Source organism: Schistocerca americana, chromosome 11 (assembly GCF_021461395.2).
Source record: "Schistocerca americana isolate TAMUIC-IGC-003095 chromosome 11, iqSchAmer2.1, whole genome shotgun sequence".
Classification (NCBI taxonomy): Eukaryota; Metazoa; Arthropoda; class Insecta; order Orthoptera; family Acrididae; genus Schistocerca; species Schistocerca americana.
In genome coordinates this window covers 138477018-138549106 of record NC_060129.1, presented here as the reverse complement: position 1 = coordinate 138549106, position 72089 = coordinate 138477018, and the positions used below count along the sequence as shown (strand labels likewise).

The 72089-nt window shown below is 43.7% G+C and overlaps 1 protein-coding gene across 1 annotated transcript; it reads left to right on the top strand.

Annotated features, from left to right (window-relative positions):
* Window positions 1-32843: 32843 nt before the first annotated feature.
* On the top strand, window positions 32844-66502 carry LOC124553389. Its single transcript, XM_047127258.1, has 3 exons — window positions 32844-33026; window positions 46544-46702; window positions 66374-66502. The coding sequence occupies exons 1-3, from the start codon at window positions 32844-32846 to the stop codon at window positions 66500-66502; spliced, it is 471 nt and encodes a 156-aa protein (XP_046983214.1).
* Window positions 66503-72089: the final 5587 nt, after the last annotated feature.

Genomic DNA, 72089 nt, shown 5'->3' with positions numbered 1-72089 from the left:
ACAGTGCTTAAATTCGATGATCTGACGGGAACCGGTGTTACCACTGCGGCAATGCGGTTGGCTACAAAATTTCTAGGGCGTAATGAAAAGTATTTCTTCCGAATTTTGTGTTCTGTTCTGAATACCGGTTGTGGTATTACACGTCACGCATTTTACTTGGTCGACTTCGCCTATTCGCTGGCGTAAGTTGCAATCCTCTCTCTGGTGCGAGAGGGCTCCAGACTGCAGCGTACAAGATGGCGGTGCGTAACATAACTATGTCAGTGCGTGAGGAACAGCATTGCCCAGATTGTTCTTCACGTGAATCGCAAATAACTGTTGCCTGGTGACATGGGGTATTGCCATCCATAAAAGTCCCCTTATTGTCAGAGAATAGGAAGTCAAGGAATGCCTGAAAATGGTCTCCAAGTAGCAGAACGCAGCCATTCCCAGTTAATGATCGATTCACTTGGATCATAGGACCAAGTCCATTCCATGTAAAGCCATCCCACACCATTATGGAGCCACTATCAGCCCTGTATGTGTTCCAACAGGTGCAGATCACGCACATTTACTGGCAAAGACGTCAATATGAGTTCACTGTAATGCCCTTCAAACTACTGTACCACAACTCTGACTCTTGAAACACGGACAATTGTCCTGCTGAAAGATGGCATCGCCTTAGGGGGAGACTTCAAGCATGAAGCGATGCAGGTGGTCCGCAACAGTGTTCACGTAGTTGGCTGCCACCATGACGCCTTCGGTTACCACCACGGAGCCGGCCGGAGCGGCCATGCCGTTCTAGGCGCTGCAGTCTGGAACCGAGCGACCGCTACGGTCGCAGGTTCGAATCCTGCCTCGGGCATGGATGTGTGTGATGTCCTTAGGTTAGTTGGGTTTAAGTAGTTCTAAGTTCTAGGCGACTGATGACCACAGATGTTAAGTCCCATAGTGCTCAGAGCCATTTGAACCATTTGACAACTGTTCATCTACCAGGAACTATTGGTATAACAGTTGTAAACAGTAGTGGATGTGTTGAGAAAGTATCAGAGCTCGAGGTGTTAACAGAAAGCACTGATGCTCAAACGGTAATAGGCACTGAAGTCGGAGATAAGTTCAGCCGAAATCATTGAGCAGGACCTAATCCTGTTCCGAAAGGATAAATATATTTGGCGACAGCGTATTTTTTGCTGTTAAGAGAGCACTGAAGAGCCAAATAAATTGGTTTACTTGCCGAATGTCGTGTAGGGCCCCCGCAAGCACGCAGAAGTGCTGCAGCAGCTCGATACAATTTGAAACGAGACTCGTCCAACCAGGCAACACGTTTCCTGTCATCAACAGTGCAAGGTCGGTGTTAATGGGCCGAGGCAAGTCGTAAAGCTTGGTGTTGTGCAGTAATCAAGGGTACACAAGGGGGGACTTCTGCTCCGAAAGCCCATATCGATGATGTTTCGTTGAATGGTTCACACGCAGACACTTTTAGATTGCCCAGCATTGAAATCTGCAGCAATCTGCGAAAGAGCTACACATCTGGCACGTTCAACACCTCTTCAGTAGTGTTCGGTCCCGTTCTTGCAGGATCTTTTTCCGGCCGCATCCATGTCGGAGATTTGATATTGTACCGGATTCCTGATATTCACGGTACACTCGTGAAATGGTCGTACGGGGAAATTCCCACTTCGTCGCTACCTCGAGATGCTGTGTCCCATCGCTCGCGCGACGACTAACACCACGTTCAGACTCACTTAAACCTTGATAACCTACCGCGGAAACCGACCTAACAACTGCGCCAGACACTTGTCCAACATAGGAGTTGCCGACCGCAGTGCATATTCTGCTTGTTTACATATCTCTACATTCGAATACACATATCTATACCAGTTTCTTTGACGCGTAAGTGTAGTATGCGTATCAATAAATGTTTCATGCAGAATAACTGCGTCTTGCTGATACCTGGATATCTACCAGGAACCATCGCTATAACAGTTGTAAATTGACGTGGATGTGTTGGGAAAGTAACGGAGGCGCTAATAGAAAACACTGATGCTCAAATCGTTATAGGCACTGACAGTTGACTAAAGTCGGAGACAAGTTCATCCGAAATTTTTGAGCAGGACCTAACGGTGTTCAGAAACGATGGGATAAATACCTTTGGTGACGGCGTGTTCGTTACTGTTAGAAGTAGTTTATCTTGTGTAGAAACTGAAATAGATACTTCCTGTGAGTTAGTATGGGCAGAGGTCAACCCTGACAAGCGCAATAAAATAACAGTTGGATCCTTTTACCGACCTCCCAATTCAAATGATTCGATTGCTGAAAGGTTCAAAGAAAACTTGAGTTTAATTCCTAACACATATCCGGCTCGTACAATTATAGTTGGTGGTGGCCGCAATTTACCCTCGATATGTCGGCGAAAATACATATTTAAATACGGAGGTGTGCATAAAACATCATCCGAAATTGTGCTAAACGCATTCTCTGAAAATTATTTCGTGTAATTAGTTCACGTGCCCTCTCGAATAGTAAACTATTGTAAAGACGCACTTGACCTCTTGCCAACAAATAATCCTGAGTTAATGACGAGCAGCAGAACGGATACAGGGATCAGCGAACGCAGGGTGGTCGCAGTGAAACTGAATACTGTAACGCTCGAATCCTCCAAAAATAAAGGAAATATATATTTATTCAAAAAAGCAGATAAAAATTCACTTACGCTTTGCTGAGAGACAATCTCCTCTCCTTCCAAATTAACAACGTAAGTGTAGACCAGATGTGGCTTGCACTCAAAGCAATAATATCGAATGCAATTGAGAGATTTATACCAAATTAATTAACAAACGACTTTATACGCAAGACAGTGCACAATATTGTGGCAGAAACAACGAGAAAAGCGTGTCAAATTTAAAAGAAAGCAAAATCCACAAGGTTGACAATCTATTACAGACACTCGAAATTTAGCGCGCACTTCAATGCGAGATGCGTACAGTAGTTTCCACAATAAAACTTTGTCTCGAAACAAGGCAGAAAATCCAAAGAGATTCTGTTAGTACGTAAAGTATGCAAGCGGAAAAACGCAATAAATGCCTTCTCTGCGCGATACCAACAGAAATACTTCCGATGACAGTGCTGCTAAAGTAGAGTTACTACACACAGCGAGGTAAATATGTCATAATTAGAAACAACAACAGCTGCCAACATGAGCAACTTAGAAGTAGATATCCTCGGAGGTAGTGCAGCAACGTAAATTACTTAATGAAAGCAAGTCCCCCGGTCCAGACTCAACACAAACTACATTCGTTTCAGAGTATGCTGATGCAATAGCTCCATACTGTACAGTCATACACAAGCGCTCACTCGACGAAAGATCCCTACTCAAAGACTGGAAAGTTGCACAGATAACACCAACATTCAAGAAAGAAAATAGGAATAATCCATTAAGTTACTGACCCGTATCACTTACATCGATATGCAGTAGGATTTTCGAACATATTTGTATTCGAACATTATGAATTACTTCGCAGAAAACTGTCCATTGACACACAATGAACATGGATTTAGAAAACATCGCTTTTGTGAAACACAACTAGCTGTTTACTCACTTGAAGTGTTGAGTGCTGTTGACAAGGGATTTGGAATTCATTCCGTATTTCTAAGATTTCCATAAGACTTTGACACCGTACCTCACAGGCGGCTTGTAATCATATTGCATGCTTATGGAATACCAGGCTATGTGATTTTTTTTTTTAACTCGACACTTGCAACTTCTCCTTTCCTTTTATTGTCTTTGACGAGTGACTGACTGCAGGCCTGCGACCCATTTGGTGTACATAGGTCGAGAATTTTCTCGAATTCTCGGCAAGATCTTTCGCTAACGTACGACAGCGGAAGAATTTTACGCTTCACGCTTCGATCTTTTTCAAGATCCATAAATTTCTTTCTAACTTTTGCCGGTCGACATTTGCACCTCCTTTTCTGAACCGAGAGTTCAACAATCTCTGCTTCTTCAGTATTTTCCGAATTTTCTCATAAAACCAGGATTGAGCTGTGTTTCCCACCCGTGATACATTTACTAGGCACATAATACTCCAGAGTGTTATCTACAGTGAGTTTAAAACTTGCAATAATTCGTATGCTTCAATAATATTTGAACTAAATTTGTCTATTCACTATTTAAGTATGGAGCTAATAGCCGCTTACCTGCTCTTTCCAGCATAATTTGTACCCCAGTCTTTCTGTTGAGTTTACGAACTTCGATAACAATCAAAGCTATGTTGACATCATTATCACTAATCTCTGTTTCTAAACTTATACTGTCGTTAAGCTCAGGCCTGTCTGTAACGGCAAGGTCTAAAATAATTTCATTGCGTGTGGGTTGTAGATATGTGTGAATTCCTAAGGGACCAAACTGCTGAGGTCATAGGTCCCTAGACTTACACACTACTTAAACTAACTTATTCTACGAACTAAGAACAAGGGAGAGGACTCGAACCTCCGGCAGGAGGGGCTGCGCAATCCGTGACATGGCGCCTCAAACCGCGCGGCCACTCCACGCGGCTGGATTGTAAAACTAGCTGTTGAAGACCGTCTTCACAAAACGTTCGAAATGGTTCAAATGGCTCTGAGCACTATGGGACTTAACATCTGAGGTCATCAGTACCCTAGAACTTAGAACTACTTAAACGTAACTAGCCTAAGGACGACACACACATCCACGCCCGAGGCAGGATTCGAACCTGCGACCGTAGCGGTCGCACTGTTCCGGACTGTAGAGGCTAGAACCGTTCGGCCACTCCAGCCGGCTCACAAAACGTATTCAGTCACTATACTGCGCAACAGAATTAAAGGACCGCTTTTACGGAACCCCGTAACGTCTCCGACTGCAACGCAGAAGTTTCAAATGTGGCCCAGAGGTGCCTACAGCCTTCCTCAGTAATGGTGGAGAAGCGTCGACCCCTGCGATATTGCCCTCGACCTGCACGACGCTTTCAACAGCAGGCTGTCAACACAGGCGAAGAAAAAGACAGACCTCACCTACGTCTACAACTACACGGATACTCTGCAAATAACATTTAAGTGCATGGCAGAGGGTTCATCGAACCACCTTCACAATTCTCTATTTTTCCAATCTCGTATAGCGCGCGGAAACAGTGAACACCTTGTAAGTAGGCTGTTTATGTTTTCTTTATGTAAGTAGGCTGTTTGTGTTTTCTTATTGGCAACGTTACGTAGCGCTCTATATGAAAATCACTGGCTGTGCTGTGTGCAGTCTGTGGCTAGTTTGAATTGTTGTCTGCCATTGTAGTGTTGGGCAGCGGCAGCTGGATGTGAACAGCACGTAGCTTTGCGCAGTTGGAGGTGAGCCGCCAGCAGTGGTGGATGTGAAAAGAGAGATGGCGGAGTTTTGTAATTTGTCATGAACTGCTATATATATATTATGACTATTAAGGTAAATACATTGTTTGTTCTCTATTAATATCTTTCATTTGCTAACTATCCCTATCAGTAGTTAGTGCATTCCGTAGTTTGAATCTTTTATTTAGCTGGCAGTAGTGGCGCTCGCTGTATTGCAGTAGTTTGAGTAATGAAGATTGTTGTGAGGAAAGTGATTTGTGAAAGGTATAGTTAAATGTTTGTGTGGGCCATTCCTTTGTAGGGATTTTTGATAGATTGCGTTGCGCTAAAAATATTGTGTGTCAGTTTAAACACAGTCTTGTACAATTGTTCAAAGGGGACGTTTCATATGTCGACCCTTAGCCAAGGATACCTCACTGGAATCTTATGATTTTTTCTTGTAGTTTGTGTAATTAGTGCAGCCTTTGTTTATTGCTAGCGCTTAATTGTAGAGAGAATTTCCTTTGTAGTTTTTCATTGTTGTACAGTAAAACAGTTGTGGCATGCACGTAGATTTGCACCAAGTATTTCGCAGCTGCGCTTGCAATTAACTAGATATTATTTTCAGTTCTATGTTAATGTGTTCTCTTATTTTTGCTCTTCAAATTGTGCTTTTCTGTGTTATCGTGTGAAATATTGTCACAATAATGGCGTGTGAAAAACGTAACACTAGGCTCCAAAGTTAACTGAGAAATAATAGTGACAACGAGAGTAGCTTATCAGCACCACTGTGTAATGAATTAACAGACATTCCAAGTAGTAATTTGGTAATTGTGCGTAGGGAAATGGAGCGGGCGGCAAATAATGGTGCAGACAGTGAAACAGGTTGTGAACAGGGAAGCATTATCGATCGATCGGTCGGCAACAGCTCGCCTCAGGAATCCGAAATGACAGGACACAATTTTACAAATACTGTAGATTCAGGTTTTGCGTCCTCACCGTTTTCTCAAATAAGTCAAGACACATTTTCAGCTTGTCATAATGTGAATGTTGCCGGTGCAAATGCACTGCCGAAAAGCGCAGAGGAACAGATTCCAGACACTAATGCATTGTTATTACAACTAATGCAACAAATGGAACAAACTCAGAGACAAACACAGCAAAAGCTTCAAAATTTAGACACAATGGAACAAAATCTTCAAAAGTTAGACACAATGGAACAACACCAGAGACAAACACAGCAACAGTTAGACACAGTGGAACAAAATCTTAAAAAGTTAGACACAGTGGGACAAAATCTTAAAAAGTTAGACACAATGGAACAAAATCTTCAAAAGTTAGACACCACACTTGAACAAACACGTGAAAATTTAACTACTGAATTACATAACATTGAATCGAAATGTCAAAAAGTCTGTAATGACGTAAAACACAAATTTGTGAGCATTTCCAACCTATTTTTTCGCGTCATGAAAATGCATTACAGAATCACGAAGCAGCCATAAAAGAACTGCAAACTATTGTTCATGAAAATCATGAGCCCTTGCAAGCTAAAATGGACTCAGTTGCATCTACCGATTCGGTTACGCAACTTCCAAAAACTCAGGAAAACTTAAAGGACACAGTAGATACTCTGAAAATTGGTTCAGAAAGACACATGGAGGAAATTAGTCCATTATCAGAGAAAGTAGTTGAACTTTCGGATCAGCTAAATAATTTATCTGCGAAGGTAGATGATAATCTGAATGACACAAAACCGGTAGTCTTTAATGACACAGAAGAGTATGAACAAATAAGAAAATTCAAACAAAATCAAAATCAAATCAATACACAGTACAAAAGAGAAATCCGGGAAGTACAAGATCAGCTGACACAGGTAATACAAGAATTACGTATTTCAGAGGACACTCGCGCTCCATTACGGGAAGAGGGACATAGAAATACGGAACAGCCACAAAATAATAACACAGGGCATTTCGGAAGTTATGAAAGAAATTGGCAATGTGCACCGAATTTTGAGATCGAACCGCCGACACGACGTAACAGTGACCGACATGCTACTAGCCGACACGATGATTTTGACTATAAGCTGTTCATTACTACACGTAAATTCTAAACATTTAAGAATTCTGGCAACGACATTCATCCACAAGCGTGGCTCCATCAATTCTCTCATTGTTTTCCTCCCAACTGGCCATTGGAGCACTGGTTAGAATTTATGTGTGGCTACTTAGAGAATGAACCAGCTGTAAGAATGTGATCGGTCATTCACGATTGCCACAGTGAAGGAGAATTTTACCATGCGTTCCTCTCAGCATATTGGTCACAAGCTACACAAAACCGAGTAAAACATAGTATCATGATGATGAAACACTTTGAACAATCTGAATTTTCCAGTCTTGTCAAATATTTTGAAGACATGTTGCACAAGAATCAGTACCTGTCAAACCCATACAGCCCCTCAGAACTCATCCGCATTTGCTTAATCAAACTGCCTGAACATTTACGACATATTATTTTGGCAGGACGTTGCAAAGACGACATTGAAGCTTTTCAGGGACTCTTACAAGAATTAGAAATTGACACAGACAGTCGCGGGATGCGAAAACAGGAAAAACAATCACTACAGGTCACATCCGTCACAATTCCGTGACGACAGAAACAATAAATGGCCACGACAAACCTGTTCTTACAACGTAAATCGTGACCAAAACAGACACCACCCATATGACAACCACTGGCAGAGTAATAGTTACAGGGAAAGATCACCTTTCCGCGGTAATGACTATCACAGAGATAATCAGAGAAACAGAGAATATGGGAACCAAAACAATTATTATCAAGGGAGACAGAATAACTTTAGACGCAACGGTCCAGCGCGCAGTTACGGTTCAGGGAGAAATTCTCCACCACGTGACCGACAAGGAAGAAACTATGGAATCTACCGACATGACGACAGACGATATGATCGTAACGACAGACCTGAACTGCATCAGAACTGGCGGGATTCTCGTCACGGTGAATTTGTAGAAGTTAGGTCTCCTAATCCCAATAACGACGCGCGCCAACAAAGAAACAGACAATGACTCGCACCGCAGGCAGCCACTTGCGCCCGCTGGCTCAGGGAAAAATAACATTGACGCTAACCTTGAGCAAAATTCCAGGATTCTAAACGGACGATACCGCATGATAATTTCATTCAAGTTGAAACTCTGTGTACTGAGAAGAGCAAAGGGTTACACCACATCTCACATGTAAAACCATTTATTGACAGATAATCTCTTTTTAACTTTGTCTTTGCCATAAAACGTTTCACCACGTTACTAGTATGCTTAAGAAACTGTTAACATGCAACACTGTTTGAAGTTAAATATCCAGTCAAGAACCAAGAGAACTTATTTAAACAGAAATTACGAATGCATTGTTATTGTGAACAGACGACACAGTGTTATTGTGTGTGTGCATTCTTGCTTGTTAGTTGCACGATTATGTAATGACTATAAGGCTCACATACTTGGAACATATACCGGCACTGCTAATGAAATTTTCATGCAACATTTTGGTTTGCTTGAGAGTGGATTCTGGATTTAAGGTACTTTCAGTGAGATACCAGATGAGACAGTGGTTAGTTTATGTGACAGCTACACGATTTTATCACGACGCTACTAATGAGCGACAATTTACAATGTTGCTTTTGCGGTGTTTCTGTTTTATATTTGCACAGTTTTTCTGTATTATTCTGGAAAGTAAAACATGTTTTAGTAGTAACTTTTGTGGTATAGCTACAAGGAGACAGCCTTTTCTGTAGCACAACAATGCGTTACAGCACAGTACTTTCTTCATCACGGCAATAAGCGTAATAAGTATGATATCTATACGCAAAGCATTTCACTTTTGTTTATCATGAGGTAAGCACATTGACTTCTGCAGAACTTAGCTTTTGGAGGACGATAACTACGACACTTCCACAGAGATTATCTTACAGCAAGACGCACATTTAGCGCTATGGGACATGTACTTGAGTGATTGATTTTGTACTTAAAACATTTATTTTTAAAGATTTTTGAATTACAAAGAAAGTTTTCCGTGATACATTTCATTCCATTCTCGTAATCTGTAACACCTGAGGGTATAATTACATTAATCCTCAGGGGTGGTACACGCTTACTTTGTGTACCATGTGTGTGGCAACCACAAGGAACCCTAGCTAATATGGTATTTGCTTATACAACTTTACACATCGGTACCATATTTCTCTAATACATAAATTACACAGCTATCTGATCATTTAACTGAGAGAGATAAACTTTTTTTTACATCAGTGACACATGTTTACGCAATTACACCGTTGGATAACTTCACACTTAAGAATTTGTATTTTGTCTGTACTTTGTGAACTTTTCATATTTTTTCGGACCCATTGTGATACTATGAGAGCTTTGAATGATGTATTTGGTATGAGATCATGATTTTTAAAGTATGTTTGAGGTAGATGACACTATTTAAATGAGAAGAGAATTCTTTTTAGGTTTTGAAATTATTGGAGGAAGCTACGACGATTTTGAGATTTGACTGAGGTGTTATGATGTTATTATTACGATGACTATATGTATTATGCTGCTGAGGTAAGTTTATGATCCATAAGCTGATGCTATATGAGTAATTTGATTATGCTATGTATCTGTTATGATGAAATATTGAAGAAGTGTCGACGAATAAGGTAAGGAGTAATGAATAGTGGGTAGGGACTCTTGACTTGTGAAAAAGGATGTTGGAAACCAAGAAACATTCTTTAAGAGTTATGAAATGTATGTAAATGCGTGAATGTAGCACAATGCCGACGAAAATTTTTTGGACACTGTTATATCAATAGCATTTGGTTTCTACAGATTTGTAACGCAAATTCTTGACCTGTGAAATATTTTTATATGAGACTGTCACTGTAGCGGAAACTGCTGTCGTAAATATTTCCGTAAGAAAGTTAAGTGACCACCTGCACGTAATGCGTCGTGGGCACGCAGCTGTGTCAGACGCCTGGAGAACAAGCCTTTTCAGATGCTCAGGTAGAAAAGAAAAAAAAAGGGAGGCCATTATCCTCGCCATTGACATTCCTTTAGAGAAAACATTGCAAATTCGACACCCTCATTACTTGGAAGGATACTTACATCTGCCCACCTGATTATGACAAGCGTCTTTCTACGAGAGTTGAGAGAATTTCTACTAACTTATGAAATGTCACATGACTACTGAATGATATTTTTATGCTTTGGTTTGCGTAATTGCTTATTTCATTTGATACCTGTTTTCCAGCTGTGTTGCAGCATTAGTTTTATAAAATAAACTTAGATGCATTTGCTAATGTGAACACTTTCTGTCAACAGATCTATTAAATAATTATTCTATGATCCACATTCTTCGAAAAACGAGCTTTTGGAATGGAAAGAACAATAAGAAGGGACTAATAACAGTAACTGCATCTATAATTTTCTTTTCAAGTACTTGGTAATTATTTGTAGAATAATTTGTGGTGCACCACTTTAATTACATAGACATTAAGATGTGAATATACATTTCCCTTATCTGCATTGTTGTTTTTACTGTAATATTTTTTCTGCTTGAACTATGTCATGTTTAGGTATAAGTTGCTGCTGCTTGCCAGGTATAGTGTTACTGAATTTGAGTTTGTATTATTCTGTTAAGCCAGTTTTACTACTTATTTATTTTTATTGTTTGCTGCACATTGCCTTATATTAGTTGTAATATTACAATTACTTTGCTAATTTCTTAATGCTGCTTGCTTCGCAAATCTGCGTTTTTTTTCATTGCTGTTTATATTAATTGCTTTATGTGATGCTGCATTGCCTCGTCCCTTGGTATATATATCTGAGCTCAGCAGATTTAAGTTAGCTTAAGAGGGGGTAGACTATATAAGAAACTAACTATGATGACTTGGAAGAAATGTATTGAGAAGCTATATGAAAATGGTTTGGGCAAAAAAAAAAAAAGGATACTGTACAGTGGAGAAAAACTATTTTTGACAGAGGATGTGAACAGAATACAGAAAGCAGGCTTACATAGGGCTTTTGGGAATAATGATGAACGAAGGGAGATCTCCATGCAAAATACTGCAGTAAAACAAACCCTGTCCTTTCCTTTTGTGTTATCCCACTATGTTTTTGTGTACACTTGTGTATTTGTTTTCTTCCTGTCTCTGTGTAGTTTCATAGAATTTTTTTCTTTTAATATTAAGCTACATTCACTATGATGAGGAATACTGTTCTCCTCAAATATAATTGACATTAATAATATGTTATTTACCTTGTAAAGATGCTTAGACATTATTTATTCTGTTTTGTTTTAATGCTCATGTGTAAAGTTGATGTTTCAAAAGTTATTCTGATCGTTTATGTATTTACTTATGTCATAATTCCTGTAACACTGATGTATTTGTTTATTTCTATTCTGTTGTAAAGCCTGTACTACAAATGTTATCTGTATTGTTATGTTCTTTAATGATGTATTTAGTACCTTTGTAATTGTATTCTCATGTTATAACATTGTAATTGACACCAGTTCATCAAATTAAGTAACTTGTAAGCATTCATTTCACTGCACACATTTCTGTTGGTCATAGTATATGGACAATATGTGAGAAGTAGGGAGTGATAGTGTTTGCACGTGTGTTAATAATTCATCAAGGGACTGGATAACAGCATTGCTGGTTCTAAGAACAATTCCAAAAACTTTGTGCGTGCACAAGTGGTGGTTTATGGACTATATTCTCCGCAAGACTCTTCGATGGTGATTGTGCACCTGCACAGTCGCAGCAGATGGCTGCTGGCCATCTCTACAAGGACTACAGTGGGTCTGCATCTCTGATGACCCACCAATACCATACTCTCTACCAGGACTACAGTGGGTCTGCTCTGTGATGACCTACCTACCAATCTTCGTCAAAACGTCGAATGACTCTGCTGTGGGTTTGCTCTGTTGTAGCCCGTTACCTGTCAGCATGTCAAGAGTCAGCACTGTCTTTCCGTTGGAAGGACAACACTACTTCTTCAAGACTGCATGAAAATCCACTACTTCCGTGTGCATTGTCTTTTACTGCTCAGACTTTGAGAAAAGAAACGGCAGTTTCACTGTGATGAATGATCAGGACTGTCTTTATGGACTGTGAGAAAATTTTAGCTTTTGACCAACATTGTATCAATAAGTGTGTGCATTTGATTTCTTTGTTATTGTAATTACGATGGTGAAAAATTTTAACAAATATGTATTGGCCACTGCCCAAAAATATTTTGTAAAATTTTTGTGGGGAGCATGGGGCTATGTAAGTAGGCTGTTTATGTTTTCTTTATGTAAGTAGGCTGTTTATGTTTTCTTTATGTAAGTAGGCTGTTTATGTTTTCTTATTGGCAACGTTACATAGCACTCTATATGAAAATCACTGGCTGTGCTGTGTGCAGTCTGTGGCTAGTTTGCATTGTTGCCTGCCATTGTAGTGTTGGGCCGCGGCAGCTGGATGTGAACAGCGCGTAGCGTTGCGCAGTTGGAGGTGAGCCGCCAGCAGTGGTGGATGTGGGGAGAGAGATGGCGGAGTTTTGTAATTTGTCATGAACTGCTATATATATATATTATGACTATTAAGGTAAATACATTGTTTGTTCTCTATTAATATCTTTCATTTGCTAACTATCCCTATCAGTAGTTAGTGCCTTCGATAGTTTGAATCTTTTATTTAGCTGGTATTAGTGGCGCTCGCTGTATTGCAGTAGTTGGAGTAACGAAGATTGTTGTGAGGTAAGTGATTTGTGAAAGGTATAGTTAAATGTTTGTCTGGGCCATTCCTTCGTAGGGATTTTTGATAGTCAGATTGCGTTGCGCTAAAAATATTGTGTGTCAGTTTAAGCACAGTCGTGTACAAATTGCTCAAAGGGGACGTTTCAACCTATATGCTTGCGTACGAGCTCATTTTCCATGGGGATCGTTCCTCTTTATGTAGGTCGGCGTCAACAAAATATTTTCGCATTCGGAGGAGAAAGTTTGTGATTTAAATTTCGTGACAAGATAGCGCCACAACGTAAAACGCCTGTGCTTTAATTATGTCGAGCCTAAATCCAGTATCATTTCAGTGACACTCTCATATTTCGCGGTACTACAGAATTTGCTGCCCTTCTCTGAACTTTTTCAATGTACTCTGTCAAACCTATTTGATAAGGATCCCACACTGCGCAGCAGTATTTTAAAAGAAGACGGACAAGCGTAGTGTAGCCAGTCTCCTTAGTAGATCTGTTACATTTCGTAAGTGTCCTGCCAATAAAACGCAGTCTTTGGTCAGCCTTCCCAACAACATATTCTATGTGTACCTTTCAATTTAAGCTGTACGTAGTTGCAATACCTAGGTATTTACTTGAATTTACGGCCTTTAGATTAGACTGATTTATTGTGTAACCGAAGTTCAAAGGATTTCTTTTAGCTCTCATGTGGATGACCTCACACTTTTCGTCATTTAGGGCAACTGCCAATTCTCGCACCATACATATTTCTTTTCCGAAATGTTTCGCAATTTGTATTGATCTTCTGATGCGTTTACTAGTCGATAAACGACAGCGTCATCTGCAAACAACCTAAGACGGCTGCTGATATTAGCTCCCAAGTGGTTTATATAGATAAGGAACAGCAAATGGCCTGTAACACCACCTTGGGGAACGCAAGAAATCACTTCCGTTTTTCTCGATGACTTTCCGTGAGTCACTACGAATTAGGACATCTCTGACAGGAAATCACGAATCCAGTCACATAACTGAGACAATATTCCATAAGCACGCAATTTCACAACAAACCGCGTGTGTGGTACAGTGTCAAAAGCAGGTTCGAAACCTGCCTCGGGTATGGATGTCTGTGATGTCCTTAGGTTAGTTAGGTTTAAGCAGTTCTAAGTTCTAGGGGACTGATGACCTCAGCAGTTAAGTCCCATAGTGCTCAGAGCCATTTGAACCATTTTTTTTTTAAATCCAGAAGTACGGAATCAGTTTGAAATCCCTTGTCAAAAGCACTCAACACTTCGTGCGACGAAAGAGCTAGTTGTGTTTCAAAAGAACGATGTTTTCTAAATCCGTGTCGATTGTGTGTCAATACACTGTTTACTTCGCGGTAATTCATTGTTCGAACACAATATACATTTCAAAATCCTGCTGCATATCGACGTTAATGATACGGGCCTGTAATTAACTGCATTACTCCTACTACCTTTCTTGAATATTCGTGTGACCTGTGACGCGTAAAGGGGGCTAATGACGACACACTGGGACAAAATTTCGCCACAATTCTGTCCAACGCCACCGCCGAAGCGTCACGCGATAGGAAGGTCGTAACGGCTGGTCTTACCCCGAATTAACCCCTTCTTTTGGTGCGCCTGAGATGGAGGTCAGAGCCGCGGCGTCCAATGTTGAAATCACGCGATTTTCTAAAGAGTGGCCGAGCAAAACGATTCAGACACACCGCCGTTCAGAATCGAAAAGAAAAGACCTCAAGGAGTGGCACAAAGGAGATCAATGAACCCACCCTTTTCCTCGGGACGTTAATTCCCACACATTTTTCGGTCGAAAACTACAGCTAGATATTCTCGACAAACTTCGACGCTACTGACACACTAGGACGTTTCAGTCCTTCTGTATGGACATTGTGGAGCTGCATCCCCTAAGGCGTGATCGCACCCCTTCGGACTGCAGTAGCACCGTCATTTTCGCTCTTGTGTCCAGGATGGAGCCAATAGGGACCGTTGGAAACGATTCAACCAAACTCGAACGTCATACGAAGAAGCAAAGGGTTGTTATACTTTTTCAACTCTACCCTTTTTTCAGTTCACGCCTTCCTGTGGCGTGATGACGAGGGGTATGAAATTGACACATGTGAGAATAAAATGACGGAGGGTCCCTCCAAGAACCACCATTTCGGTAAAACACTCAAAGCTGCCCGCCTACATATATTGAATAATCAGAAATAAGCCTTTGGAGAGAAACTCTGTCCAAACAGACCTTGGAGGGCCCAACGGAACCGACCGGCCGCCGTGTCATTCTCAGCCCACAGGCCTCACTGAATGCAGATGCGGAGGGGCACGTGGTCAGCACACCGCTCTCCCGGCCGCATGTCAGTTTACCAGACCGGAGCCGCTACTTGTCATTCAAACAGCTCCTCAGTTTGCCTCAGAAGGGCTGAGTGCACTCTGCTTGCCAAAAGCGCTCGGCAGACCGGATGGTCACCCATCCAAGTGCTAGCCCAGCCCGACAGCGCTTAACTTCGGGGATCGGTGTTACCGCTGAACTCAGAGATGTGTCAAACGGTTGCCTACCTGTAGGCGCCTCACGCTGCTTCACAAGTTTCCTCGATGAAGATGCATTTTTAAAATTTTCGCTAAATGTGCGCAGGTGCCACAACGGTTTTGGAAAACTGCGGGGTCTTGGAGGGATGCTTTACCGTTTTATCTTCAGCTGTATTAATGTCGCACCTCTGTGTGAGCACACCAGAGGAGCATGTCAAACATTAGCATAAAAAGCCCTTGGCTGCTTCGGATCACGTTCGCATATCGTCGAATGTGGGTCCACCCTGTACACAAGAGAGAAAATAGCGGTAGCACTGCACTAAAAAGGGGATGCGATTGCGTTTAATGGAGCTGCAGCGTTACAGAGTCCATGCAGAAGGCTTGAAACGTCCGAGTGCGTCAGCACTGGTAGTCAAGAATATCTAGCTGTCGTTTTCGACTGCGAAATGTGTAGAAAATAACGGCCCAGGGAAAGAGGTGGATTCATTGACGCCCTTTGTGCTACCCCCTGAGGCTTTCCCCTTTCCACTCTAAGTGGTAGCGTGTCTGAAATGTTTCCCTGGGTCGGTCGTAAGAAAACCGCGTGATTTCAATGCCGGCCATCGCGTTTCTGACCTACATCGCAGGGGCCCAAAAAGAGGGAGCGAAATGTTTTGCTTTGTGGTTTTATTTTGCTTTAGGGAGTAAAAAACAACTGGAGTCATACGCGCTCAGGTCAGAACTTTAGAATACGAAGAGGAGTTAAAAAACGACTATATGTCAGTCACAATTGACATAAGAGAAGACAGCTAGAAACATCGACGTGGAGAAAGGGCTAAAAAAGGCACCATACAGAAACGGACGTCGAAAAACTAAAAATTAAGTGGCCTTCGCCATATTGCTTTGGCAGACAAAAAGTAAAAGGCGGTCGCCAGCCAGCGCGTCATTGGCTAAAACGGCCGATCACTCAGACGGCAAACCCAAGCGGGAACGTAAACGCTTAATAAATGGGGATTCCGTCAGGAAATAGCGTTCAAAACTTGGGCACAATCTGTACAAAGTGGAGGGGTAGCGCCACTTATCAAATGACGATGGCTAAAAAGTCAGTGCTCGATACACAGCCTAGTTAAAATGACCTCCTCCCGGCGGGAGGGTCGAGAGAAGGCCGTCGAAGCTGCTGGGAGTGGCTTAATAAGCCGGAGCTTATTCCCGTGAAGGGAGGACCATTGGAGATGTCAAGGGGACACCACCTGCTGACAGAGGGCAACACAGCCATCATCGGAGGGAATACAGGAGCTAGCTGGCTGAGGTACAGTACGAAGACTGCAGCTTTGGCAGCAGCGTCAGCAGCCTCGTTTGCTGGCAGACCGACGTGACCAGGGACCCACATAGACATCACACTGGTTCCACTAAGAGTGAGCGAGTGACATTATTCCTGGACCTGCTGCGCTAAGGCATGGCCAGTGTACAGTGCACGTAGACTTTGAAGGGCGCTGTAGAGGCTGAGCAGAGGACACAACTGAAAAGTCTGTGTCGCCGGATGTACTCCGTGGCCCGATACAGGCCGAAGAGCTCTGCTGTAAATACCGAGCAGAGTGCCGGAAGCCGATATCGAAAGGCACGCGTGTCGATGACGAAGGTACACCCGACCCCAGCGTCAGTCCGAGAGCCGTAAGTGTTTAAGGGCTGTGACTTCTCATCTTGTGACACGCCCATGGCTGCGTTGGAAAGCGTTGTGGTGGAGTTTGGCGCCGGTGTGACACCTTTAAACGACTTTACAAGTCACGTGAACTTCTGCTGAGATCTGGCCCTTCTTTCGCCCGTGTCGATACCTCGCTGTTGGAAGCGTCGTCGAGCCAGAAGGAGACTTCGGAGGGCGGCCCACTTCTGCACCACTAAAGAGGATGATTGTAGGCACCTTTGAGCAACATTTCAAGCATATACATTGCAGTCAGAGACCTTTACGGGGTTCCGAAAAAGTTATCTTTTAATCGTGTTGCGCAGTGTACTTCCTAGGACTCTCTGCCCATACCACCTACAATGAATGTGTACATTGTAGAGTAAATACGGTTCCGAATAATATTCTGCGCTACCGTGCATACACTTTGTTTGATGACTCTACTGCAGTTACGGCGGAATCGGATGGCTGGTAAAAAACATCCAATGACTAACTAGAGTGCATTTCAGCCAATTAATTCCGTCCAAATGACTTCGCAGAAAGACTCATCTTCGATCACTATTGAAAAAAAGTTTTTATGCATTGGATCGTACAGGGTGTAACAAAAATGCATAGCACCAATCACAGGACACATTCTGTGTTGTCCTGCCCACTCGTCTCTTATAGGGTGCCGAAAGGATGCTGCTTTCTCGGACTGCTACACAACAATTCGGCAACGGCCTTGCTGCAGTGGATACGCCGGTTCCCGTCAGGTCACCGAAGTTAAGCGCTCTCGGCCGGGCCGCCGTGCGCTGTTGCCATTTTTTTGAGGTGCACTCAGCCTCGTGATGCCAACTGAGGAGCTACTCGACCGAATAGCAGCGGCTCCGGTCTCAGAAAGCCATCGTAACGGCCGGGAGAGCGGTGTGCTGACCACACGCCCTTCCTGTATGCATCCTCAGCTGAGGATGACACGGCGGTCGGATGGTCCCGACGGGCCACTTGTGGCCTGGAGACGGGGTGCTGCTGTGGTTTGTACAACAATTCAAGCAAATCACATTAATAGTTTTTATTACAATAAAGAAGACTGACAATACTTAACTCTGTATTACAATTGCGTGTCACAGGCGATGGGCTACATGCTTTATACAATGTGCGTGTAAGCTATTGATACGAGGCACTTGTCTCAGTACAACAGTTGGGGTGGCGACTCTGCTGCTGTGCTGGTACTGCGTGGCCAAGGCTGGCAGGAGCGGCGCTTGTATTCTCCTCTTGTAGAGGCCGCTCCTGTCGTGGTGCGGTCCTAGTCAGCGAGCTCGACGTCCTCTCACTGGCTTCTCTGCTCCTGCGTTCTTCATCCTGATGCCGGCGCTTGTGGTTATGCCAGAACACATTCCTCACATGTAGGTGATGAAAATGTTTTTGTCTGAACATGAGTCTGGAAACACTTTGTTTCCATATTACTACTCATTAAGACGGGAAACACAAATGGACAGAACGAACGACCATACTACATGCAATTCACAGGAGGTGTTCAATATGCCCCTGATGCATTGTCATAGTGAATCTCGGACCCGCTGATATACCGATGGAATATTGCATACGGTCCTTCTGCCTTCCATAACATGGGCACGGAGGCTCTTGAACGTCTTCTACTGCGGTTCCATATACAAGAGCTTTCAAATGCGGAATATAAATGTAGATGTAGATGTTCCTCGTGTCAGACTCGCCTGGCCATCGTACAGTGCTAGATCTACACGTCCTGTTCTGACGCTAGGGTCGCCGCCGACAGCCGCCTCCCGCTGCGGTGCCCTCGTCTTCCCAGGCCTCCCACGGTCGCGAGTACCAGGCCCGAACGCCCCACGCCCCCTGAGTCGACGATCAGGGGCTTAAAACGTTTACCTGTCGGGGCACATTCGTCCTGGAAATCTCTTCCCGTACAAAAACTGTACGTAGGCTGTTTGTTTTCTTATTGGCAACGTTACGTAGCGCTCTGTATGAAAATCACTGGCTGTGCTGCGTGCAGTCTGTGGCTAGTTTGCATTGTTGTCTGCCATTGTAGTGTTGGGCAGCGGCAGCTGGATGTGAACAGCACATAGCGTTGCGCAGTTGGAGGTGAGCCGCCAGCAGTGGTGGATGTGGGGAGAGAGATGGCGGAGTTCTGAAATTTGTAACACTGGATGTCATGAACTGCTATATATGTTATGACTATTAAGGTAAATACATTGTTTGTTCTCTATTTAAATCTTTCATTTGCTAACTATGCCTATCAGTAGTTATTGCCTTCCGTAGTTTGAATCTTTTATTTAGCTGGCAGTAGTGGCGCTCGCTGTATTGCAGTAGTTCGAGTAACGAAGATTTTTGTGAGGTAAGTGATTTGTGAAAGGTATAGGTTAATGTTAGTCAGGACCATTCTTTTGTAGGGATTACTGAAAGTCAGATTGCGTTGCGCTAAAAAATATTGTGTGTCAGTTTAGGCACAGTCATGTATAATTGTTCATAGGGGACGTTTCATTTGTCGACCCTGCCAGGATACCTCACTGGAATCTTCTGATTTTTTCTTGTAGTTTGTGTAATTAGTGTAGCTTTAGTTTATTGCTAGTGCGTAATTGTAGAGAGAATCTCCTTTGTAGTTGCAGTCTTTCATTGTTGTACAGTAAAACAGTTGTGGCATGCATGTAAATTTGCACCAACTATTTCGCAGCTGCGCTTGCAATTAACGAGATATCATTTTCAATGCTATGTTAATGTGTTTTCTTATTGTGCTCTTCAAATTGTGCTTTTCTGTGTTGTCGTGTGAATTTTTGTGACAATCATGGGGTGTGAAAAACCTAATACTAGGCTCCAAAGTAAACTGAGAAATGACAGTGAAGTCGAAAGCAGTGTGTTAGCGCCACTGTGTAATGAATTAACTAATGTTCAAAGTAGTAATTTGGTAAGTATGCATATGGAAATGGAGCGGGCGGCAAACAATGGTGCAGAGAGTGAAACAATTAGTGAACAGGGAAGTATTATCGATCGATCAGTCGGCAACAGCTCACCTCAGGAATCGGGAATGACAGGACACAATTTTGCAACTACTGCAGATTTAGGTTTTGGGTCCTCACCGTTTTCTCAAATAAGTCAAGACACATTTTCTGCTTGTCAAAATGTGAATGTTGCCGGTGCAACTTCACTGCCGAAAAGCACTGAGGAACATGTTTCAGACACCAGTGCATTGTTATTACAGTTAATGCAACAAATGGGACAAAGTTACAAAAGTTAGACACAATTGAACAAAATCTTCAAAAGTTAGACACAATGGAACAAAATCTTCAAAAGTTAGACTCAACGCTTGAACAAAATCAGAAACAAATGGGACAAAATCTTCAAAAGTTAGACACAATGGAACAAAATCTTCAAAAGTTAGACTCAACGCTTGAACAAATCTTCATTACTCAAACTACTGCAATACAGCGAGCGCCACTACTGCCAGCTAAATAAAAGATTCAAACTATGGAAGGCACTAACTACTGATAGGGATAGTTAGCAAATGAAAGATATTAATAGAGAACAAACAATGTATTTACCTTAATAGTCATAATATATATATAGCAGTTCATGACAAATTACAAAACTCCGCCATCTCTCTTTTCACATCCACCACTGCTGGCGGCTCACCTCCAACTGCGCAAAGCTACGTGCTGTTCACATCCAGCTGCCGCTGCCCAACACTACAATGGCAGACAACAATGCAAACTAACCACAGACTGCACACAGCACAGGCAGTGATTTTCATACAGAGCGCTACGTAACGTTGCCAATAAGAAAACAAACAGCCTACTTACAAAACTGAGCACGGTCGCCATTGCCGTCAGCTGATCCATACATCAAACGGGCATCTGCCATCTCTGAACTTGTGTACACTGCCATTGCACCAGCCACGTCTGTCCTTAACTTTAAAAAATGGTTGAAATGGCTCTAATCACTATGGGACTTAACATCTGACATCATCAGTCCCCTAAACTTAGAACTACTTAAATCTAACTAACCTAAGGACATCCATGCCCGAGGCAGCATTCGAACTTCCGACTGTAGCGGCAGCGCGGTTCCAGACTGAAGCGCCTAGAGCCACTCGTCCACAGCGGCCGACTGTGATTACGTAGTAACCTGTGTGCCGGCAACGGTCGTACTGAACGCAGGAAAAGTTGATGTTAACTGAAAACAAGCAATGACGTACGTCGCGTGGCAACAGGGACGTGTAAACCAAAACACTGGCGGTGCACTACGTAATCAGACGCCGCCAAGAGTGCACGTCCCCCATGATTCTAATGTTCTGCTCTTGTGTGTTTCCCGTCATTAACGAGTTGGTGAAAATCAGATGTAACAAGCAAAGAAAGCGATCCAAGACCCATTTTCATATAACATGATTTCTTCGTCTACATATGAGGAATGTGTGCTGCAATTTTTACTGTAGATTTTTGTTACTGCCCGAATAACTCGTTAAATATTTCGATGTTCTACTTAATTTCCTATCTCAGAATTTTTTCGTTGAATTTTGGTACATCCTCTATTAGGGAAACATTTTGGTGAAATACTGTTACATTAATGACTAGCTAACTCGGCAGTGCTTCGCAGTCGCTAAATATACGTTGGAACTGGATATGCATCCTACTCCGGAAATTTTGTCCAGAGCCAAATTTGCTACTTCGATCTCTGTGGAGGTATGGCGCTCTAAAGTGTAATAACTCATAATACGAAAGTAAGAGACTCATTTGTTTTCTGTTTTGGATTTTGTTTTCAAGTTTGTTGTAAATTCTTCTACGGAAAACAATTACAAAACTGCAGAATACACCAAATTTTTCGTTTGTTTGCACACTGTGTGGTAAGATAACAGTATGAAGTAGTTCTCTTAACTACTAATTCATGAAAGGGCAATATACAACTGATCATGTTAAATACTTGTCTGATTATTTAAAAATGCCTTGCTCTCTTACCCTAAAACCGACCACAATGAGGAGATCAAAAGAGACCATCAATGCAGCACATCTATTCTATTATACAGGGCGAAGTGAAATTCGTGCACCTGGGTTTCGCAGCGTGACTCCTCACATACCAGGGATAAAAAGAGTCTCTCACAAAATTTCGTCCGGCGAGTACATCCGGCGGAAAAAGGTCGTCAAAGAGTGGCAATCTGGCAACACTATAGCCACATATCTAGTAACTACCTCTAACAGCACATGTTACTTGTGCTGAGCACTTCGTGTGGCGGCACAGTAGTTCAGCGTGTTCGGTCAGAGAGCTGGTTTGCCTCTGTAATGAAAAAAACTGAATGAAGGGCCCAACAACGAATTTGAACAACAACGAACAAAATGAAAAAAAGAAAAAAGGTGCAGTGCGTAGAGTGTTGGGTTAGCGTGCAGGAGGTTGGGGATTCAACCCTGGGTTGGGGCGCATTTTTTTTATTTGATAATTTCATTCTGACATTTCGTACTGTAATATATACCGTTTCTTATGTCGCATGTATCTTAAATTTACAACATTTTCTACTGCTGAACTCAACATATACGTGGTTACACAAATAAGAAATAAACAGTTGAAACAATTAATGAGACCATGGTGATAACACATAGAAACAGTAACCGAGTTTGGACATTATCTGCAAAGCATGTTGCTAGTCCTACTGGTAACGTAAGGCCCTAACGAAATTTTATAGGTTTTCCTTTGTATATATGTTTCGTTTTTCGTGTTTCTCTTATTGTTGTTCCTTGAACCATTTTACATGGCCATTTGTCGTCTTTTTTGTTTGGGTAAAACATTGCAGGACAGGCATAGTAATTTATACGTAGCATCGACACATTGATTTTGAGTTCAAATTTCTGTATGTCATGCACTTGTGATGCCACATTCAGACTGTGTATTCTGGTGTGATCTCTTCCGCTAGTTTGCACTGTTATGTGGGACAGTATGAAGGAAAACATCAGCATGATACATGGAGCAGAAGTAGAAGGAAATTTTTATACATGTGCTACAGACTATATATAAATTGAAGAAGAAAGAAAAAAATTATGTCACGTTATATAAGAGAAGCAGAGAGTAAAGTGTGAGTAAACAATATAAATTTTATAGGGCTCATAGTACAGGAAATCATTCAAAAAAATTATGAGTAGTTGGCACGTTCCACTAAGTAATGCTTGTATCCTAGACAATATAGTGCAAATAATGAGGAAAAGAATCACTGTTAGTACTACTGGGCATACGTTTGACACTCATTTGACTGCGAGCATGACAGATGATTGGTGAGAAGCACTTTTTATCACTGATTTCACTAAGAAGAAAAATTTTATACTACTACACTATTTGAGACGAGAGGAGAAAGCACTATCTTTTCTGTTGCACTCAATCACTCTCAGTGCACGCGTTCTTCTCGTGGTGAGTGTGGTGAGGTGAGGTGGCTGGCTGGTGGTGGTGCTGAGGGCCACAGGCCGGGGAGGACTCTGGCGGTCGCTGTCTGCTGTGGAATCTGCAGCAAGTTTGTAAAGTTCTCGCGGTAGCGCGTGTGCTGCTGGGCGTCTCGTTCTCCTCCAAGAGGTCCACCAGGGAGGCCAGCTAGGACGGCGTGTGCTGTCATGGCGAGGATCCAGAGAGTCGCCAGTCGTTTGGGTCGTGGAAGTGGGTTGCAGCCTGGGGCGGTGGTTCCCTCCACTGTGGTGCTTCCCGGCGCCGTTCTGCCGACGTGGGCCACCGTCTGCTGGCACGCTTCCCGCACGTGAATCGGTGCTCGAGGCTGTCGGTCGTGGTACATTCGTCGCACTTGTCACTTGCGACGAGTTTTATCTCCGTCGTCTTTGGCTGGTTGGTACCGTTCCGTTGACTATTTTGTACCATGTCTCCTTCGCATGTTTAGGCAACACGTTTTCCGAGACGTTTCCCCATATTTGTTTCCAATTGTATTGCGGCAGTTTGTGTTCAATTTTGTTTTTTGCCGGCTTCCCCCTGAGGGCCCAGCGTGTTCTCTTGGCTGTTCTGTGGCTGGGGTTCGCCACTGGGTCCAGAACGTAACTTTTGTTGGCGTAGTGCAGCCTGACGTGTCGCATTCTGCCTCGTGTCGACCGGCGCTTCTCCTGATGCGGTCTTGTATCCTGCAATGATGTTGGCTGTGACGCTGTCAGGGTTATTGTCCTGGATGGCGAGCGTTCGTTTTAGTAGAATGGCTGCACATTTGGTCTTTATATCAACTAGACCTAGCCCCGTTCTTTCGTTGGCAGCGAGCACGTTGCTTGCGCCACTTTGAATATATTTCGACGCCACAACAGGCAGTACACTGCGCTCCTAAGTGCTCGCGCAATTTCGGCCGGGATGCTCAAGATTTGCGCCAGGTACCATGCTATTTTGTACCACTGCCTGTCTGGTTTGAGTCGTTGATTCCCTATCGGCAGTAGCACTGTTTGTTGGTTTGGACGCCTGACGCTTTTTGGAATGTGTTCATGATGGTTTCTACTCTGCCAATATCTTCCTGATCTTCAATAAAGATGCCTAGGTCGTCAACGTAGGCTATACATGCTATTGCTTTGTCTTCTACGGAGAATCCTCTGATGTCATTTGTGAGTTTCCGCAGCAGCGGGTCCAGTGCTGTAGCGAATAGAGCCATTGACAGTGGACAGTCTTGCCTCACGGATCTGTCCAGTTTTATCTGTTTTGTTTTCCAACTATTGATTATTACTGTCGATCTCCCAGTACTTAGTACCTTTGGATGATTGTGATGAATTTTTGCCCAAACCCGAGTCTCTTTAGTGAGTCTACGAGGTATTTGTGATCGATCCTGTCGAAGGCATTGTTGAAGCCCACCGGAATTATGGCACCTGCGCTTCTGGTGGTGGCTGCCTGTGCTATTATGTCCCTGTAGGTGCATGTGGCGTCAAATATATATTTTCCCTGTTACCGCACATGTTTGCCACGGACTCATGACTTTCCTCATCGCCGATTTCAGGTTGTTTGCGATGCATTTCGCTATTACTTTATAGTCGGCGTTGAGGAGCGTAATCGGGCGAAACTCTTCAATTCGGCGGGCGGCTCTCCTCTTAGGGATGGGGGTTACGGTCCCTTCGGCCAGCCCAGGTGGAATTTGCGCCCCATCGAGTATCTCGTTCACCATCTCCGTGAACTGCACTCCCCGTACGTCCCAGTACGAGGGGCAGAACTGGAGCGGGATGCCGTCGGCGGCCGGTGCTGTTGCTCTGGCGCTGGTCTCCATCGTCTCTGTGACGTCGTCCTCGTCGACATTCTCTGTCAGCAGCGCCCTGTCCGCGCCTGTCAGCACGCTCCTCGTCTGCTGCAGAATTCCAGCAGTCGCCGCGTCGTCTGTCGCTTCTCGACGGAACATCTCGGAAATAGCCTTCGATGTGTTTTGTTAATTCCGTTTCCGTCGTGAGCGTCTGCCTCTGCTTGTCCTGCAGCTCACTTGCGCACTTTCCTGCGGCTCTCTCCCTTTCCCTATTTACAGGGTGTCCAGAAAAGGACTCCCTGATTTCAAAATTAAATATCTCGAAAACAAAGATCGATAGAAAATGGTTTAAATGGCTCTGAGAACTATGGGACTCAACTGCTGAGGTCATTAGTCCCCTAGAACTCAGAACTAGTTAAACCTAACTAACCTACGGACATCACACACATCCATGCCCGAGGCAGGAGTCGAACCTGCGACCGTAGCGGTCTCGCGGTTCCAGCCTGCAGCGCCAGAACCGCGCGGCCACTTCGGCCAGCAGAAAGATCGATAGAGGAATGCAGTAAACGGTATGTTTATTGTGAAAGCTGTAAGAAAGTTTATACAGCAGTTTGATATATTAGTTACAAAAGCTGCTAGCAGATGGCGCTATAATTCGCCATACGTAATACTTAGTATAAATAGTGATCCGAAGCCCAGAGCGATGTTCCACTATTGAAACGTGAAAGGAGGTTAGCGTACCGAAGGAAGAGATTAAAACCATGTACTCCATTGAACAACGCGTTTTTGTGGTGCTAGAGTACCACAGGTTAGAAGAGAGTCCTACGGCAACAAGGCGAAGTTCTCAAGCACGATTTAATGTTCCAAAAGGATCCGATGCGAAAACCATTCGTACACTCTTCGCAAAATTTCAACGAACAGGCAGCGTGACTGATGATCTAGTGGGGCATGTTGGCCGCAAGCAAACCGCAGTTACGCCTGAAAATATCGCCAAAGTTTCTGGAATTATTCAGCGAAATCCAATGTCATCTGTCCGTAGAATTGCATCTGAGACTGGTTTGAAGCGTTCCAGCACACAGAAAATACTGAGAAAGAGCCTACACATGTTTCCATTCAAAATTCAAACGCACCAGGCCATACCCGTACGAGCTGTGCAACAAAGGGTTGCCTTTGCTAATCAGATGATCACAATGATTTTTGGGAACAATGTTAAAGAATGTTTCTCCTTTATATAGGGTGATTTTTACCACCATGTGCAAACTCTAGCGATTGATCGATGAGAGGATACGGAACAAAAATAGTCTAACGGACTTGTGTATGGAAAGGCATGGTTTCGATGCTAGAGGCCACTTACTGAATCGTTACAGAGAATGCATGGTTTCCTCCTAGAGGGTGGTACTGTTCCTCGTATGTCATGCCCTAGCGCCCTCTCAAGCCACAGTAATTGGTAACGTTGTGTCCGATTCACTTCTCTTGCTGATTCACCCTGTAGTGGACGTGATGGAGCGTCATTCACAATGCTCCCACATTCGAATCGAGAGCTTGCCGACATGGTGTCTACTTACGGAAAGGCAAATAGCAACGGGCTGCTGGAAGTAACGTTGTATCAGATCTGTTCCCGCCAACAACCACAGCTCTCAATGAAACTGGCAGAAGTAAAGCTGTGAGGACGGGGCGTGAGTCGTGCTTGGGTAGCTCCGTTGGTAGAGCACTTGCCCGCGAAAGGCAAAGGTCCCGAGTTCGAGTCTCGGTCCGGCACACAGTTTTAATCTGCCAGGAAGTTTCATATCAGCGCACACTCCGCTGCAGAGTTAAAATCTCATTCTTGCACAGTTCTCAATGTTTGCAACAGTGTTTCGCCGTTTGTCTGAGACGGGGTCGTTTCAGGAAGCTAGAAATCATGAAGGACGTACCCCAAATGTTTGGACACCAGACTTGGAGGAAAATGTGACTAACACTGTGGAAGGCGACTGCCGTGTCAGTACCATAAAGTTGCCCCCACCCCCACCCCCCCCACCCCCACCCCCAGTACAGGGTGCGTCAGACGACCGTGTGGGACATTCTCGATGACAACTGTTGCTACCCTATGACAGCGTGTGCAGGGCTTACTAGCGGCAGCCTTTCCACATCGGGATCAGCTTTTGTCACTGGTTTCTCCGACTGGCAACCACGATTCCGGGATCTGTGTCATCCATCCTATCCACAGATGAGGCCACCGTTACGCGGAGTGGCATCATCAGTTTTCGGGACAGTCATCTGTGCCATATTATGCAGAACCCGCAGCGTATGGTGACAGCGAATGACCAGCGTCGGTGCAGCCGGAATGTGTGGGCCGGAATAACTGGCGACCGTATTTTGGGATCGATCTTCCTTCCAAGACACATAACAGGCCGGAACTTCCTGTGGCTGACTTTATCCCCCCTGCTGGAAGAAGTGCCGTCGATGATTCGGAGAATTGTACGGCTACTACATGCAGATGCTCCAGCTCACATCGCCGCCAACGCCCGGACGCGTCTGAGTCTTGTCCTCCCTTATTGGTGGGTCACATCGAGGCGGGGTGGTTCCAGTCGCATGGCCTGCTCGTTCACCGGACCTCAACCCGTGCGGTTTCTGGTTAGGGGGTCATCTCAGTAGCATCACGCAGGCAGAGCCCACTCCAGATGTGGAGACGCTGGAGCAGTGTATCCGTGCTGCCTGTGACACTGTCCGGGTGCAGCCTGGCCAGTGCGGACGTGTCACACAGAGCACGCTGCAGCGCGTACACGGATGAGATGAGGCACACGGGAAACGTTTCCAACACATATTGTAACTGCGGCTACATGCGACAGCGCGTATTATACCGCAGTCTCTGCAACTATGTACGAGTGTAGTTCAGTAACTAACGTCCCACATTTTTTTAAAATTTTTAAAATACACAGACAAACGTCCTAGTGGGTGCTTCACATTTGATGTTTGTTCCCTGGGCCGGGAGGTTTAGAACCGTTGTGGCAAGTGGCAGAGCCGTAGTACAGCGTCAAAATGGCTTCTACATACAACCCACGTTACAAGCAGCGTGCGTTATTGAATTCTTGTGTGCAGAAACAGAAACCGTGGTGAACATCCATAAACATTTGTTTGCAGTGTTTGGCGATGCTGCAGTTCATAGGAGTACAGTTGGGTGATGAGTTAGAGCCTCAGGAAATGCTGAAACACAGCTCCACGATCAGCCCCGCTCAGGACGTCCTGTAGCAGCCACTGTTCAAGACATGCTGAATCGTGTGGATGCCATTATTCGTGCCGACCGACGCATCACAACTCGACAACTGGCTCTACTGTTGTCGGTCAGCATTGGAAGAGCGTCTGCAATAATGGAGACTCTCAGATAGTCAAAGAGGTGCTCACGAAGGGTTCCACGAATGCTCACAGCGGGCCACAAGATTCAAATAAAGACCATTTCATCTGAATTGTAGGAGCGTTTAGAAGACGACGGAGACACACTTCTGTCATGGATCGTTACAGGGGACGAAAGCTGGATGCACCACTTTGCGCCGGAAACAAAAAGGCAGTCCATGGAGTGCCATCATCCTCATTCGCCACAAAAGAGAAAAATCAAGACAACCATCATTGCTGGAAGAGTCATGGTGACAGTCTTCTTAGATTTTGATGATGTTATTCTCGTGGATGTGATTCCAAGACGGTTAACCATCAATTCAGAGGCGTACGTGAAGACTTCGAATAAATTCCAGAACCGTTTCGGATGTGTTCGATCGGACAAGAATCCAGTATAAAACTTGCTCCAACACGATAATGCACGCCCACACACAAGTGTGAGAACCCGGGAAGACATCGCCCCATTGGGTTGGAAATCATTGCGTCATCCACCCTACAGTACAGACCTTGCATCCTCGGACTTGCATCTCTTTGGGCCGCCTAAAGACTCTGTGTGGGGAACAGACTTGGAAGATGAAGAGAGTGTCAGTCATGCAGTGAAAACATGGCTTCGCCTACAGGACAAGGGCTTTTAATAGCAGGGAATAGATGCTCTTCCACAACGATGGCGTGCAGCCATAGAACGTGATGGAGACTATGTAGAAAAGTAGGACTTGGACAAGACAAGTTCATGTACAGGGTTGTTGTTGTTGTGGTCTTCAGTCCTGAGACTGGTTTGATGCAGCTCTCCATGCTACTCTATCCTGTGCAAGCTTTTTCATCTCCCAGTACCTACTGCAACCTAAATCCTTCTGAATCTGCTTAGTGTATTCATCTCTTGGTCTCCCTCTACGATTTTTACCCTCCACGCTGCCCTCCAATACTAAATTGGTGATCCCTTGATGCCTCAGAACATGTCCTACCAACCGATCCCTTCTTCTGGTCAAGTTGTGCCACAAACTTCTCTTCTCCCCAATCCTATTCAATACTTCCTCATTAGTTATGTGATCTACCCATCTAATCTTCAGCATTCTTCTGTAGCACCACATTTCAAAAGCTTCTATTCTCTTCTTGTCCAAACTATTTATTGTCCATGTTTCACTTCCATACATGGCGACACTCCATACAAATACTTTCAGAAATGACTTCCTGACAGTTAAATCAATACTGGATGTTAACAAATTTCTCTTCTTCAGAAACGCTTTCCTTGCCATTGCCAGCCTACATTTTATATCCTCTCTACTTCGACCATCATCAGTTATTTTGCTTCCCAAATAGCAGACCTCCTTTACTACTTTAAGTGCCTCATTTCCTAATCTCATTCCCTCAGCATCACCCGACTTAATTCGACTACATTCCATTATCCTTGTTTTGCTTTTGTTGATGTTCATCTTATATCCTCCTTTCAAGACACTGTCCATTCCATTCAACTGCTCTTCCAAGTCCTTTGCTGTCTCTGACAGAATTACAATGTCATCAGCGAACCTCAAAGTTTTTATTTCTTCTCCATGAATTTTAATACCTACTCCGAATTTTTCTTTTGTTTCCTTTACTGCTTGCTCAATATACAGATTGAACAACATCGGGGAGAGGCTACAACCCTGTCTTACTCCCTTCCCAACCACTGCTTCCCTTTCATGTCCCTCGACTCTTATAACTGCCATCTGGTTTCTGTACAAATTGTAAATAGCCTTTCGCTCCCTGTATTTTACCCCTGCCACCTTTAGAATTTGAAAGAGAGTATTCCAGTCAACATTGTCAAAAGCTTTCTCTAAGTCTACAAATGCTAGAAACGTAGGTTTGCCTTTCCTTAATCTTTCTTCTAATATAAGTCGTAAGGTCAGTATTGCCTCACGTGTTCCAGTGTTTCTACGGAATCCAAACTGATCTTCCCCGAGGTTGGCTTCTACTAGTTTTTCCATTCGTCTGTAAAGAATTCGTGTTAGTATTTTGCAGCTGTGACTTATTAAGCTGATAGTTCGGTAATTTTCACATCTGTCAACACCTGCTTTCTTTGGGATTGGAATTATTATATTATTCTTGAGGGTGACTATAATTAAAGTTAAACTTTCAAACCGCTGCAGAAATAACGCCACTGGTCAGAATAAAATCAAATTGCAACGGAATATTAGCGGAGAAGGGGGAAAATCTATTGTAGAAGAAAAATAAATAGTTACAGAACGTAGCAATAGATGGCGCTGTAAGCGTCCTAGTTTAATAGAGGTCGACTACAAATGAATCATACAACAAAGCCTAAGGTGTACGTTTGACGTCAAACAATCTGTACTGCTCAATGTGCATTGGTGTATAGGTGTCATACTGTTAATTACGTAAGCCCATCCACCATGACAAGGTCATATCACATGGATTGAGAAAAATCAGTTTTCAATCGTCCTGAGGACAATAACCGCATAATCAGCATCAATAATAATGAAATCGGATTATTAATTTCCTTGTGACTGGAGGAAAACGTGTTCAATATGCTGTCCACCGTTTCAGTTGAAATGGAGAAACAGCATGTTCCACACCTCTTCAAAGTGTTTCCGGGATCACGTTCAGAATGTGTTGCGCAGTGCGTGCCTTCAGTGCAGCTAAGTTCGCAGTCTCAACACGGGACGCAACATCTTTCAGACAGCCGCACAGCCAGAAGTCACACGGATCAAGATCAGGTGATAGAGACGGCCAGGCTGTAAAGAAATGGCGGCTGATAATTCTAGCATTTCCGAAATGGCGCTTCAGCAGCTGCTTAATTGGATTTTCACTGTGCGGAGGTGCGCCATCTTGCATAAAAATGATTTCATCCACACATCCACGCTGTTGGAGAGCTGGAATTTAAAGACACTGATAGCACTTAGCAGTGACGGTACAACAGGAGCAGAAGCAGCTGTCTCTTACAAAAATTATGGCCATATGAAAAACGATACCGTAAACCCGCAACACACAGATACCTTTTCAGCATGAAGTGGTACTGGTTGATTTGCCTGTGGATTGTCCGTTGCCGTTATTCGACAATTCTGTGTACTGACATATCCTGTCTGATGAAAGTGGGCTTCATCTGTCCACAAAATCTTGCACGGTCAATCATTGACCACTTCCGTGCGAGCAAGAAATTCTAAAGCAAAGGTCTCTCTTGCTGGCAGGTCAATAGGAAGCAACTCGTCCGCATCCGAAATTCTGAATGGATAGCAAGGAAGAATGTTTCGTAGGATTTTACGCACCGTGCTCACGGGTGTGTCCAACGTTCTGGCAGTTCTCCGTGCACCACACGTTTGCACTCCACCACTCGTCTCCACCCGCATTACTGTGGCTTCTGCAGAGCGACGTGTACACAGCCATCATTCTTGTAATGCAGCTTTACGACTAGAGCGCGATCCTGCACTGACACAGTCACGGCGAACGTTGCAGATGCGGAAGGAGTAAAAGCCGTACACCCGGCGTGTTTATACCAACTTGACTGGGTCGTGCGCATGCCAGGTGTTTCCATTTACGTATTCTGACACATACAGCGCCATCTACTGGTCAATCTTCACACAATTTTTCTTCTTCTGCCGTACGTTTTCCTCCTTTTCCGATAATATTCCGTTGCAAATTGACGTAATTGTGACCAGAGGTGTTATTTCTACAGCGTTTTGAAAGTTTAATTATAATCACTCTGTTAGTGTCAACAAATTCTGACTCTTAACAACAAATATGTCGTGAGAAAAGAAATGTACGGCATTACTTACTGAACGACCCTCGTACGGTTGAATAAATGGCCTCTAGCATAGAAACCGTACACTTCCGGGCATAATTAGACCTTTTCTGGTCTGTATCCTCTCTTCAGTCAATCCCTAGAGCTTGTACATGGTGCAGAAATCATCCTATATATTAGTGTAGATGAAGCACCAACGTATTGTTTTGTCAGCTCTTGGTTTCAGAACAACATTCGTTGTGTCGACACGAGTGCTTGAAGACCACTTGCAATGTATTGTTTGCGCCCGGCAGGGCCCGTACGCTATGAAGGCCGTGGACTTTGGCGCCTGCGACGACGGGGAATACCCGGGGATGCTGGTGAACGTGCCGCTGATCTTGGACGAGGCGCGAACGAGACGGCCTACACGGGGGAGTTCACCACCACCTACGACTACCTGGCGAACGACTGCGAGGTGAGCGCTCGCCGGCAGCGCGGTTCCCTGTGTGCTGTGTCGCTCAGCTCTGGAGCACACGCGTGTTGTCCGATGTAAGGGACGATTAGGCTAAGCTCTGCACCTCACCTGCTTCCGAAGCCGTTCATGTCGTAATATCGTTTCCACTGGGTGAATTGTGAGGAAGCACTCACTAAGCGGCGCTTAGCGTATTTTCATTGCTAATTACTTACAGAGAAGGCAGTGGCAGCACCGCTTCGCCTCACATCATCGAAGTTAAGCGCTGTCGAGCTGGGCTAGCACTTGGATGGGTGACCATCCGGTCTACCGAACGCTGTTGGCAAGCGGAGTCCACTCAGCCCTTTCGAGGCCAATTGAGGGGGTACTTGAATGAGAAGTAGCGGTTCGGGTCTCTTTAATCTGGAGAGCTGCGTGCTGACCACATGGTCCTACATATCCGCATACAGTGAGTCCTGTTGGCCAAGAATGACACGGCGACCGGTCTGTACCGTTGGGGCTTTATGACCAGTTCGGGCAGAGTTTAGTTTAATTACAGAGAAATAGATATCGACATTTTTTTTCCTTTTCTTTTTAATGCAACTGTAGCAATTTATCGAGGTAGAATCACAGTTGCACGACGGCGTTGCACTATTTTCGGAGTAGTTACAACACCTGTCTGGTTTGATCTTGAAGTGGTTTGCCGTCGTAACGCGGAACTCGTAATTTCTTAGCCAAATAAGAAATACGTCACGTCTGATAAAGAGGAAACAAAGTTTATGGAAAGACGTACACCATGAGCTGCATTAGAACTATTTTATTTGCCAAAATCGGTTTTTCGGGTTAATAACACATCACCAGTGGCATTTGATACACAGGAACAAGCGATTGTATGTACATCTATTTCTACAAAATGACAACTGTACATATATAGCAGTAATATAAGTCTACTTACATTATGCTCTTACATAGCAATGACACATTTGTCATTTAATATGACAGGATCTGAAATATTTCCCATAACATACACTGAAGCGCCAAAGAAACTGATATAGGCTTCCGTATTCAAATGCAGAGATATGTGAGAAGGCAGAATAGGCGCTCCGGTCGGCAACGCCTGTATAAGACAACAAGTGTCTGGCGCAGTTACCAGGCCGGTTACTGGTTGGTGCTACGGTCATCGGTCCCTAGGTCCGTTACTGTTGCTTTGGCAGGATATCAACATTTAAGTGAGTTTGAAGGTCGCGTTATGGTTGGGGCATGAGCGATGGTACACAGCATCTCCGAGGTAGCGATGAAGTGGGGATTTTCCCGGATGACCATTTCACGAGTGTACCGTGTATATCAGGAATCCGGTAAAACATGAAATCTCCGAGATCGGTGAAGCCGGAAAAAGACCCTGCAAGAACAGTACCAACGCCGACTGAAGAGAATCGTTCAACGTGACAGAAGTGCTACCCTTCCGTATCTTGCTGCAGATTTTAATACTGGCCCATCAACAAGTGTCAGCATGCGAACCATTCAACGAAACGTCATCGATATGGGCTTACGGAGCCGAAGACCCACTCGTGTACCCTTGATCACCACACGACACAAACCTTTACGCCTCGCCTGGCCCGTCAACACCGACAGTGGATCTTCCCTGGCAGCACGATGACAATGATACGGTCACCAAAAGAAGAGCCATGGAACTTTATAAGATAATCCCGAACCGCTACTCAAGTTTAACTCGGCGAGAACACGGACAGCGTCTGACGCAAGAATGCCGTCGCGAGCAACTCCGTTCCCAGCTGTAACGGAATTTTCGGCCCACAGCAGGTTTCGTGGCAAATTATAAACAACGCGTCATTTTAGTTGACCGTTTATCTCATAGCGAAGAGCTATAGAGCGGTGAACGAGAAAGAAATGCGATTACGATGATGAAGTTTAATCGGAAGACCGTAATATTTCTTATCATGTTCTCTATGGGTTAAGGGAGACAACACTATGGTCTTTCAGTGAATTCCCCTAGGCAATGAAAGTAAAAAGATTTACCCAGAGTTGGGAAATCGCTTCATCGCCTCACTAGTAAAGGCGACCTCATTTCATGGCAGATGTGGTTTGGAAACTGAGTTTCAGCTGTGGGCAGCCCGCATCTCGTGGTCGTGCGGTAGCGTTCTCGCTTCCCACGCCCGGGTTCCCGGGTTCGATTCCCGGCGGAGTCAGGCATTTTCTCTGCCTCGTGATGGCTGGATGTTGTGTGCTGTCCTTAGGTTAGTTAGGTTTAAGTAGTTCTAAGTTCTAGGGGACTGATGACCATAGATGTTAAGTCCCATAGTGCTCAGAGCCATTTGAACCATTTCTCAGCTGTGGGCAAAAGTTTGCTACCGAAACCAACTAGAGACGCTCCTTACTTCCCAAATAAAGCATCGCATACGGCGAGAACTGAATAACAGGCACAGAAGTGAAAGAGAGGAACTCATATATAATGATTTCATCCTTCTTTCCTTTCTGGTCTCAATATACACCTGCGGCACAACCTGAGCAAAACGCGTGTGACGTTGTGGTCCACGTGTAGGAACGGTCAAGCATAGTCTGTCGGAACAGAGGTGCTATCAGTTTCTTCAGACCAGAAGACAAAACAGCTTCATTTGTCACCAGTCCTGATTAGACTGAAAGCTGCTACATGTAGCCTCTGGAACCGTACGTGGGTAAACTCCAAAGCAGTTTCGATATTTACGTCGAAGCGTCGGTCGGAACGAAAGAAAAGTAGTATGCGTCATTCACAGAAATATTCAGAGTACGTTACAGTGCTACAACGATGAAAAATAATATTACGACAATGTCAAACCTTATTTTCATAAAATAAAGAATAACTGACGATATTAAAAATGTAATTATAATTTTATTATTTTAATTTTTGTGCTCAGTGAATCAAAGAGTTTCTAATGCACGGAATAAACTAGCATTGTTTGTACTACGAAACTATATATGATTCTTAAGTGAGAACTGATTCCATGTAAGACATTTTGTCTGGGCGGAGTTTGTTCTCGTACTCGTCGGTAGAGAAAGAAAAGTTTCTTAATCGATGTATGTAATGTGAATGTATAAAGGCTATAAAAAGGAAAGAGAGAGAGAGAGAGATAATCCTTGCGGACAGTGACCGTATTGTATAAGAAAAGGTAAATACAAGTTATTCAAAACAAGTATCTCTAAAGCGTATCGTAGTGTGATTTAAAAAGACTGAAAATTGCGGTGTTTAATCTAAACCTGTCCTGAATAACAGCGAAGAACATTTATGTCATCATATATTTTCTTCGTTTGACCACGGTTGTGATTCGCATGTTACTTTTTGTTACGCGACGTGTTAGGAATATTTTCATTATACGCGCAAAAGTGCACACAGCTTTGATCGAACTTGCATCTTTCGGAAACGATAACTCTTAATCAGTACAATTACGCGAATACCGTCTGAATCGCAACCGTGATCACAAAAGTGTTTCCTGGACCTGATTTTTATAAATGTGTAGACTTGAAAGCGAACAATATTGCACCATCGCTGGCTCGCAACTATTGAAAGAAAACAAAACAGGGACTGAACAACTTTAAAGGCCGTCAGCGTTACGAAATCTGAACGACATAATTTAATTAATTAAATATTAACAGGGAGAGAATTATTAAATTTTAAAGATTAAATGGTAGCAAGAATTTAAAGCATTTTAGCATCAGTACGTTTCTTTGCATTAGTAGTTGAGTATCAGATACCATCATATCTATTTAAAAGATAGTGCGTAAATAACATTACCACCTTTTATAATTATTGTTCTAGCAATTCAACGTGAGACGCTTTCCTATGTAAAGTCAGTGTATTGGAGACATATTAAACATTTTATTAGTACACACTAGTTTTAGCTTAGCAACTGTGCTTGCCGTAATTGGGACACGGTTTTCAAAGATTATGAACATACACAATGCGTGCCATTTTGTAGTGCGGTTTCCTGGTATGGACTTTTCGGACACGTAGGAGAGCGGACACCACACTTCGTACGAGCACCTAGTAATGTTAAATTTCTTCTCTATTCTCATTAGGGCAACTTTCATGCTGATTTGATACGTGGATGGAATGTGTAAGAAATCACAGCACTACTTCGCAGAGGAGGAAGCAAACCACAGCGAAAACTCTTTGGCAACAAAGGCTGTGCGATTCGATTGTCGACGCAGAAAATAAAGCGATGGAAATTTGTGCGTTTGGAACATGTAATCCCCGTTTTCCTAATGATCGATTGGATGTACGCCACTTATATGTTTAGATAACATATTAAAGCAGTAGCAGAACAAACAGTACACCATTTAAACGCTAAAACTTAATAATAGGACAAATTTTTCGCAATACTAAACGCATCGTCTTAGTGAGAAGACTGTAAGGCCGAGCTCTGTGGAAGGCAGGGGCTGCACGTGTGGCGCTGCAGAGTCGGCCGAGATAAACAGGGCGAGTGTGTCCGTGTTGTGACGTCACGGTTGTGTACCACGTAACGGGGCCTGCCGCGATGGGTACAGAATGTGCGTACACTTTCCAAATTAGGTGTCTACATCTGCGTATTGTGCGTTTCCCAGGCTGCGTGGGCGGCAGTGAATTACCAGCACTGCTTACTATGCAAGTGTTTGCGAATGGACCCAGAAGGATCACGCAAAGGTTTCTGACGTCGTTTCTTCCACACTTCTTTCATTCGTTCTCCATGTTTTCTTTTTCTTTCTTCTGTCCATTTTGTTCCTGGTCTCTTTAGTGCTTCCTTCTCCGACAATACAATCCACTTTTCCACCTTATTTCTAAAAGTTTTTCTATCTTTGACATCTTTAAGTTCAATATTTGCTTTTTGTAAATCTAATTTTACTTGGCTAATCCATGGTGTTGTTGATTTGACTTTTTCTATGTAAGTGAGAATTCTGTTGGTGAGTCGTGTGGGGGGAAGTCTAGTGACATGTCCATAAAATTTTAATCTTCGCCTTCTTATGTCTGCTGCCAGTTTCTGTGGTTCTTCTTGATTGTATCCGGTATCCTTCTTCTGTTAATTTTGGACCTAAAATCTTTCTCATAATTTTGCGTTCTTCTTTTAGTATTTTTTCTAAATCACATTTTGTGTGGAGTGTGAGCGTTTCACTAGCATATAGTGCTGCTGGCTTAATTACTGCGCAGTAGTGTCTGATTTTTGTGTTCGAGGAGATGCATTTTTTATTGTATATTTCATGTGTCATACCATATGCTCTCTTCATTTTCTGTTGTCTGATCTTCTGTGCAACTTTCTCTCCTCCGGTTGGCTCCAAAATTTCACCTAGGTATTTAAAATGTTTTACTCTATTTATTTTTCCACATTTTGTCTTCAAACTGTGTATATGGAATTTCGTACAGAAAAATTCTGTCTTTTGAAACGAAATTTGTAAACCTACTTTATCCGCGCATTCCTTAAGGATCTCTATTTGTTTGGTGGCGATTTCTTCATCATCTGCAAGTATGGCCAAGTCGTCCGCGAATGCTAAACAAGATATCTCCACGTTGTCCTTGGTTCTACCAAGATGGATTGGTTTCCAGTAGGATTGGTTTTTTAATTCTTTTTCCCATTCCTTAATGACTTTATCCAGGACTATATTAAACAGAAGTGGAGATAGCCCGTCACCTTGACGTACTCCAGTTTTTATGAGAAAAGGTTCAGAGATTTCTCCCCTGAATTTAACTTTAGATACAGTGTCTGTCAGTGATTCTTTGATAAGCCTTAGTGTTTTGGAGTCAAGTCCAAGTTCCTCTAAAATGTTAAACAAAGATTGCCGGTCAATTGAGTCATAGGCTTTCTTAAAATCTACAAATGTACAAATTATGGGGGCATTTCTAATTGCTTTGTGTTTTAATATTGTCTTTAAATTAAATATTTGTTCTATGCATGAGCGACCGGGGCGGAAGCCTGCTTGATAATCACCAATTTGGCGTTCCAGCTGCTCTTGTGTTCTTTTCAGCAGGCATGTTGAGAGAATTTTGTAGGTGACTTGTAAAAGTGAGATTCCCCTGTAGTTATTGACATTTGTTTTGTCTCCTTTTTTATGTAACGGGTGAATAAGGGCACATTTCCAATCCTCTGGAAATTTTTCTGTTTCTCATATTTTTGTTATTATTTTTGTGAGCTCTTGCAACGTCTTTGGTCCTAGGTTTTTTAATAGCTCCGCAACAATGCCATCTTCGCCAGATGTTCTATTATTTTTTAAGTTTTTAATATGACATTTGATTTCTTCCTGTGTTGGTGGTAATGAATCCGGTTGAGCGTTGGCACTGATTTCTTTGGGAAACCTTAAACTAGGTTCTGGGCAATTTAGTAGGTTAGAAAAATATTGAGCCAATACTTGACAGTTTTCCTGGTTTGTTAGGGCTAATTTACCATCTGGTTTTCTGAAACATAAATTTTGAGGGATATATCCTCGTATTTTATCTGCGAAAGTTCTGTAGAAGTCTCTTGTATTATAGTTTTGGAAATTTTCTTCTATGGCATCCAGTTGTGCCTTTGTGTACTTCCTTTTTGCTTGCCTAATAGATTTTGAAACCTGTTTTCTAACCTCGTTAAATAAATGTAGACTTTCTTGTGATTTTTTACTGTTATATTCTTGAAATGCCTTTTTTCTCCTTTCCAATGCATTTTCACAGTCTGAATCCCACCAAGGGTGTTTGAATATCTTTTTCAAGGGAATAGTTTCCTTAGCTATTCGCATGATTTTAGAATGAAATTCTTCCCATGTGTTTGCCTTTTCCTTCTCCCATTCTTCTTTTACTTTAGATTCTTTAATCTTCTTGGTGTCATATTTCTGTATTTCTGTTTTCTTCTGATGACTTCTTCGTGCTGTAAACTTTATTTTAATTCTAGTTAGGTAATGGTCTGAATCAATGTTTGCTCCTCTGCGTACTTGGACGTCGTAAATTTCTTTTTGTACTGGGTATGAAATCGCCACATGATCTATTTGAAACTCGCCAATTTGTTGTATAGGAGATCTCCATGTCTTTTGTTTTCTTGGACATTTTCTTGGAGATGCTGACATTATCTTCAGGTTATTCTGCTTACATAGTTCGACGAGCCTTGTACCATTTTTATTGGTAAATTTATGTGCAGGATATTTGCCTACGGTTTTTTGGTGGATTTTCTCTCTACCAATTTGGGCATTAAAATCGCCGAGTAGAACTTTTGTATCATCTTTTGGAATCTTGGCCATTATATTCTCCAAATTTTCCCAGAACTTTTCTGTTTCTATGGGGTTTTTCTTGTTGTCTCCGTTTGTGGGAGCATGAACATTAACCATTGTGTATGTTTTGTTGGCACATTGTAAGCGCATCGTCATTATCCTATTATTTAAGGGAGCAACTTCCTTGATGGAGCTGAGCACACTCTTGTGTATGATAAACGCCATCCCGAGATGGGGGGCTCCTCTTCCGATTCGTTTATCCGTCTTGCTCTTAAAGATGCGATAGTTGCCATAATCTGATGTTTCTTCATCTGTAAAACGTGTCTCCTGTAAAGCTAGTATTACTATCTTTTGCTTTTCAAGTTCTGTTGCAAGGTTTAGAAGTTTTCCTGGTTGGATTAATGTATTTATGTTAAAGGTTCCAATGTACGTAGGTGTTTTAAGTGGAAGTTTGCCAGAGAGCTCCGACTTTCTCTGATGTAATCGTGTAAGTCCAGGTTCCCCAGAATCCGAATTCCTGGTTGCCATCTGTTGATGGGTGGATTGGTTACCACCTGGGGTAATGTTGTTATTACTTGCGCGAGTCATACTTGCTTGTAATCAAGTTGGTCCAGTGTTTCCACTGGGTGTTTAGAACCAGGGATTGTTAGTTCCTGGCGCATTATGACCAGCCGCACATTGTGTGAACAGACGCTGACCAGGATGCCGATGGTTCCCACTTCAGACGCGTCCTGGATTTGGGTGTTGACAGTGCTTATTGTAATGGCGGCACTTACTCGCCATGACACAGCAACGTCTTCGGGATCTGTGGTTTTTGAATGAGTGTGACCCTTGCCAAAAGTCACCCTCCCACACCCTCGTGATGCTATTAATGAATTGCTTATGCATGTTGGTGAAGGCGGATCGCTCTCCAATTGTACCGCCTCCATTTTTCCGTTTTTTTAACAGGGTGTACCAAAGCTCCCCCGTCCGCACTGATTTTCGACGATGTTATAAGTTGCGCTAGGGACCGCATCTACCTTCTTTCGAAGTTAGCAGGCAACTACGCTGTTATGCGGCGGCTCGTTTCGGCCCAATCAACATCTGTCCCTCAAGTGTAACGAGCGAGTAACGGAGTTTATATTTCATACCTGCCACAGTGAATTTGTGTTCGTGGGGTCTCTATTCTAATTCGAACGTTTGACTTACGCTATACGTATTCGTTTCGGAATATCGTATCTACGACTTCCGTTATCTATACGTGGTTAACATTATGAAGACAATGAATAACATTTTTGAAATACAACTTTGTTTGCGGAAAACATAATGATGTTCGAAGTCGCCAGTTTTTCCACGACAAACGACTTTCAATGTTGAAATATATATAGATATATATATTTGAATTACAAAAACCAAATTCTAAAAAAAAAAAAAAAAAAAAAAAAAAGTGCATGGTGTGAGATTCAATCCGGCGACTTTCGGATTACAAATCCGAGCGATTACCGCTGCGCCACGACGCTGTAGAAAACTAGTAATCGTAGAGAGTACTTCAAGGTAACGGTTTCTATTAACTGTCGATTTTCTCGACAACGGCTGAGAAGTTCATCTTGGTGCTTTGCCACATTACACCTCTGGCCATGAGCTTTTATTATGCACAGTATGAATCGAATCTGAATTTCACAATTGGCGGCCTCCCCTTGTCAGTATACGGGCGTCCTCCATCAGTAACGTATTCGGTTCTTCACCGTTCATATCTCGATACTCTGTCGGTATCTGTACTGGAGTATGCAGGGACCATAGCCTCTTATTCTGTGTAAATTCGGACATCACAGATGTCAGTTCTTAAAGCATAACAACACACATCACACGTACTCCCGATGAAACGGCCAGAAAACTGTATGCTTCCCGCCAGGCCGATATTTGCTCTTCCGTAGAAGCGGCCAGCTAAATGAGCCACAGTCCAACATGAACAGGAATTCTGTCGTTTGTGAAAATAAAGAATTGTCAGGACAGTCTGTGAAACGTTTGCTGTCGTCCCACCTGACCAAACGCAACAAGGATGGATACCGGATTAGCACTGCGAGTCTTGGGGAAATTTGCTTATCTGAATTGCTACACGTGTGACGCTAATACGACACGGAGATGCGTCGTTGGAATGAGTGCTTAATACTGCAACTGTCGTATCCACCTGGTTTCGAACCTCGACACGGCAAGGATAGATGCATTTGCCGTCTACATGTGTGTGTCTATGGCCTAAGGTATGAAACGCTGTGTGTGTCCAAAGTTTCACGTGCGCCAACGAGCGCCGTACAACGCAAAAAGGCGCCGTAAAATAAAATAAAGCTTTGGTGGCGTTCGTTCTCGCGTTCGGCGCTGCCCAGACACGACAGAATAATATCGCTGACGCAAGATTTTTTTTTTATTTTTATCAACTTTCCAGTAAATTACTTGTTAGTTTCCATACGGTGCTCCTCTTCACATGTGCAGTGTGTTAGGGCCGATGATAGATCTTTTTCCTTATCCGTTACCAGATACGAATGCAGTCTGTAGAAACAGCTGGACACATTGCCACGAAGTAAGACAGGTTCTCACACTGCGATTATATTCCGCCTCGATGCGAAACAGACGACGCTGTCAACTTGTTTATTAAACCTTCACAATCGATGGGTGGTGACAACATATCTGCTAATCCTATGTGCTTGTTTAAGGTTTCGTCTCGACTCGACAGGAATTTTTCTAGCCATCATACGTCTTCAAAGCCGTGGGGTGTAAATAAGTTCCATCCCTTACCGCTACGCATATTCTGCACCACGTGTGTCATTAAAGTGAGCATAATATAAGTAGCACAAGCGTTAACTGGCTTGGATGGAAAGGTTCTGAAGGTATTTTTTGACAACTTCTATAGGTGTTTTCAAGAAGATTTTCTCACAGAATGGTCTCCCTCTTAGGAGTGTAGGATACCATCAGCTGGACGCAGCTGAGACACAAGTCCGTCCATGTAGGTGCGGAGTGCGAAAGAGCACACTTTGAATGCATTACAATGTTAGAACTGCCAGCGACTAGGGATGCGATTCACGTGTCGGAATGGACACGCATCTCGTAACTGGACGACTACGCCAGGCTCTGCTGCTCGTAAATATTAAAAATTAAGTCGCTGTGCCAATTATGGATTCGCTCTCGATCAGATGATGCATATACATTTTTCTCCCGTTTTCGTATGTTTCAGAAAACCGCCATTACTCAATTTTGAAATCGTTCCGCGTGGTAGCAGCAACAATCAGTCGCTGAGGCAGCGACAAAGCTCTGTCGGTTGCAGGACGCGGAGGACTAACGGAAAAAGAAATTCATCTTACACATTACTGCTCTCTACATTTGTGTTTAACGTTTAAATATGCACATAATCGGTACAGTGTAATTACGCGGATCTGATACTGGTTTCGTGATTTTATGTGTCGCGTGCTGGCGTTCCAGTGACGTGGCAGAATATGGGTGGCCGTCACCCAGCGTTCGAAAAAAAAAAGAAAAATTTGAGCTGTTCTGATTCAGTGAAGTTTGCCATCCGGCGTCGTCATACAGGGTGCATAGAAACAATGTGACCAAAAGTGTATCGTGGAAACGCAGCATGAAACACAAAAATTTGAGTATAGCAACTAGGCTTCGCGACTGAATATTTTCGCCGGCACCGGAACGTAATTAAAATCCCACACACGAGCGTCTTGGCTCTAAATGATTGGTAGTTTACAGAAAATGTATACGTAAACACAGGCTGTGTGAACCAACCAACCGCCACCATGAGAACAAGATAAATTTAAAGCGCCACTTACACGTGTATCGCACTTAGCTGACTTAGGACACTGCACGTTTTTAGAGATGAAGAGAATCAGATGTCCATGTCTCATGTTTCAATATGTCTTAAAAAGGTGAAAATGAGTAAAAAACGATCCGCCACTTATTGCTATAAGTATGTCATAGCAAATGTTTAGACTGACCACAGTTGCCATGTTGGCATAGCGCCCGAAATATTCAACTGACACTTGCAATACCGAAATTCCTTCATTTGATGCCGCCTTCTTGCTCTGCACTTTCGGTCAAATTGTTTTTCCCCACCCTGTTTCTTCTAGACGTGACGCGACAGTAATGATCGAATTCTCAGCCATCCAATACACTTCGTATATGGTACGGCAAAATGACGGAATGCGTTACGAGCGATTTATAACTTTGATGTTCAGTACACAGTAACTACGTAAAAGCACATGTGATTCATTTAACCAAACCGTTACGAAGCAAGATTTAAATACGTTTCCTGATTAGAATGGGCAATGATTTCTGAGGAGTATGTAGATACACAAATCGTGCCAATCTGTGGTACAACTGTGCAATGTCGGTCATTTAAACGCGACGAATAGCACACTTCACAAGAAGAAATACAAATGATAATCTCGTTTTTCGTAGTAAAAAAAAAATGCGGTATTTTTTTTTTAACGTATAGCAGAAATGTGAAACAGACTACTGTAGAATTTCGAGGTGGAAGACGTGACGGGAACAATATCAGCATGTTGTCAACAGAGAACAGGTGATTCGTTGGTCGAGGCGAAGACAATGCCTTAAAAAAGTATTTTTGCGCTTATCGCCCAGAGAGTAAAACACAGTCGAACAGATATCCGCCATTTCCACGTTTTCAAACTGTTTTACACTTACAGTGGAACAAAATTGAGACGCTTTGAAATAGCGAAGAATTTACTTTTTTCCAAAAACCATAATGTGTCAGAGCACTTACTGTATTATTTTAGTGAGGAGAATGTGAGGCCAGCCCCACTCCATTACAGAGCTAGCATATGTGGCAGTGCAGAGCCATTCGCAATGAATGAGTCGCGAGTGTGGATCTTATGACGTCACCATAGAGTATCAGCAAGAGACGCCTGCCCTGATCTTTAGATAATAAAGTACTGTCGCAAAGAAACTGCATAGATACTCACTAAGCTCTTGATAGTACGAGACACAATAACAACGACTTTCTCTTTTCCATCATCATTGTCATCAGGACAATCATAACACTCTCTTAATATGTGGCCGGAATATGTAAAGGGCCACAGCCCCACTTTTCAATGGAAGATGCTGCAATAAGGAAAACATGTCACCAGTCAGCTAGTAGAAACACGGGTAAGGCGAGAAAAATAATATGTAAGGTGCAGAGTTGCAAACGGTTACATATACACGACTAAATGTTTTTATGGCGTTTTAAAACTAGAGCCAAACAAAAAGTGCGCCCTTGACATTCTCTGACTTCCTAAACAGAGGGAATTTTTCGAGTGCTAATTTCATTTTCTTAGTGTGGCCAATAACAGAGTAAGCTGTGTAGGTTCCAGAATACATGTAAACTCTCGTAAGTAGCTACCTTTCTAGGTACGCAAATTCGTCTCCGATGCCGGTTTGACGACGATGAGTTTTCTGCGCTGGTAATGACGCATTTGCTTGCCGACGACCACAAGCACATGCGAAAACAGTTAAGGTATTACGAAACCTGAATACATTTAAGATGAGTAATGCGAAAAAGCAGTTACTAGTAACTGTAAATAATGGCTGTGGTGTTGTACGCAAAAATAGTTACGTTACTTGTATTCACGTAAAACCGAGCCCCATTACTTGTGTGAAAAGACAGGCCACAGAGAGGAGAATGTACAGCAGTAACTTGTAGCCGCACGGCGGCTGTTGCCGTAGCATCGACAGATGACAGAGGAGTCTCAAGACTCGTTTACGTTTTAAGCATGGGGGAAGCAGCGTCGCAGACGTCGACACCTTGTTTGGCAGAACGGCTGGTGTCAGCTGGTCCAGGAAGAGACGGTGGAGACATTCATCCGAACCTCGATTTGTTACTCACGTTGAAGCCGGCCAAGAACGCCGGAAGTGTGTGTCAGAAGAATGTCGTTGCGACACACTCCGTCCACAGTCGTAACGGAATTTTCGGCGCAGTGCTGTTTTAGTGGCATTTCATAAATATCTCGTCTTTGAAACTGTAGCTTTATGTATTACTGAAGAACTGAAAACCCTTGAACTAAGAAGAATGCAGTTAACAGTTGACGAAACATTTAGCTATGGAAAGAGAACGGTTACGGAAATTACTGTCGCTTTTATCAATAAGTACAGTTTTCTAGAGACGAATACGATAGTTAACTCATGTTCGGATGAACGACGGTTTTGGTGATTCGCTTTCCACATGTGCTGTTTGATAACAATAAATCATCATCTCTCTGTGTGAAAATGTTTGCACTTGATCCCATTTAATCTCCTCTAAAATTGTCTGCAAGTGATCTGCACTGAGAAAGTTTTCGTGAACAGTTCTCTGATGATTTTCTGTGGTGTCGTTGCAGATGGAGATCACCGTTTACAAGTGGGGCAGTACTGGTGGATGGCTTAAATTTTACGACCTGACCTTCACCAAGCCATTCGACTACTTGCTGACTAACTTCCCGGCCGTCTTTGAGTACATCTGGTACCCCATGGCCATCAACAAGAAGCCTGTGCCTCCGGCAAGTATCCACTCTGGATGGAGCGTATCTTCAGAAGCGTGGATGACAAACTGCATGCAAAATATCCATTAAAGTGATACTTAGAAGGCTGCTATTCACACTGGAACATCTAGAACAGCTCCGTATAGTTTTATTTAATGTCATGCTTTGTGAAACTCGTTTACGATGACTTTGAGGAACGGCAATAAGAAAAGGAATATGTTCGAAATTAATCAGTTTGACGCCTTTCTGGTGTTAAGCACCTCTCCTGCAAATTATCAGATCCTAAAACTGAAACTGGAGCAGACGCTAATGTGTAAGGAAAACGTTGTCAGTTTCAACTAGAGAAGAGATATGAACAGAGAAAAACACATTACTCGCACCAGCTGAAGTTTACGGATACTTTCTTGCATGGAAAGTAACATAACTCCTTTCGTGAGAGTTTAGTTTAATTACTTTCATGGTCTGTGCACTGTAATTTCGACCTCTCGCTACGATGTGGAGAGAGTCACTTTTGCAGCTGTAATGCATGTTCTCGCCGAGAAACAAGACAACTTGCTGACCTTTTGTGCGGTTATCTTCTTAACTGTCTCAATACACTTTTTTTGTATTGTCCATCTCCCACCCATCTCTCTAAAACAACACACACGTGCTCACGCACACACACACACACACACACACACACACACACACACACACACACAAACACACTCACACACTCAAGGATTATTAACAACTCAAGCAGATACGATTTCAGACAGCGTTTGATGTTAATTTTATTTAGTATAAAATTCTTTACATTACTGGCTATGACGTCAAAGACCTCATTCCTTTCTGTAGTACAGTATGGATTAGTGGTGGGTGGTGTAAGTCATTTCTCCTTCTATAACTGAATTTATGAAGGGTGCTGTTGTTTCTGAACGTGATTTATTACGGAAAAAACTTGATAAAGTAATAAATGTGCTCTGAGTCTTGTGCTGGTGTGCCGAAATCAACCGTAGAAAGACCTGCCTCCGAGATGGCCGCTTTTCCTGAGAATACGTATCACGTATGTCTGGGAAACGCCTTTCTACAATACCACTGGTCGTCTTTTTCTTGACAATTGTGCAAAATCTTGTTCAGCGAGTCTGGAGACTTCTTTTCTTTATCCATACGAATATTTTAGAGACTTTTTTTACTAGAATGTCAACAGTTTGTTACCTGAAGACAGCACTGTAATGTCATGAAACCAGTCGCGATTAGTAAACCATTTTGACGCATCTGCTGCCGTTTTCATCGTTCGAAATGCATCGTTACAGCTGTTGCTACCCCTCGTACCAAGTGATTTGTAACGTGTTATACTACCTACAGAAAACGGCCCTCATTAAATTGTCCACTTACAATGTATGAACATTTATCCACAAAAGATTTAATTTAACGTTACCTGACCCAATGTCAAGAAGACGCTAATACAGGTCAGACTTACCTTCAGCCCCGGATCTACGATATTTTGGGACCAGAGCCAAGACGTGATAGTGGCGACTTCCCGCTCCCCATCCTCCCCCTCGAGAGTTTGAGATAGACCGCCAGAAATTAAAAAAAAATCGAATTTTCAAAAAATAGCGCACATATTTCTGAAGAGTATGATATACAAGACATATGTATTCTGCGAAATGTAAAACACCTTATTTGGTCTAAGGTGTGCCGCAGTGCAGTGCCACAACTTCGTCGCAATAAAGACAAGAGAGAAGCAAGACACTACACATTTCATCAATCCTTAGGTCCAAGCATTTTCTCTCTTATCTTGCTACAGCTTTCACGGCGTGCTTTCCTTTCTGCGAAAGAATCTACACATATATATATAAAAAAAATTGCATCACCTCGGTTAGAAGAGTTCCGGAACCTGTACAGAAAATTGGATCAACGTAAACATCATTTCCGTCGTTTTTATTGCTCATGAAAACCATACATTGCATCACCATACAGCGAGACCTTCAGAGGTGGTGGTCCCGACTGCTGTACACAACGGTACCTCTAATACCCAGTAGCACGTCCTCTTGCATTGATGCATGCCTGTATTCGTCGTGGCGTACTATCGACAAGTTTATGAAGGCAATCTTGGTCCAGATTGTCCCACTCCTCAACGGTGATTCGGCGTAAATCCCTCAGAGTGGTTGGTGTGTGACGTCGTTCATAAACAGCACTTTTCAATCCATCCCAGGCATGTTCGATGGGGTTCATGTCGTTATCCTGAAGGAAGTCATTCAGAAGACGTGCACGATGGGGGCGCGAATTGACGTTCATGAAGACGAATGCCTCGCCAATATGCAACGGATCTGGTTGCGCTATCGGTCGGACAAGGGCATTCAAGTATTGTACAGCCGTTAGCGCGCATTCCATGACCACCAGCGGCGTACGTCGGCCCCACATAATGCCACGCCAAAACAGCAGGGAACCTCCACCTTGCTGCACTCGCTCGACAGTGTGTCTAAAGCATTCAGCCTGACCAGGCTGCCTCCAAACACGTCTCTGGCGATTGTCTGGTTGAAGGCATGTGCGACACTCATCGGTGAAGAGAACGTGACGCCAGTACTGAGCTGTCCATTCGGCATGTTGTTGGGCCCATCTGTGCCGCACTGCATGGTGTTGTGGTTGCAAAGATGGACCTCGCCATGGACGTCAGGAGTGAAGTTGCGCATCATGCAGCCTGTTGCGCACAGTTTGCGTCGTAACACGACGTCCTGTGGCTGCAGGAAAAGCATTATTCAACATGGTGGCGTTGCCTTCCTCCGAGCCATAATCCGTAGGTAGAAGTCATCCACCGCAGTAGTAGCCCTTGGGCGTCCTGAGCGAGGCATGTCATCGACAGGTCGTCTGTACATCCTCCATGTCCGAACAGGATCGCTTTAGTTCACTCCGAGACGCCTGGACACTTGCCTTCCTGGCACAAAGTAACAATGTGGACGCGATCTAACCGCGGTATTGGCCGTCTAGGCATGGTTGAACTACAGACAACACGAGCCGTTTACCTCCTTCCTGGTGGAATGGCTGTAACTTATCGGCTATCGGACCCCTTCCTTCTAATAGTCGTTGCTCATGCATGGTTGTTTACATCTTTTGGAGGGTTTAGTGACATCAGTGAACAGTCAGTCAACGTCTATCTTCAGGAGTTCTGGGAACCAGGGTGATGCAAAACTTTTTTTGATATGTGTATTACGCCATCAAAGTTCGTGAAACGTTTTGGTACATGAAAAATTAAAATGTGTTGCCTAATACTGAAAAAGCTGTTAATACGAGTAGTACCCAAGACTGGCGGGGTTTCTCGATTTGATTACGTCTATTTTGTCAGTGTCTGCTAGATAAAACGAAACACGTCTGTTTAATATTGCAGCAGTTGTAACACTCGCCAAATAGGCGCGACTGTTTTGGCACAAATGGTTATGTTTATCTACCTTATTTATATAAATAACACGACAGAATATAACTCACAAAGTGCGCACATCAAATGCCTATTAGGCTTACTACAAGCAAAAATTTTATGTTAGGAGTTTCACTTTTCGTTCATATTCTCCAATTTCTCAAGCATGAGATCGAGAAGTAGTAGTAGTACGAAATTTTTGTATAAATTTGAGATCGTCATATTCTTCCATATAATTTGTGTGATGTTCTCGTTTTTTCTCCTTACTCGTTCTAACAAGCAATCTTATCATCACTAATTCTGTAACTATTCCTGCCATTTTAAAAAATTGTTCTCCAGTTGACTTCACTAACCCAGCCAGTATTCTGTTTAGTTATCCCGCGTCCATTCTCCGGTTAGGCGTTTTTTACATGTGCGTGAAAAGCATTTTCCGCGCTATTCCGGGAATAGAATTAAGCTGCTGCTAGCCGGAGACTGTACCACTGGCCGTTAGTAGTGTATCAATCTAACAAAAATTTCCTCTCAGAATTTCATTTTCTGGGATACATTGGGGAAATAATATGTAATTTTCATTACCTGATGTTGCTGTTAGTCGCTTATTTCCACTCTGGTTGTCTGAATCTATGGACTTCGCTAAAAGTTAAAATAAGGCTTATCATTCGCACACCTAATCAACCACATAAAAAAACAGCGATTGGTATTCACCCGTTCTCATTTATTGGGATCGGCTCATACAGCTCCATCCCCCTTTGTCTGCGGGAAAGTTATTAACTTCTGGATGCGACGGGGATTCCCCTAGCAGAGACATCACGTACTGTATGCACGCGTTGAGTCAACTTATGATACGTTCAGAAATGAACTTAGAATGTTCGGAAATCAATAGGGATATGTTTCAGAATCATATGAATAATCGATACGTGGGCTGTCGCTTTGTAAAACAAGGTTTTTTCTTCAATAATATGAATTTGGCGCCCCTTGAAATTGCCGTACTACGCAAATAACCCAGTCCCCCCCCCCCCCCCCCTCACCCCGCATAGATACGGCCCTTCTTACGTTGGCTTCTGCCTTCAGTACTTCTCCACGCTAAGATTGAGAATGTTGAATAATAGAATAACAGTGAATGGAAACTCAGTGACGATAACCTGCTGCGAATATCCTGATGTAAACTTACCTCCTACAACCGGAAAAATTCGTACAAAATCTCTGCTAGTAATCTTGTGCTCAATAAATGAGTGTCGATCGCGCAGGCAACTCTCAGTGAATCAACACGTTTGCTGAAGGCAAAATGATCCTGGGAGAGTACGCACTAGTGTGTAGCTCGTGCAGTACATGACCACCTGGCTTGATAAATAGATTCGTTAAATGAACGCTATCAGTTTAATAATGGCAAGGAGCGTAAATAAATTCAAAAAGATCGTATGAGAGTCACTGATTACTTCAACTGGAAAGACAGCTTATACGAGGGGCATTCAGTAAGTAATGGATTCTATTTTTTACGGTCAGTTTCGATTGAAAAAATGCAGAATTTGTCACGGAATATTCCCTCTTCAGTCCCTACGGTTTCGTGAAGTTTCGGTGGGTGGTAGCAGTATATGTAAACGGCGTGTGCAAGAGCATAGCTGTAATTGAGTTTCTTTTGGTGGGAAACCAGAGCACCGCAAATATTCGTAGGCACTTGCCGAATGTCTACGGAGAACTGGCGTTGAACAAAAGCAAGATGAGTCGTTGGGCGAGGCGCCAGTCATCACTGCAAAAAGGTCACGCAGACCTGTCCGATATCCCACATGGCAGCCGGCCGCACACGTTTGTGACTCCTGCAGAGTGTCATCGCAACAAAAATTCAAACGAAATCCTTTATCTCCATGACAAGCAAAGTGTCACTCTAGTCAGCGTATCAGAGAGGAGCTCCCAAAACTTCATTGGACTGTTCTTGCTCGTCCACCCTACAGCCTGGATCTCGCATCTTGCACGTGTTTGGTCCAATAATGGATACACTCCATGAGAAGCAGTACGTGGATGATAGCGACGTTAGTGATGAAGCAAGATGTAGGCTCTGACGTCGACCATTAGAGTGGTGCTATGTGGACCTACAGACCGTCCCACTAAGGTGGCGTAACGGCGTCAGACTGAAAAGAGATTATGTTGAAAAGTTTTTGTAGCGAAAAGAATTGCGCATAATTGGTGTACTGGAATATTGACAAAAGCAGTGTGCTTTCAGAAAAAAAAGTCTTGCATTACGTACTGAATGACCCTCGTAGTACTGGATGTGGCGCAGGTACTTCCCTACCATAAAAAAATCACGAAGCAGAAAGTATTGAAGATGTCAGTTTAATTCTCTTTTCCTTACATTTCTTTTTTAATCCTGAAGGTGGCCTCCGCCCTCCTCAGTGCATCTGGAGAGTCGAATTCGAAGTTTCGTTTCAGCATCCAGCAATTCTATATGTTGGCATTAGCAGCACGAATATGGTTCTGCAGTTTACGCAGTGTCTGTGACCGATTGGTGCACACCAAGGGTTTCAGGTAGCCCCATAAGACAGCCCCAAGTCGCAGCGGGCTAAACGTGGCCAGCGTTCTGGCGACTGCAGATCGGCCTTCAAAGACGTGAAATGGTCGGGGAAATGTTCGCGAACGATTGTCACTGACGTCCGTTCTGTGTGATCTGTGGCGCCTTCTTGTTGGAATCAGACATCCCCAACACACATTTCTTTAAGCTCTGCAAGAGTAGCTGTCTGAATCATTGGGGAAGAAAACCAATGTGCACTCCGTGTGCATACCGGGGGGAGTCATTCCAGATGTGGAAAGGGTCCTTCCAGATGCCATGAAGGGTACAGGGTGCACCCATCTGCAGGTGGTCGCTCATGTCGGCACCAATGATGTGTGTCGCTATGGATCGGAGGAAATCCTCTCTGGCTTCCGGCGGCTATCTGATTTGGTGAAGACTGCCAGTCTCGCTAGCGGGATGAAAGCAGAGCTCACCATCTGCAGCATCGTCGACAGGACTGACTGCGGACCTTTGGTACAGAGCCGAGTGGAGGGTCTGAATCAGAGGCTGAGACGGTTCTGTGACCATGTGGGCTGCAGATTCCGCGACTTGCGCCGTAGGGTGGTGGGGTTTCGGGTTCCGCTGGATAGGTCAGGAGTCCACTACACGCAACAAGCGGCTACACGGGTAGCAGGGGTTGTGTGGCGTGGGCTGGGCGTTTTTTTAGGTTAGATGGCCTTGGGCAAGTACAGAAAGGCCAACAGCCTCAACGGGTGCGGGGCAAAGTCAGGACATGCGGGGACCAAGCAGCAATCGGTATTGTAATTGTCAACTGTCGAAACTGCGTTGGTAAAGTACCGGAACTTCAGGCGCTGATAGAAAGCACCGAAGCTGAAATCGTTATAGGTACAGAAAGCTGACTGAAGCCAGAGATAAATTCTGCCGAAATTTTTACAAAGGTACAGACGGTGTTTAGAAAGGATAGACTGCATGCAACCGGTGGTGGAGTGTTCGTCGCTGTTAGTAGTAGTTTATCCTGTAGTGAAGTAGAAGTGGATAGTTCCTGTGAATTATTATGGGTGGAGGTTACACTCAACAACCGAGCTAGGTTAATAATTGGCTCCTTTTACCGACCTCCCGACTCAGCAGCATTAGTGGCAGAACAACTGAGAGAAAATTTGGAGTACATTTCACATAAATTTTCTCAGCATGTTATAGTCTTAGGTGGAGATTTCAATTTACCAGATATAGACTGGGACACTCAGATGTTTAGGACGGGTGGTAGGGACAGAGCATCGAGTGACATTATACTGAGTGCACTATCCGAAAATTACCTCGAGCAATTAAACAGAGAACTGACTCGTGGAGATAACATCTTGGGCCTACTGATAACAAACAGACCCGAACTTTTCGACTCTGTATGTGCAGAACAGGGAATCATTGATCATAAGGCCGTTACAGCATCCCTGAATATGGAAGTTAATAGGAATATCAAAAAAGGGAGGAAGGTTTATCTGTTCAGCAAGAGTAATAGAAGGCAGATTTCAGACTACCTAACAGATCAAAACGAAAATTTCTGTTCCGACACTGACAATGTTGAGTGTTCATGGAAAAAGTTCAAGGCAATCGTAAAATGCGTTTTAGACAGGTACGTGCCGAGTAAAACTGTGAGGGACGGGAAAAACCCACCGTGGTACAACAACAAAGTTAGGAAACTACTGCGAAAGCAAAGAGAGCTCCACTCCAAGTTTAAACGCAGCCAAAACCTCTCAGACAAACAGAAGCTAAACGATGTCAAAGTTAGCGTAAGGAGGGCTATGCGTGAAGCATTCAGTGAATTCGAAAGTAAAATTCTGTGTACCGACTTGACAGAAAATCCTAGGAAGTTCTGGTCTTACGTTAAATCAGTAAGTGGCTCGAAACAGCATATCCAGACACTCCGGGATGATGATGGCATTGAAACAGAGGATGACACGCATAAAGCTGAAATACTAAACACCTTTTTCCAAAGCTGTTTCACAGAGGAAGACCGCACTGCAGTTCCTTCTCTAAATCCTCGCACAAACGAAAAAATGGCTGACATCGAAATAAGTGTCCAAGGAATAGAAAATCAACTGGAATCACTCAACAGAGGAAAGTCCACTGGACGTGACGGGATACCAATTCGATTCTACACAGAGTACGCGAAAGAACTTGCCCCCCTTCTAACAGCCGTGTACCGCAAGTCTCTAGCGGAACGGAGGGTTCCAAATGATTGGAAGAGAGCACAGGTAGTCCCAATCTTCAAGAAGGGTCGTCGAGCAGATGCGCAAAACTATAGAACTATATCTCTGACGTCGATCTGTTGTAGAATTTTAGAACATGTTTTTTGCTCGAGTATCATGTCGTTTTTGGAAACCCAGAATCTACTATGTAGGAATCAACATGGATTCCGGAAACAGCGATCGTGTGAGACCCAACTAGCTTTATTTGTTCATGAGACCCAGAGAATATTAGATACAGGCTCCCAGGTAGATGCTATTTTTCTTGACTTCCGGAAGGCGTTCGATACAGTTCCGCACTGTCGCCTGATAAACAAAGTAAGAGCCTATGGAATATCAGACCAGCTGTGTGGCTGGATTGAAGAGTTTTTAGCAAACAGAACACAGCATGTTGTTATCAATGGAGAGACGTCTACAGACGTTACAGTAACCTCTGGCGTGCCACAGGGGAGTGTTATGGGACCATTGCTTTTCACAATATATATAAATGACCTAGTAGATAGTGTCGGAAGTTCTATGCGGCTTTTCGCGGATGATGCTGTAGTATACAGAGAAGTTGCAGCATTAGAAAATTGTAGCGAAATGCAGGAAGATCTGCAGCGGATAGGCACTTGGTGCAGGGAGTGGCAACTGTCCCTTAACACAGACAAATGTAATGTATTGCGATACATAGAAAGAAGGATCCTTTATTGTATGATTATATGATAGCGGAACAAACACTGGTAGCAGTTACTTCTGTAAAATATCTGGGAGTATGCATGCGGAACGATTTGAAGTGGAATGATCATATAAAATTAATTGTTGGTAAGGCGGATACCAGGTTGAGATTCATTGGGAGAGTGCTTAGAAAATGTAGTCCATCAACAAAGGAGGTGGCTTACAGAACACTCGTTCGACCTATACTTGAGTATTGCTCATCAGTGTGGGATCCGTACCAGATCGGGTTGACGGAGGAGATAGAGAAGATCCAAAGAAGAGCGGCGCGTTTTGTCACAGGGTTATTTGGTAAGCGTGATAGCGTTACGGAGATGTTTAATAAACTCAAGTGGCAGACTCTGCAAGAGAGGCGCTCTGCATCGTGGTGTAGCTTGCTCGCCAGGTTTCGAGAGGGTGCGTTTCAGGATGAGGTATCGAATATATTGCTTCCCCCTACTTATACCTCCCGAGGAGATCACGAATGTAAAATTAGAGAGATTAGAGCGCGCATGGAGGCTTTCAGACAGTCGTTCTTCCCGCGAACCATACGCGACTGGAACAGGAAAGGGAGGTAATGACAGTGGCACGTAAAGTGCTCTCCGTCACACACCGTTGGGTGGCTTGCGGAGTATAAATGTAGATGTAGATGTAGATGTCATAATGCTCAAAAGAGACCGTAACTGCCCTACCATTCTCTTCGAAAAACCATGGGTCAATAATGTCAGTTTTTGATAATGCCCACCAGACAGTCACACGTTCCGTAGGCATGGGCTCCTCATGAAGTTCTTGGGTTTTCGTGCCACTCCAGTATCGCATGTGTTGTTTATTCACGCATCCAGGGAAATGAAAATGTGTCTCGACGCTGGAGAAGACGAGGCTGAGGCAGGTTTTAGATCAAGGCTTCACAAGTGGTTTTCTGTGAAGCGAGAATGTGTGTTGTAAGTGTGTGCACTAGTCTCAGTGTGTATGCAAGAGTTTTTAAGTCCTCATGGAGATTTCGTCTCGCTGTGCGATCAGGAACAGCAGCAGCAGCTGCACGTTTCCGTGCGCGTAGCCTGGGGGGGTTGAAAATCGCCAGTTCTTGAAGATCCTGGTTTCTTTCCCTGTATCCACAAACACGTACACCCACACAACAATAGATTTTCGATCAGGAACGCAACCTGCAGGCGAGATATTAAACCATTCCCTGAACCCTCACTAGACAGAACGGCCATTGGAAAAGAATGATATTGCAGTGCCCGTATAGTTCAGAAGTAGGACGCGATGTTCTTAGGGATGAGCACTCTTTGCGTGACTAAGGAACGTTGCATCGTACTTCTGAACGACACAGGCTTTTCCTTTTTTTCCCTTTATTGTTATTTTGACACCTTATACAAAGGTAGGCCGGCAGCGGCAATACTACGCCGCTCTTCGGCCATAGATAATACATTTATTACAAGTGGAGACATCGAAAAACGAAACAACACGTCGCATAGACACCAGTAGACACACAAATTTAAAAATACATGAAGTCGGTCATAAGTGTAGCACTCTGGCACTAACAGAGACGACAGAAACGGCGCACGTGAATGAAGGAGCACAAATGACGAAAGACTGAATCACTAACACGATGGCACAAACAAAACACTGGCGACGATCTCCAGCGCGCGAATGTTCACTTTACGTGTACGAGTCCAGGGACCTGCCAAAAGGGGAAAAGGTGGGGGAGGAGGGAGAGGCGAGGGTGGAGATGCCAGTGGCAGAGGAGATGGGAGGGGAAGGAAACAAGGTAGGGGGTAGAGGAAGCCCAGGGAGAGGAGGGGGGGGGGCAGGAAGGGAGGAAGGAGAGAAGGGAGATAGGGTGCCCTCAGGAAAATAACACAGGGTGTGGAAGGGTAGGATCAAAGTTGGTAGGAGGGTTAGATGCAGGGGATGAGGGCATCACCAGGGAGGGGGAGTTGGTGAAAGACACCCTGGGCGAAGGTATGGAGAGTGGAGAGATAGAGAGCAGGTGGGATGTGGGCACAGCAGTGGACAGGGGTGGGGAAGGATGGCAGAGACGAGCAGGTGAGGGGGATCAAGTTTACGGGAGGTGTAGAGGATCCGTGTCGGTTAGAGGAAAAGGAGGAAGTGCGGGAACGGAATAAGGTCATGCAAGATCCGCATGGGGGAGGGGAGATGGATGCAATGGGTGAGGCAGAGCGCATGGCGTTCTAGGATTTGAAGGGATTTCTAAAAGGTTGGAGGGGCGTAGCAGAGGATAGGGCAGATGAGGGATTTCTAGGTGTGGAGGATGGTGCAGGGGGCCAGACCCCATGTGCGGCCAGAAAGGAGCTCGAGGAGACGGAGGAGGTAGCGTGCCTCGACTTGGATTGTCCAGAGATGGGGTCCATGAGAGCGACGATCAAGGGTGACGACAAGGTACTTGAGGGTGGGGGTGAGGGTGATAGGACAGCCAGAAATGGTGATATAGAAGTCGAGGAGACGGAAGGAAGGGGTGGCTTTGCCTACAATGGTCGCCTGCTTCTTGGAAGGATTGACCTTGAGCAACCAATGGTTGCACCAAATGGTGAACCGGTCAAGATGGGATTGGAGGAGGTGCTGGGAGCGGTGCAGGGTGGGGGCGAGGGCAAGGAAGGCGGCGTCATTGGCGTACTTGAGAAGGTGGACAAGGGGTGGAGGCAGTGGCATGTCTGCCATATACAGATGGTAGAGAAGAGGGGAGAGGTTGGAACCGTGGGGCACACCGGCAGAAGGGTGGAAGGTGCAGGAATCTGTGTTATGGATGCTGACATAGGAAGGACGTTGGGAAAGAAAGGACCCTATCAGACGGACATAGTTGTCAGGAAGAGTGAATGTTTGGAACTTGAAGAGGAGACCAGAATGCCATACACAGTCGTAAGCACGCTCAAGGTCGAGGGAGAGGAAGATGGTGGACTGGCGGGAGTTGAGCTGTTCGGAGAGGAGATGAGTGAGGTGAAGGAGAAGGTCATCGGCAGAGAAGGACGGTCGAAAGCCACAATAGGTAGTGGGAAGGAGGCGGTGCTGGCGGAGACGCTGGTGGATGTGTCGGGTAAGGATGGATTCCAGGACCTTGCTGAAGACCGAGGTAAGGCTGACGGGACGGTAGGAGGAGACAGCAGATGGCAGTTTGTTGGGTTTCAGGAACATGCTGCTGATATGGTTGCACTAACGGTCGGAGGATGGCATTCACATATCGTACAGCCGTTACAGCGCCTTCCATGATCACCAACGGCGTACGTTGGCCCCACATAATGCCGCCCAAAAACAGCAGGGAACCTCCACCCTGCTTCACTCGCTGGCGTGTCTAAGGCATTCAGCCTGACTGGGCTGCCTCCAAACACGTCTCTGGCGATTGTCTGGTTGAACGCATATGCGACACTCATCAGTGAAGAGAACGTGACGCAATCCTGAGCGATCCATTCGGCATGTTGTTGGGCCCATCTGTAGCACGCTGCATCTACATCTATATCTACATGGATACTCTGCAAATCACATTTAAGTGCATGGCAGAGGTTTCATGGAACCACCTTCATAATTATCTATTATTACGTTGGTGATTAGAATTTTGTGAGAAGATTCCGTCGCTACGAAAAACGCCTTCGTTTAATGACGTGCAGCCCAAATCCTGAATCATTTCTGTGACACTCTCTCCCATAATTCACTATAATACGAAACGTGCTACCCTACTTTGAGCTTTTTCGATGTACTGCGTCAGTCCTATCTGGTACGGGTCCCACACTGTGCAGCAGTATTTTATGAGAGGACGGACAAGTGTAGTGTAGGCAGTCTCCTTACTAGGTCTGTTACATTTTCTAAGTGTCCTGCCAATAATATGTAGTCTTTGGTTAGCCTTCCCCACAACATTTTCTATGCGTTCCTTCCAATTTAAGTTGTTCATAATTGAAATTCCTAAGCACTTAGTTGAATTTACAATTATTAGATTAGTCTGATTTATCGTGTACCAAAGTTTAACGAATTCCTTTTAGCACTCATGTGGATGACCTCACACTTTTCGCTATTTAGAGTCAACTGCCACTTTTCGCACCATTTAGATATCTCTTCTAAGCCGGCCGGTGTGCCGTGCGGTTCTCGGCACTTCAGTCTGGAACCGCGTGACCGCTACGGTCGCAGGTTCGAATCTTGCCTCGGGCATGAATGTGTGTGATGTCCTTAGGTTAGTTAGGATTAAGTAGTTCTAAGTTCTAGGGGACTGATGACCACAGATGATAAGTCCCATAGTGCTCAGAGCCATTTGAAACAAGTATCTCTTCTAAATCGTTTTGCAGTTTGTTTTGATCTTCTGATGATTCTATTATTCGATAAACGACAGCGTCATCTGCAAACAACCTAAGACGGGTACTTCGATTATCTCCCAAATCGTTTACATAGATAAGGAACAGCAAAGGGCCTATAACACTACCTTGGGGAACGCCAGAAACCACTTCTGTTTTACTCGATGACTTTCCGTCAGTTACTACGAACTGTGACCTCTCTGACAGGAAATCACAAATCCAGTCACATAACTGAGACGATATTCCATAAGCACGCAATTTCACTACAAGCCGCTTGTGTGGTACAGGGTCAAAAGCCTTCCGGAAATCTGGAAATACGGAATCGGTCTGAAACCCCTTGTCAATAGCACTCAACACTTCATGTGAATAAAGAGCTAGTTGTGTTTGACAGGAACCATGTTTTCTAAGCCGGCCGCCGAAGCTGAGCGGTTCTAGGCGCTTCAGTCCGGAACCACGCTGCTGCTAGGGTCGCAGGTTCGAATTCTGCCTCAGGCAAGGATGCGTATGATGTCCTTAGGTTGGTCAGGTTTAAGCAGTTCTAAGTATAGGGGACTGATGACCTCAGATGTTAAGTCCCACAGTGCTTAGAGCCATTTTTTTATGTTTTCTAAACCCATGTTGACTGTGTGTCAATAGATAGTTTTCTTCGAGGTGATTCATGATGTTCAAACACAATATATGTTCCAGAAATCCTGCTGCATATAGACGTTAACGATATGGGCCTGTAATTAAGTGGATTACTCCTACTACTTTCCTTGAATATTGGTGTGACTTGTGCAAGTTTCCAGTCTTTTAGTACGGATCTTTCGTCGAACGAACAGTTGTATGCGATTGTTAAGTATGGAGCTAATGCATCAGCATACTCAGAAACGAACCTAATTGGTTTCCTGTCTGGTGCAGAAGACTTGCTTTTGTTAAGTGATTTCAGTTGCTTCACTACTCTGAGGATATTTACTTCTACATTACACATGTTGATAGTTGTTCTTGATTCGAATTCTGGAATATTTACTTCGTCTTCTTTTGTGAAGGGGTTTCGGAAGGCTGTGCTTTGGCAGCACTGTCTTCGATAGTATCTCCATTGCTATCGCGCAGAGGAGGCATTGATTGTTTCTTCCCACTAACAAACTTTACATACGACCAGAATCTCTTTGGGTTTTCTCCCAGTTTTCGAGACAAAGTTTCGTTGTGGAAACTGTGAACTGTGGATTTAATGTCAAAGAATATTCTTAAAAATTTACTTTATTTACTAGCGATTCATCAACAACATTAACACATTTAGTCACACTATGTGAGCGTGGAAGTAGTTGCCAGGGAGTAACTTATGAAATCAAAATCAATTTGCCTTCAACAAATGGGAATTTTATTCCTAACTGATTTTTTTTTTTTAGAAACAGATTTAAAATTATAAGCAGAAAGCACCCTCTAAACCTCAAGTTACAATTTATTCAGAGGCAGAAAGAAACAAATTTTTGAGTGTATGAGCTTTTGGGCTGAGAACCTTGCCGCTCCCTTTAGACGCGGCCGTAGTTACGATCGCTCACAACAGCCTCTGAAAGACTACACTGGTGCAAATCTGCAACACACCAGATTACCGTAAAGTAAAAGTTTTAACAATTCACACAAGCACACAAACTATGCACCCCATAGGAGGGATGGAAATGGTACAAAAGACTAAAATTAAAAGATAAACGTTCCACTGAAGGTGCAACTTGATTTTAAGTTCTAAGAATGTCTTATGGTGGAAGAGTGTCAATTTTATTTACTAAAATGACCATTTAAATAAAAGCCCATGAAATGCAATCTAACATAAAATTATGCAAGGTTGGCCAAACATGCTCTACAGTACACATATACCTCCTCTCCAGATGATAGGCAAGATAAAAACATATTTAGGGAATGCGGCCGTTACATTTCAAGCAATAAATTCGTTCACACACCGAATCCGTGAAACATGACAGAGGCAGCTCCGAACGACAGACAGACACTAACTGCCTAACAAATGCGGACGAGAGACAGAGGAGCAAGCAGTGGACGAGAGACTGAGCCAGACTGACCCACTGGCGAGCTCACAGCGCCCCTTAAATGCACGTGAACAGGCAACCTTTCCCCTTTCCCACCAGAGGGAGACACCAAAGCTGCGACTGCCACAGCGGCGACACCGCCAGAAACGGAGGGCGACTGCTCCACACTACGCGCTGCGGCTCGCTCTACAGAACAGCAACTTTTACCACGCCTCAAACTGTTATTAGCGTCTCGCATTGAAGTCCGCGCTAAATTTCGAGCTTCTGTAAAAGATCGCCAATCTTGGGAATTTTGCGTCTGTTTGACACATTTGTTTCGTTGTTTCTGCAAAAGTGTTCTAACTCGTTTTGTGAACCAAGGAGGATCAGCTGCGTCGTTTGTTAATTTATTTGGAATAAATCTCTCAACTGCTGCCAATACTATTTCTTTGATTTGAAGCCACATCTGATCTACTCTTATTTTATTAATTAGGAATGAGTGGAGATTGTCTATCAGGAAGACGTCAAGTGAATTTTTATCTGCCTTTTTGAATAGGTATATTTTTCGTTTATTTTTTGTGGATTTGGGGATTACAATATTCAGTCTCGGTACGACAACCCTGTGTTCACTAATCCCTGTATCGGTTTTGATGCTCGTTATTAACTCAGGATTATTTGTTGCTGAGAGGTCAAGTGTGTCTTCACAGCCGTTTACTATTCGCATGGGCTCATGAACTAATTGGTCGAAATAATTTTCAGAGAATGCGTTTAGAACGATTTCGGATGATATTTTATGCGTACCTCCGAAATTAAACATGTATTTTCGCCAACATATCGAGTGTAAATTAAAGTCTCCACCAACTATAATCGTGTCGTGGTTGCAAAGATGGACCTCTCCATGGACGTCGGGAGTGAAGTTGCGCACAGTTTGAGTTGTAACACGGCGTCCTGTGGCTGCACGAAAAGCATTACTCAACATGGTGGCGTCGCCGTCAGGGTTCCTCCGAGCTATAATCCGTAGGTAGTGGTCATCCACTGCAGTAGTTTAGTTCATAACTAAAAGTGCCATTGTGATTTCTCAGAATTTTTGCAAAATAAATAATAATTTTCATTGGTTTCATGTTTTTCTTACACTAACTAGCACTACTCCAGTACCCAAATATCCGAGTAGCTACGTAAGAAATTTTGTAAATTTTTGTGTCATTTCCTTACAGCGGAGGACTCCAGAAGATATTTATTGCTGAAATTTTTTCAGGCATTTCTCTTTAGGAGCGTCTGTCTGACTTCTGTGGTAGTGTGGGGGTGTAAATTGCATCTTGCAGTAGCCACAGGGTAAAGGGTACATCTCAGATTAATTCGTTAAGCAGAATAACAGAATAGCAACCCCACGCACACAAGAGCCACAGTGGCAAAAAGTCAGATGCCCCTTCCACAACAGATACGACACTGCTACGGCGTCACAAGGCACGCAGTCTTCATGTTGTCCTTGATTTGCAGAGAATGGGAGTCCATGTTTCATTGGAAATTACGTCCAAGTTCTCATTCAAATGAACTAAAAAAATATGCAAAGTTTCGAAATTTTTTGTGAGACAATGAAAAGACATACGTTCAACTATATTTTTGATTTTCGATACAAACAAGAAGAAAATGGAGCCCATAATCGAGGTCTGATCAAGAACCTACGAGTTTGAAGTACACCTGCTGCGTAGAGTGTAGCCTCTAGAAGTTATCTCAAATCAAAAATGGATAACATCAGTAGATATGACACTAAATTTATGGGAGCTTGTACCTAACTACATTGCAAATAAATTTAACGATATGATGCTAAATCGAACTCTGTGTTGGATTTTTTGTTTTACTGTTTATGGCTTTACAAAAAGTAGTTATTGCTTTTCGGGAGTCAAAGTTAGAAGCTAATAGGTTGAACCGTTTTTATTTTATGCTGCGTGCAGTTTTGAAAAATCGTTTCTCGAGGAAAACCATGACTAAAGTTTACGACGAACTTTTATATTAATTATTAGCTGAACTTGCGTAAAAACTATATGCCATTATACACTTTTCATGTCGCTGAACACAAATCTGAAGTTAGATTTTCAACATTCAAAATGGATAATCCATTATGGCTGACCGAATATTATCTTTTGGCCAATTTTAATCAAAATTTGATAAAAATAATGTTTTCGTTACTTATGTTTAGTCTGCAATTCCAAGACCGTATATCAACATTCCTGACGCAAATATCTTCCAAAAATGCAACAAAAAATCGATTTCTCGACCATTTTGAATGAGAACCTGGCCTTAAGACTAAGTGATTTAACGGACGACGTGCGGTAGGGTTTGTAAGCCTTCGTCACACCAGGAACGAATGCATGCAGTCCTGTGGTCACGGATACGTCTTCACGGAAGACTGAAGTATAGCCAGGACCTCCTCGAGAAACAGCCACCTGCTCTTTCTGATAGAACTGTTGATATTTTTAAAGGTATCGAGTATCCGATATATCGATATTTAAATGGCATCAACATATAGATATTCTATAAACAGATTGATAAAATATCAACCCATCGGCTCATAAAAGTATCTGCTTCACGTTGTAAATATACTGCCGGTTTTAGAGCTCCATATTTAAGTATCCATTTACACACACCAAAAAAAGTTTTGCATCACACCGGTTCCCAGAACTCCTGAAGACAGTCACTGATTATGGATATTGTACCACAGACACAGTCCCTTTGACTGTTCAGAGATGTCACAAAACCTGCCCAAAAATGTAAACAATCATGCACGAGCAGCGCCTATTAGACAGATGGGGTCCGACAGCCGATCAGTACTGGTCATTCCACCAGGAAGGAGGTACATGGCTCATGTTGTCTGTACTTCAACCATGCCTAGATACCGCAGTTCGATCGCGTCCACATTGTCTCTTTGTGCCAGGAAGGGCTCTCAACAAGGGAAGTGTCCAGGAGTCTCTGAGTGAACCAAAGAGATGTTGTTCGGACATGGAGGAGATACTCAACTTGAATAATCATCCGTTAGAATGTTGCTAGGTATGGTCGAGGCTGTCGCGTGCGAAATGCAGTGAAGTGTACTATTGTGGAGGATATATGGGGCTCGCAAGAACTGTAGCGCACAATACTTTAAGCTGCGATGACTGCTGTCTGCGCCGCTCGCTGCTGACAAATAAGATAAGTCTCGTTCTGTCTGGATTGACCTTCCCCAATCAAACTCTCCCTACGCCTTGATGAAGTCAAGGACTTCTATTCACCCCTAGTCTAACTTTTGGCGTGGTACACCAGTCAGATAACCAGTCCACTGCGATGCCACTCAAAATTCCCTCGCAGGCGTTTAACTATAACTCTGTCCATTCACACTGCACAATAAGTGTGTCGGCCAATACAGTGAACAATGCTTAATTTCAAGGACTGAATATAGAGTCACACTTCGATTCGCTCTCGACAGAGGTGCTCTCCCAGTGAAGTACTGAGGAGAGACTTGTTCCTCGCTTTTTGAGTACATGTACGAGCGCGCACACTCTCGTTACGTGTTCTCGCTCCAAGAGCGACAACGCAACGGCCCCTCTCCACGCCGGACGTGAAGGGGAATATCTTTCGGTCTCTTCCATTACTCCTTCAGCTCAAGGCGTCAGAAATATCGTCTGCCAATCAGCATTGCTCATCTAAAACGGGAGAATGACGTTTCGTTTAAGGCGACCAATTCGGAAATCTGTAGTATCAGCGCTTGGCGTTTGCTGTCTCTCTGTGAAAATCTCTGAAACTGCGTGCTATGTGTAAAGAATGCGTAGGCTGGCCGCTCCCAGACAGTGTAGCGGAATTTGCTTTTAAGCCGAACACGGGGTCGTTCCCCCTTTCACTCAGGCAAACGCTGTCTGCTCTATAGGCGGTCACCGGCCGACGTAGATGGGTTGGGACTGGCCTCCTGGCGTGCGGTTTTGCCTCTCTCGAGCTAAAAGCCCCTGTGGCGTCGTGTCTGGAATGTAAGTGTGTACGCCAGCCTCGAGTATTTCAACCACGGTGCGCACTTGTGATTTATTAGTTATTTGTATATAATTTACATGAATTCATACAATACTGACTTTATCTTATCGAGTTGGGGCTCGAATGAAGCGTCTTGATTTGCGGAATATGATTGTGAGGACGGAATGTGTAAGCAATGAAGGTCAGGAGACCACGACGTCTTACACTCTGTTTCTTAATTTGACTCGTGTTAGGCGAATGCCTTGAGATTTCGACTTTCCTGTTCCTGTCTTTGTCATTCGCCACTGATTGCTGAGAAGTATCAGGATGTTCACTCATTGCTATGTTAACTATTAGAGTGTGAATTTCAACATCCTTTGTTATTTCCTTAACTTACGTGTGCCAATATATGACGGCCAAAATGCAATAAGCGTGTCTAAATTATGAAAGGAGCAGAAAAAAAAACAGGAAGAGACTGCTACATCTGTTACTCAGTAAAGACCTCGACAAAGAATAATCCTACAAGTTGAAGTTTTGATTTAGTCACAAAACCTGTATTGTGTAATTACATCGCTACCTCTGCTAGCAGGGCACCTACTACATGCATCGGTACTGGACACGACCGATCACCCTAAAAAAGTTCGTCGCCTTACCTTACGGGAAGTATAAATTGTACATGAAAGGTCTGAAGGATGGAAAAAGACAAGTTTGTGTGTAGCTGGTCATCGATATCTACGAAGTCGGATTTTTCCAAGGTAAGGATTTGATCTTTGACTAACACATGATCACGAGTAATTGTTTCAGTAGAGTTATGAAATTCCACAACCGAGGGCTTCGCGGTCATTGAAGAGGTGGACATAGCAGGTAAAAGTCCTGTTGGTAGAAAAAGTTTCAGTCGTAATTATTTAGCCGAGAAGCAAAAAAGAGGTGGCTGTACACAGTGCCCTCCCGTCACTGCCACCGGCTAAAGCCAAGCCTGCCTCGGCGTTGTCTCCCGGAGAGAGAGTTTCATCCTTGAAGTTCGATGTAATACACAGCAGTCAGCTGCATTTATGTGAGTGGTATACCTGATGATGTAAACAAATTTATGTTCGTACATTCCAAGCACATACAACATGACAACAAAAAACTTCACGTAATGGCAATGGGAAACAAGTACAATTCTTCTGGATTGTTACAGAAAAAAGCGTAAAGAGCACGTGCAAACACACTACTTTGCTCTGAAGCAATATTGCTATTTTATGTTGGTTAAACCACAGTTTCCAATGAAACTGTGAGCCGGACCGAGACTCGAACTCGGGACCATCGCCTCTGGCGGGCAAGTGCTCTACCAACTGAGCTACCCGAGCACAACTCATGCACCTTACTCACAGCTTCAATTGTGCCAACATCTCGTCTCCTACCATCCAAATTTCACACGTTCTCGTGCGAGCCGGCCGCTGTGCCCGAGCGGTTCTAGGCCCTTCAGTCCGGAACCACGCGGCTGCTATGGTCGCAGGTTCGAATCCTACCTCGGGCATGGACGTGTGTGATGTCCTTAGGTTAGTTGGGTTTACGTAGTTCTAAGTCTGTGGGACTGATGACCTCCCATAGTGCATAGAGCCATTTGAACCATTTTTCTCTTATGAACCTTGCAAAACTAGCACTTCTTAAGAAATTATATTGCGGAGACATGGCATAGGCATAGCCTGGGGGATGTTTTCAGAAAGAAATTTTCACGCTGCAGAGGTGTCTGCTCTGGTTAGAAACTTCCTGGCAGGTTATAACTGTGTATCAGGTCGAGACTCGAACTCTGGACTTTGTCCTTTCGTGGGCAAGTGCTCTACTGGATAAGCTACCCAAGCACAGTTCACACCCCATCGTCACAGCTTCAGTTTGGCCAGTATCTCGTCTCCTACCTTCGAAAGTTCTATTGGAAACCATGCAGGAATAGCACTCCTGGAAGGGAGGTTAGCTGGCAGAGCACTTGCCCACGAAAGGCAAAGATCCCGAGTCTCGGTCTGGCATACAGTTTTAGTCTGCCAGGAATATTCAGAGGAGCGCATATTCCCCTGTAGAGTCAATACTTCATTCTGGAACCATCCACCTGTCTGTGACTAAGCCATGTCTCCGCAATATCCTTTCTTCCAGGAGTGCTAGCTCTGCAAGGTTCGCAGGAGAGCTCCTGTGAAGTTTGGAACCTAGGAGACGAGTTACTGGCAGAATTGAAACTGTAAAGGCTGGTCGTAAATCGTGCTTGCTAGCTCGGTTGGTAGAGCAATTGCCCGCAATAGGCAAAGGTCCCGAGCTCTAATCTCAGTCTGGCAACAAAGTTTTAATCTGCCAGAAAGTTTCATATCAAGTGCAGAGCACTTTTCCGCATAAGGCAAAGGTCCTTTGTTCGAATCTCCGTCTGGTACACAGTTTTAAGCTGTCAGGAAATTTCATATCAGCGCACACTCCGCTGCAGAGTGAAAATTTCGTTCATAGTTTCCGATGTTTCCCATGAACCACGGACTTGCCGTCGGTTTGGGTCGCTTGTCTGCCTTAACCGTACATAGCTGTACTGTGTGTACTACAACAATGGAGTGATGCCTGTCGAGAAGCCAGACAAACATACGGCTCCTGAAGAGGGGCGGCACCCTTTTCAGTCGTTGCAGGGGCATCAGTCTGGATGATTGACTCATCTGGCTAACCAAGATGGCGTTGCTGTCCTGGTACTGCGAGCAGCCTAAAGCGAGGGGAAACTGCAGCTGTAATTTTCCCGAGGGCATGTAGCTCTACTATATGGTTAAATTATGATAGGTTCTTGTTGGGTAACATATTCTGGATATGAAAGAATTTCCCATTCGGATCTCCATGCTGGAACTACTCAGAAGGATGTCATCACCAAGGAAAACAAATCTGTCGTTCTACGGATAGTATCTTGGAATGTTAAATGCCTTAATCGGGCAGGTAGGTTAGAGGTTTTAAAAACGGAAATGGATAGCTTGAAGTTCAATATATTGAGACTTAGCGAAGCTCGGTGTCAAGAGAAACAGGACTTCTGTCAGATGAATGCAGGGTTATAAATACAAAATCACAAAGGGATAATGCAAGAGTGGGTGTAATAATGAATAAGCAAATAGGAATGCAGGTAATCTACGTGAAACAGCATAGTGAACGCATTAACGTAGCCAAGATAGGCACTAAGTTCACACCTACAATAGTTGTACAAGTTTATATGCTAACTAGTTCTGGAGATAATGGAGAGACTGAAGAAATGTATGATGAGTTAAAGAAATTATTCAGATAGTTAAAGGAAACGATAATTTAATTGTCATGGGAGACAGCAGTTTGGTGGTAGGAAAAGGAAGAAAAGCAAAAATTTAATTTCGACTCACGGAAAGAAATGAAAGAGCAAGCCGTCTCGTGGAATTTTGCACATAGGATAATTTAATCATTGGTAACAATGGAAATTTGTAGTAAGGTCTTATGGGACCAAACTGCTGAGGTCATCGGTCCCTAGGCTTACACACTACTTAATCTAACTTAAACTAACTTACGCTAAGGACAACACACACCCATGCCCGAGGGAGGACTCGAATCTCTGACGGGGGGAGCCGCGCGGACCGTGACAAGGCACCCTAGACCGCTCGGCTACCCCGCGCGGCCATCGCTAACACCTTGTTTGACAATCATAAAAGTAGCGCGTATACATGGAAGACTCCTGGAGGCACTGGAAGGTTTCAGATTGATTACATAATGGCAAGAAAGGGTTTTTGGAACCAGATTTTAAACTGTAAGACATTTACAGGGTTAGATTGGACTCTGACCACAAATTATTAGTAGTGAACTGTACATTAAACCTGAAGAAACTGCAAAAAAGGTAGGAAATTAAGGAGACGGAACAAGGATAAGTTGAAAAAACTAGAGGTTGCTGATAGTTTTAGACGAAGCATTACGCAGCGGTTGAGTAGAGCAGGGAAAAGGAATACAGTAGAAGACAAATAGATAGCTATAAGAGATGAAATAGAGAAGGCAGCAGAGTGTCAAATAGGTCGAAAGACAAGGCATAGTAGAGACATTGAATTCAATTGATGAAAGAAGAAAATATAAAAATGCAGCAAATAAAGCTAGCGAAGGGGAATACAAACGTCTCTCAAAATGAGTTGGACAGGAAGTGTTAAATGGCTGAGCAAGAATGGGTAGAGGACAAATGTAGGAATGTTTCACTAGGGCAAAATGGATTCTGCCTACAGGAAATTTAAAAAGACTTTTTGAGAAAAGGGAAGCAACTGTATGAAAATCAAGAGCTCAGATGTAAAACCAGTCCTAAGCAAGGAAGGGAAACCTGAAAGGCAAAAGGAGTATATAGAGTGTCTGTATAAGGGAGATGAACGGAAATATTATAGCCAAGAAATTCACACCCAGGATATAGCAAGGAAAATCGTCGTGTCAGTGTTTTGGGACAGGAAAAGAGTTTCTCCCGTTGATTTTTTGGAAATAGGTGGGACCATAAATGCTGCAAGATACTGTGGGGTCATGAAGAAACTTTGCAGAGCCATACAACACAGACGTGCTGACAACGAGACTCTGTCTGCTTCAAGAGAGCGCGCGTCCGCACACCGCTCATGCAACGCAAGAGTAGCTGACTTCGTTTGGTTGGGATGTTTTAAGTCAACTCTCTCACAGCCCCGATCTCACACCTAGTGACTATGTTCACTAAATTGATGGTCCAAATGACTCTAAGCAGTATGGGACTTAACATCTGAGGTCATCAGTCCCCTAGACTTAGAACTACTTAAACTTAACTAACCTCAGGACATCACACACATCCATGCCCGAGGTAGGATTCGAACCTTCAACCGGAGCAGCAGCGCGGTTCCAGACTGAAGTGCCTAGAACCGCTCGGTCACAGCGGCCGGTCAATAAATTGAGGAAAAACCTGAAACGTCCCCTTTTTAACCATTTATATATGACTGTGCTTAAACTGATACACAATATTTTGTTAGCGCAACGCAATCTGACTTTCAAAATTCCCTACTAAAGAATGGCCCTGACAAACATTAAACTATACCTTTCACAAATCACTTACCTCACAAAAATCTTCGCTGCTCAAGCTACTGCAGTACAGCGAGCGCCACTACTGCCAGCTAAATAGAAGATTCAAACTACTGAAGGCACTAACTACTGATAGGGATAGTTAGCAAATGAAAGATATTAATAGAGAGCAAACAATGTATTTACCTTAATACCATCATGTATAAATATACCAGTTCATGACAAATTACAAATATCCGCCATCTCTCTCCCCACATCCACCACTGCTGGCGGCTCACCTCCAACTGCGCAACGCTACGCGCTGTTCACAGCCAGCTGCCTAACACTACAATGGCGAGTATTACAACAATGCAAAGCAGCCACAGACTGCACACATCACAGCCAGTGATTTTCATATTGAGCGCTACGTAACGTTGCCAATAAGAAAACATAAACAGCCTACTTACATAGCGCCCATGCTCCCCACAAAAATTTTTACAAATGGTGTTGGGCACTGGCCAATACAGATTTGACAAAAATTTTTCACAATTACAGTAACAAAGATATAAAATGCACACACTTATTGATACATTGTTGGTCAAAAGCTAAAAAGTTCTCACAGTCCATAAAGACAGTCCACATTGTTCATCACAGTGAAACTGCCGTTTCTTTTCTCAAAGTCTGAGCAGTAAAAGACAATGCACACGGAAGTAGTGGATTTCCATGCCGTCTTGAAGAAGTAGTGTTGTCCTTCCAACGGAAAGACAGTGCTGACTCTTGACCTGCTGACAGGTAATGGGCCACAACAGAGCAAACCCACAGCAGGGTTCATTCGACGTTTTGAAGAATATTGGTAGGTAGGTCATCACAGAGCAGACCCACCGTAGTCCTGGTAGAGATTACGATATTGGTGGGCCACCAGAGGTGCAGACCCACTGCAGTCCTTGTAGAAATAATGGTATTGGTGGGCCACCAGAGGTGCAGACCCACTGTAGTCCTTGTAGAGATTACGGTATTGGTGGGCCATCGAAGGTGCAGACCCACTGTAGTCCTTGTAGAGACGGCCAGCAGCCATCTGTTGCGACTGTGCAGGTGCACAATCACCATTGAAGAGTCTTGCGGATAATATAGCAAGTCCATAAACCACCACTTGTGCACTCACAAAGTTTTTTGAAATTGTCCTTAGAACCAACAATGCTGTTATCCAGTCCCTTGCTGAATTATTAACACACGTGCAAACACTATCAGTCCCTACTTCTCACATATTGTCCATATACTATGACCAACGTAAATGTGTGCAGTGA

What these genes read in the sequence shown, in the direction of transcription:
- LOC124553389 (XM_047127258.1), top strand. Translation starts at nt 32,844, where the DNA reads ATGTATTGTTTGCGCCCGGCAGGGCCCGTACGCTATGAAGGCCGTGGA. An exon ending in ACCTGGCGAACGACTGCGAG is followed by an intron (nt 33,027 to 46,543) that starts GTGAGCGCTCGC and finishes GTGTCGTTGCAG; the next exon opens with ATGGAGATCACCGTTTACAA. An exon ending in ACAAGAAGCCTGTGCCTCCG is followed by an intron (nt 46,703 to 66,373) that starts GCAAGTATCCAC and finishes CTCTGCTAGCAG; the next exon opens with GGCACCTACTACATGCATCG.